The sequence below is a fragment of the Pan paniscus genome, chromosome 12, assembly GCF_029289425.2.
Source record: "Pan paniscus chromosome 12, NHGRI_mPanPan1-v2.0_pri, whole genome shotgun sequence".
Taxonomy (NCBI): Eukaryota; Metazoa; Chordata; class Mammalia; order Primates; family Hominidae; genus Pan; species Pan paniscus.
In genome coordinates this window covers 92,813,722-92,874,669 of record NC_073261.2, presented here as the reverse complement: position 1 = coordinate 92,874,669, position 60,948 = coordinate 92,813,722, and the positions used below count along the sequence as shown (strand labels likewise).

The window sequence follows — 60,948 nt, the reverse complement described above, 5'->3', positions numbered from 1 at the left end:
GCAGTTGTTCCACTTTGAGGCTCATGACATCTTTTTAAACTAGTGCACTACTGTTTAAGCCACCCAGGTCCACCTGGGTCAAATGAGGCTTCAGTATCCACACCTACCCCCACCCCTTTGGGTCTTGGGATCCTTAAGCAAAGTGGTCAATTTCTCCTTTTGAGTAGTGCGTTCAAAGGGGTCTTAGGTTGAGGCTCCTTTATCACACGCACAGGATTCTGTTACATCTTCTCCCGGGACAATGGCTGTATGTCTGCCTTATACCTGCGTCACTAAAGGAGCTGCCATTCAAGAGATAGCTCACATAACAAGACAGTCTATTCCTAGGTAAATTGTGCCTCAACTTTGGAACCAGAGGCAGCTATCATCATTTTGAATTTTTAAAATTTTTTAAATCGGAGACTCTAAACACTTATTGAAGGCCATATGTTACCAATAATAAGGCCAATAGAAGGAAGGATTTGAGGCCTGGACATACGAAAGATGTTATGGGTTTTTAGATCTGTTTGTGTTCATATTGTTGAGTAGAAAGCTCTGTGTGTACCAAAACAAATTAGGCCTCTGTCTGAGAACTATAGAAGAGGAAAAAACTTTTCCTTTACTCACTCAGGGTTAGTAACTGGGGGCTTGTGAATGAAATTGACAAAAGACAGATTACCAAGAGAAAAAAACCGAGTTTATTTATTCTTGCAAAGTACATACACATGAGACTGTTCAGTGCTGAGTAACTCAAAGGGGTGGTTAGAATTTGGGGCTTATATACCATTTTAATAGATAAAGGGGAGGAACAGAAAGGCACTATGGGAAAACAAATAACTTTTTAGCAGCATAAATGAGCTCTATGGAGAATAGATAAGAGATCTGAATCTTGTGTCAATGTCTGTTTAGATGTGGTGTCAAACTCACTCCTAGTCTCTGAGATTAGAGTTGCTTCTGGAGAGAGGATTTATGACAATTAGTTATTTTGGGAGGCTCTACTTTTGGGCAGATAAAGGATTTCCAGAGCTAAAATACCTTCATCTCAAAATAATTTTTATGACACAATGGCATATTTTGAAGTGTCATATTTTGGTCCCCTTCACAAAGGACCAAATTATTTGAACATTATAAAATACAACAAATTCTAAAAATATACAGAAAATAGTTTATCTCCTGTCTCTTTTGACATATAATTCCCTTTAAAATTCAATGTAAAAAATCTAAATACCCCCAATCTCCCTAGATAGCTAACCACAGGTAATTTTAACCCTACATATATGCTCATTCCAATTAGATCATGGATAAAGGAGCTTTGTGATCTTGGAATTCCCTTTACTTTGAAGCCTCAGCCAATAGCAGGAATAAATTCTTATGTCAATTTACCAATGGTAGCCCATGTGGTACATTGGTAAAGATGGGAAAATGCAATTAACTCACATGAAGAAAGCTTGGCTTCATGCTTTTCATTTTTCTGATCTTTAGATTTTAGTGTTTACTTGCTAAAATCTTAACAATTTTCTTTCCTGCTTGATATGTTTGTAGCTGCAGGATGGCTCATCAGATAGGTCTATCCTTTTTTTTTTTTTTCTTTTTTTGAGATGGAGTCTCACTCTGTTGCCCAGGCTGGAGTGCAGTGGTGCGATCTTGGCTCACTGCAACCCCTGCCTTCTGGGTTCAAGTGATTCTCCTGCCTCAGCCTCCTGAGTAACTGGGACTACAGGCCTGTGCCACCATGCCCAGCTAATTTTTGTATTTTTAGCAGAGATGGGGTTTCACCATGTTGGCCAGGTTGGTCTTGTACTCCTGACCTCAGATGATCTGCCCGCCTCAGCCTCCCAAGGTGCTGGGATTATAGGCGGGAGCCACCATGCCCAGCCCAGATTGGTGTATTCTAATATCTACTGAAGACTGGATTACATTATTGTTATTTTTAACTAGAAAGATAAAATTTAGAGAAAGTATCATTTTCAAGTAAATTGTGTGCCTATGAATCTAAAGAAGACAAAAGATTAGTTGACTAAGCCCTAATGAAGTAGAAAATATCTGTATTTTGTTTAAATAACTATGGGTCCATAGCCTATGGGGACACTTAGTTTTTTAATTCTATACTGCAGCAGATACTCAACAATGGCCTTGGAATAGTGTCTTTGTTATGTGGCCAGTGAAGTTTCCCTGCTGATGGCAGATGGCAATTTATTTTTAAATTGGCCTACACAGAAATACTTTTTTTTTCTACCTTGGCTATGGTGCTGATTTCAGGAAGACAAGCCTCCATAGAATGTTAATACTGGCAGGTTAGATTTTTCATGTAACCTTAATTGGAAAAACTGGGAATAATGACTGAAAATTCACCTGTAAATACCTCCCACAGAGGAAAAATCTACACAGAGTTGTTGCTAATGATGTCAAGGTCTCCGGCTTCTTCTACGGCTGATGACTGTTATAAATCCAGACTTCTCCCTCGTGTCTTATCTTGGTAGATATGCTTTGAAGACCCATTCTCCCTCTGCTACAACAAGGCCTTTAAACATTCCTGCAAAACTGCTCTTTTATATTAATGTTTCCTCGATGACTCCCCTGAGCCAATGACAGCATCTGCTCCCACAGTTTGCCAGGACATTAAAGCAAGAGCTCCTCTCAGCTCTGTATGATGTATGATGGACAGTTCTTATCAACTGCATTTTAATCAGGTTCTTTCTTCTCTGCTCCTAAGGAGAAGTGTTTTCCGTGTTGTGGCATTGACGTACAGAGGCTCTCACCAGCTCTTTTCATAAATTCATAAAAAAATTAGTTTATAGTTATGAAATAATACATTACATTTTCCTTGTCCAGATTTGCTTCTGTCAAAAGAGGAAGATTTGCTATTTGCTTAGTAAGTGTGGGTTGAGTCAGTGTCTCTCTCTGTGTGTGTTTATTCATTTTATAAGAAGATAAGACATTTATCTGTTATGTAGTTTATGTCATAGAAAAAGTTGTAGATATAATAATTCTATTTTAGAATTATTTCTAAGTGGAAATAATTCCAGATCCAAGCTGTGCTTTGAAACTATCATTTCATTTTATGAGAATTTTATTTCTGAAATGACATTCATAATCTAATATTAAATGACTTCTTGTGAAGTTATTTCGTAGCACTGAAAAAAGGAATCATGGAAATAAATGATGTAAATATATGCATTTCCCAAATCTATCACTGTTTGATCCCAGGGCCATTGTATGGGTATTGCTGTGGAGTCTTGTATAATGAAAGAATCTTAGAATGTTTATCTTAGAAATTATTTTAGGTTAGTGTTTCCCTATTGATATGCTTTGGCTCTCTGTCCCCACCCAAATCTCATGTTGAATTGTAGATTGAGGTGCCTGGGAAGTGATTGAATTGGTGGGTGGTGTCTAATGCTTAAGCACCATCCCCCTAGTGCTGTCCTGTGTTAGAGTACTTATGAGATCTGGTTGTTTGAAAGTGTGTAGCACCTTCCCCTTCACTCTGTTTTCCTCTCGCTCCTGCCGTATTAGACATGCCAGCTTCCCCTTTGCCTTTTGCCATGATCGTAAGTTTCCTAAGGCCTCCCCAGAAGCAGAAGCCTGTACAGCCCACAGAATGGTGAGCCAATTAAACCTTTTTTTTTTAAATAAATTACCAGTTTCAGGAACTTCTTTATAGCAGTGCTAGAACAGACTAATAACCTATGTTTTCCACAAAACAATGATTCAGAGAACTGCCAATCAGTTCAAAGGAAAAAAATGATGAGGAGAAAACCTGGCCTGATAGATTTATGGGGCAGGTTAAACACATAAAGTTTTATTTATTATAATATTTCACATATCCATATAGCATTTAAAATGCTAATATAGATTGTGGTGTCCAAGAGGCAATGTTTTGCTTCCCAAGATGATTGGACCACAAATTCATTTTTCCCCCCAATGTATAATTTTGTGGGGCTCACGTTTCATCATTCTTGGGCAAGTGCTGATCAAGCACAACTCCTTAGTGATTCAGTGGAAGAAAATGGAACCCGTAAGAGGTCATTGACATGTCCAAGATCACTCAGATGCAGACTCAAAGCTGGAACCAGAACTCCCCATGTCTGTGTTTTTTCCGTGATTCCATACTAGCTCTACTTGCTTATGCTTCACTACACGTAGACTACTGTTAGAGTAGTTTCTATGTAATTTCCTTTTATGATATGCTTTTAAAAATTAGATTATTATATTCGTATGTTATAATAGTAATCTGAATTTGTTCACATTTTCTTTTTGCATTTTTTTTTATGGTAAAAATGATACAGGAGGGGGAGGGAAGTGCTGGAAGGAGAAGGGCGGGTCCCTGGCTAGAGTTAAGGATTGTTTTTTCTATTTCTGTGGAGAATGTCATTGGTATTTTGATAGGGATTGTATTGAATCTGTAGATTTCTTTGGGTGGTATAGACATTTTAACAATATTGATTCTTCCAATCCATGAACATAGAATATCTTTCATTTTTTTGTGTCCTCTTCAATTTCTTTCATCAATGTTTTATGAATTTCATTGTAGAAATCTTTCATTTCTTTGCTTGCTTCCTGGGTATTAATTTTATTTGTGGTTATTATAAATAAGATTGCTTTTTTGATTCTTTTTCAGATCGTTCACTGTTGGCATATAGAAATGATATGGATTTTAGTACGCTGATTTTGTATCTTGTAACTTTACTGAATTTATTATCAGTTCTAAGTTTTTTTGTGGAGTCGTTAGGTTTTTCCAAATATAAGATTATGTTCTTTGTAAACAAGGATCATTAGACTTCTTCCTTTCCAGTTTGGATGCCCTTTCTTTCTTTCTCTTGTCTGCTTGCTCTAGCTAGGACTTCCAGTACTTTGTTGAATAACAGTGGTGAAAGTGGGCATTCTCAGCCTGTTGTACAGCCATCCTCTGGGAATATTTTTTGTCACACCTTTGGATCCATGTTGTTTCATGGATACTAAGTCTCTCTGTTTCTCTGTTTTTTTTCTGTGTTTTTTTCAAACCTTTATAAATGACGTTTTACATGTTTACGTTTTTTTCTTTCTGAAAGCTTTCATACCCTCCTCTGTAACCTTGGTGTTCTGGAATTTCATAATTATATGACTGGGTTGTGGGTCTTTTCTCATTTGCTGTTCTGCTTTCGGTAGTCTTTTCCAGTCTCTGGCTTCATGTACTTAAGTATAACAATGTCCTCTCATCTGTTTTTTTTTTTGTGTGTGTGTATGTGTGTCTTTTGTTTGTTTGTTTTTTAAATTGTTGTAAAATGCATGTAATATAAAATTTACTGCCTTAACCATTTTTAAGTGTACAGTTCAGTGGCATTAAGTACATTAATAATGTTGTGCTGCCATCACTACTATGCATCCCCAGAACTCTTTTCATTTTGCAAAACTGAAACTCTGACCATTAAACAATAACTCTGTATTCCCCCTTCCCCTAGCCATTGGCAATCACTATTTAACATTCTGTCTCCTTGATTTTGACCACTCTAGGTACCTCATTATAGTAGTTAGGGTTTTCTAGAGAAACAGAACCAATAGGATGCGTGTGTGTGTGTGTGTGTGCGTGTGTGTGTGCATGTGTGTGTACACATACATTATACACACACACACATACACATATAGAGACAGAGATTGATTGAGAGAGAGAGAGATTGATTTATTTTCAGGAATGGCAAGGCCAGCAGGCTGGAGACCCAGGGAAGAACTGATGTCAACATATACAATTAATCATCCTCATCCTGTAATCCTTGTGACTCAGGAGGCTGAGGCAGAAGGATTACTTGAGGCCAGGAGTTTGAGACCAGCCTGGGCAATAATAGTGAGACCCGTCTCTACAAAAACAAAAGGTCAACAAAATATTTAACCATCATACTCACATAAGTGGAATTATACATGATTTCTCCTTTTGCGTCTGGCTTATTTCACTTAGCATAGTGTCATTATGTTATGTCTTCTCCTTCTCCTCCTCCTTCTCCTCCACCACCTCCTCCTCCTCCTCCACCACCTCCTCCTCCTCCTCCTTTTTCTTCCATCTTCCCCTCCTTCACCTTCTCCTTCTCCTTGACTTAGCCTGCATTTCTTATGTTGAACAAGCACTGCTTTGGAGTTTATGAGGCAATTTAATCATGTTTACTATTCCCCTTTTATTATTCTGTGGCACTAGTTCTTTTAATTTTTATTTTTAAGTAAAGACAGGGTCTCATTATGTTGACCAGGCCTATCTGGAACTCCTGGCCTCAAACAATCCTCCCCCTTTGGCCTCACAAAGTGATGGAATTACAGACATGAGCCACTGTACCCAGTCAGCAGCTAGTCCTTTCTTTGTCCTTGTATAAAATTTAATGCCATTCCCCTAGCTTTTCTCATCATTTTCAGATAACCAAAGATGCTTTCCAGTTCCATGTCATAGTCAAATGTTTCATCTTGGTTTTAAGTGAAATCATCTTCGTTTCTCCAGCTTATGCTGCTGCAGATGGAAAGTCTGAAGTCACAGAAAAGTATATTCTCCTTCTTTTCTTCTTGCTACCTGGATCTTTATTTTATTTTATCTCCCACATTATTCTAATTGCATTTTCTGATCTCTCTCCCCTCCAGGGCAGGAATCCTTTGAAGGGATAAAAGAAGTAATCAGAGACCTGTCCACGGTGACAATAGGGTCAAGGTGTGTGGTTTCTTGTAGGTAGTATTTTCTTATATGATTTTATGATAAAACAGGCATTATGTTTTTTAAATTAAGTAGTCTATATATATTTTAATCTCATTAATAGATATGAAATGTTAGTATTTAACAAATCATAATACATCAATTCAATTATGTTGAAGCATCAGCTTTTCTGAGATAATATCTCCACAACCCCTTCACTCTCTAACAGGGTTAACCTCATTCCCATCCTCCACCACAGCTGGTGCCTGCTTCTATTTGACTCATAACAGACTGCATTGGAATCATCTGTTTGCTTGTCTGTTTCTCTACCACTCAATAAGCTCCTGAGGGGCCTCATTATCTCTCCAATGCCTGGATTATAGTGTTGTTAAATAAATTTCCATAGAATTGAACAGACACAGTTCAGAGGCCAAAAGATCAAAGATTCAGCAAAAGAAGGCCCCGAAGTGCGTGCTGATTCCAGAAGAGAGGCTGCTTGTCTGTTTGGGAAGAAAAACCTCCCAACTCTTGCTTATAATCCCTGGTCCTATCTCTTTTTCTCCTGCTTCAGGGAGTAGGGGGTTTGACAATTTAAAACATTTTTATTTTTATTGTTTTGAATCGGGCAGCCTCCAGAATCACAGCAGATTCAAAGAGATTCCCTCGGGGTGGCAATTTTACCTACTCTCAGCTCAGGGCTGCCTCTGCTCAGCAGACATTAGACAACAGTGCTGAGAATATTTTCCTCCTAATAAGAAAATTCCAATCACAATGATCATGCTCAGATACCTAAAGAGCTGCTGGAATCTGACCTCCAAATACCTGGGGAATTACTATACTGTGAAAAAAGGCAGTCTGAAGAAAGAAAGGACAATAAGGTAGGCTTGTTTGTAAATATGTGGTTCACCTTTCTGAGAGGCATCTTTAAGCTATAAAAGTGTATGGAATGTTTTATGGATTTTGTCTTCCTTCATAGCTCTATAAAATTTCAGTTTTATTGGTGCGAGCCCTCTGTGTGAAGTAAATGATAGATAAGCAGATGATCATTTTATTTCATGGTTGAGACAAGATGTGCTGGGCTTTATTACACCTAATCTCCCAGTGAAAGAAGAGGTTTAAAGTGCATAGTAGTTAATTCTCTTTGGCAGACATGAGCTATAAACGTGTTTTCATCTGCTTTCTGTTCTTATTAAATTAGAAATTTTCAGTGATTTTAGGTTTTTACTTCTCTTGTGGGGAATTTGGAAATAATTTTAAAAATCGATCTTTCCTATTATTTAGATGCCTGGAGTGACTTGGAATAAAGTATTAATTAGTTTCAGCATATTATTATTATTGGTGTAAATGGCGTTTTGGCTCAGAATCCCAAGATTAGTCATCCTTACCATAGCCAAAACAGTGATTCCTGATCACCCCAACCAGAAAGAGTTCTTCTGTCTTTGTGCTACTCAGTCACTTCTTGTCAGCACTTCATAAACCAAGTTCCTTTTATTTGGGCACCTTGTGTAATAACATGGCCTATTCCCAGGCCCTTCATTCCTTTTATCCCTACAGATGGGACTGCCTAACTAGTATAGGACAGAAAATTGATCTTTTTCATACCATGTCTGATAAATAGTTTTTGGCTTTGTGGAGCATTGAACCTATATAAGATGATAAGGTGACATGTAGACTCAATATTAAACAGATCTTTCACCATCTACAGTTGGTTAGAGACTCCTCCCCAGGTTCAGGAGCAGGAACACAGAGGATGTGCATTTGTGGACCCTGGCTGCACTCTGTCTTCATAGGTCCTGGTGTGAGAATCATGCAGTTTTCTCTTAGGCAGTTTATGGAATGGTGTTCATAGCTATGGTCCTGTCTTAGTCCATTTGTGCTTCTAGAACAAAATGCCTGAGACTGGGTAATTTACAAAGAACAGAAATTTATTTTCTCACAGTCCTGGAGGCTGGGAAGTCTAAGATCAAGGCACTAGCAGGTTTGGTGTCTGGTGAGGGCTCATTCCTCATAGATGACCCTGCCTAGGTGTCCTTACGTGGTGAAAGAATGGACGACAGCAAATCCACTTCCTCAAGTTTTTTAAAATAAGGGCCCTAATACGATCCATGAGGGCTCTGCTGTCATGCCTTAATCACCCCCTAGAGGCCTCACCTCTTTTCTTTTTTCTTTTTTCTTTTCTTTTTTTTTTTTTAGTTGGAGTCTTGCTCTGTTACCCAGGCTGGAGTGCAGTGGCACCCTATCGGCTCACTGCAACTTCTGCCTCCTGAGTTCAAGTGATTCTTCTGCCTCAGCGCCCCGAGTAGCTGAAATTACAGGCACCCACACCACCCCTGGCTAATTTTTGTATTTTTAGTGGAGACGGGGTTTTGCCATGTTGGCCAGGCTGGTCTTGAATTCCTGACCTCAAATGATCCGCCCACCTCATCCTCCCAAAGTGTTGGGATTACAGGCATGAGCCATCATGCCCAGCCAGCCCCATCTCTTTTGGCAATGAAGTTTCAACATGAATTTTTGGGGACACATTCAGACCATAGTGGGTCCCAATAGAGGGAGAGAATTTGTGATTACAGTCAAAGCCCAAATTATTAGATTACATAGGTGTTGTGGGGAGGGCAGTTGGAGATCACTCTTGAAGTCATGAATTTTAGGTCAGGTATGATTCCATAAGAGCACCATGAGTCCAAAGGTTGCCCAGTAGCAGGAGAAAGTCAATTAGGAAAGGGCCTCAATTCTACTAGTAGGCAGCCTCATGTCTCCCTTTTCAATTTCTCTAAGCTATTTCCAATTTCCCAGTCAAATATATTCAGTGAAAGTAAGAGAACATACAGGTATGCCAGGAAAGCTTACATGAAAAATGCTTTCAAGGAAAAGAGCCTCACACATAATGGGATGTCTTATGGCAAGACCTTTCACTTTATCCCAAGCCACTCCAAGAAGTGGTCAGTCCAGTGTCCACAGGTTATTGAAAGATCTGGGCCCTGTCTTGCATACCTGTGCTGCCTAAAGGAGAGAAAGAGAGGGAGAATGTGGAAATTTGGTTACTAGAGGGGTAAAAGGAGGTGCTTTGGAAGAACAGGAGGGTTGTTTTAAAGCTATTATCTGAACTTGTGAGTTTTTAAATTTTTCATTTTGATATCTTAGGGAAACTGGCCGTTTGTTGAAAATCTGTCTGACGGAAATCCAAAGAAGGTTTGACCTATCTCTTCTAGTTTCATACAATTCTGCTTGCAGACAGACAAACCTAGTTGACTTGACTTGCTAGCTCAATAATCTCATCTTTTTTCATTTTATAACTCAGCAAATAGCTTATAGTTTTTCACTCTCTCCTTAGCCTTTATGCTTCTGTTCATGTTGTCTCCTTGTCTAGAATGCCCCTCTCTAGCCCTGCCTGCTCCTCAAGCCACTCCTTCCTATGTTCACTTAATCTGGCATATCTCTACTAGCATGTTAAAATTTAGCTCAAGGATTGCCTTATCTAGGGCATCTTCCTTGTTTCACACCATGGCAGACCTCAGCTGCCTCCCCATATCCTCTCTTCTTTCCACTTAACAACACTCTGATATTTTTAGTGGTGCCATGCATCGGAGGTGGCAGGGGCCTCTTCCTGGACCTAGGGGTTGAATCTTGACTGATTTAAGCCAATTGTAATAATTCTGTTTCCCTTGCCAGCGACTGTGTTTGAAATAATCATGTGATGTAATTCTAATTACTAACACAAGGGAAATCTGCTGGGAGGTTCTGGGAAAGTGTTTCTTACCTTAAAAAGGAACCTTAGCTTTCTGCCTGTGGACACCACCGAGGAAGCATCATTAAAGTCTCTCTTCCCACTGCCCTCATGTCAAACTCAGAGTCTCCAAAAGAGCCCAAACAGCTGCAGAAGCTCTTCATTGGAGAGCTGAGCTTTGAAACAACTGATGAGAGCCTGAGGAGCCATTCTGAGCAATGGGGAATGCTCATGGACTATGTGGTCATGAGAGATCCGAACACCAAGTGCTCCAGGGGCTTTGGGTTTGTCACATATGCCACTGTGGAGGAGGTGGATGCAGCCATGAATGCAAGGCCACACAAGGTGGATGGAAGAGTTGTGGAACCAAAGAGCTGTCTCAAGAGAAGATTCTCAAAGACCAGGTGCCCACTTAACTGTGAAAAAGATATATGCTGGCAGCATTAAAGAAGACACTGAAGAAATCACCTAAGAAATTATTTTGAGTAGTATGGAAAAATTGAAGTGATTGAAATCATGACTCACCGAGGCAGTGGCAAGAAAAGGGGCTTTGCCTTTGCAACCTTTGACAACCATGAATCCGTAGATAAGATTGGCATTCAAAAATACCATACTATGAATGGCCACAGCTGTAAAGTTAGGAAAGCCCTGTGAAAGCAAGAGATGGCTAGTGCTTCATCCAGCCAAAGAGGTCAAAGTCGTTTTGGAAACTTTTGTGGTGGTTATGGAGGTGGTTTTGGTGGGAATGACAAGTTTGATCATGTAGGAAACTTCAGTGGTTGTGGTGGCTTTAGTGGCAGCCGTGGTGGTGTTGGATATGGCAGCAGTGAGGATGGCTATAATGGATTTGGTAATGATGGAAGCAATTTTGGAGGTGGTAAAAGCTACAGTGATTTGGCAATTATAACAATCAGTCTTCAAATTTTGGACCCTTGAAGGGAGGAAACTTTGCAAGCAGAAGCTCTGGCCCCTATGGTGGTGGAGGCCAATAATGTGCCAAACCACAAAACCAAGGTGGATATGGCCATTCTAGTAGCAGTAGTAGCTATGGCAGTGTCAGAAAATTTTAATTACTGCCAGGAAACAAAGCTTAGCAGGAGAGGAAAGCTAGAGAAGTGACAGGGAAGCTACGGGTTACAACAGATTGTGAACTCAGCCAAATGCAGTGGTGGCAGGACCTAGCTGCTACAAAGAAGACATGTTTTAGACAAATACTCATGTGTATGGGCAAAAAACTTGAGGACTGTATTTGTGACTAATTGTATAACAGATTATTTTAGTTTCTGTTCTGTGGAAAGTGTAAAGCATTCCAACAAAGGGTTTTAATGTAGATTTTTAAAAATTTGCATCCATGCTGTTGATTGCTAAATGTAACAGTCTGATCATGGCACTGAATAAATGTGTCTTTTTTTCTTTTTGAGAGAGCCTAAGAAAAATGTCTCTTTTCTAGTTTGTGGATGTTATTGGTGAGGAGGTGACATGTAGAGCTATGGCAGTCCTCTTGTGATCATGAGGGGACATGCCTAAGAGAAAGGCCAAAGGGCTGAAATGGAAGAACAGAAAGATGGAAATAATTGGAACTTTGAAACTAACATTGAGTTACTGACTTAATCGCCCTGGAAATGTCATTCCTCAAGACTACTTGATATGTAAGACAATAAATCAATTGAATAATTGAATCAGTAATTCAATTATTGTTGAAGCCAGCTAAAATTAGGTTTTCTATTATTTGCAGCTGAAATCATCCTTACTGGTACCAACCCAATCCATATCTTTCATCTATGCTTCTTTTAGAACTCTGTGAATTTTTCGTCTTTTTTTGTTGTTGTTGTTACAGGATCTTGCTCTGTCACTCAGTGAAATGGGTCAGGTGTAACATATGTTTTATCATGCCATTTTAATGATCTGTGTGTCATTAATGTCTTGTACATACCAGTTACATAATTACAGGTACATTAATGGATCTGATAAAACCTTATTTGTAGATTGGGGATATAAAACTTATAGACTCATTATAATGACCAAATGGTGGTTCATAGCTTGGACATTAGAGTAAATCACCTTAGATTCTCATCCAGGCTCTGCCTCTTATTATCTGTAATTTCTTTTTTTTTCTGAGACGGAGTCTCACTTTGTCTCCCAGGCCTGGAGTGCAGAGGCATGATCTCAGTTCACTGCAACCTCTGTCTCCCAGGTTCAAGTGATTCTCCTGCCTCAGCCTCCCAAGTAGCTGGGATTACAGGTGCCTGCCACTGCACTCAGCTAATTTTTGTATTTTTAGTACAGACGCAGTTTCACCATGTTGGCCAGGTTGGTCTTGAACTCCTGACCTCAGGTGATCCTCCCACCTTGGCCTCCCAAAGTGCTGGGATTACAGGCGTGAACCATCTCACCTGGCCTATTATCTGTAATATCAAACATTATTTAAGGTTACTTAGCTTTAGTTTCTTCATCTGCAAAAGGAGGAAAAGAGTTGTTTATCTCTCCATGGTGGTGTGGGGATTAAATGAGAAAATCTAAGCCCATTTTTGAGTACAGTGCTTGGTACGTAATCACTGAAAGAGTGGCAGCCATTTCTTAAGAGATATTAATTCCTGAACAAATAGTGCAGTACCTTTAACCATGCCCGCCCAGGCCCCTGCTACAGTGAGTGCTGGCTGCTTAGTGCTCACTGCTACCCCCTTTCTCCAGAACATGGGCTTGGCAGAGCATTGCCTTGGCCCACTTAGCCCCTACTTCCTCCTACAGACAGCACACAGACGATGACTGACCAACCCTTCATGCAAAAGACTGGGCCCTGGCCTCAAGGCAGAATGGGATTTGTGCTTCAGAGCACAATCTCAGCTCACTGCAACCTCCACCTCCTGGGTTCCAGTGATTCTTATCCCTCAGCATCCAGAGTAGCTGGGATTACAGGTGCCTATCACAACACACGGCTAATTTTTGTATTTTTAGTACAGATGAGGTTTCACCATGTTTGTCAGGCTGGTCTAGAACTCCTGACCTCAAGTGATCCGCCCACCTTGGCCTCCCAAAGTGCTGGGATTACAGGCGTGAGCCACTGAGCCCGGCCACAACAACTTGTGTCTTTTAAAGAATTTTTTCATAATCCCAGTGCTTGGGAAGCTGAGGCAGGAGGATTGCTTGAGGCCAGGAGTTTGAGACCAGCCTGGGTGGCATAGTGAGACCCTGTCTCTACAAAAAATATATATATATATAAAAGAAAATTTTATTTCTTCTATGTTATCTAATTTGTTGGCATACTGTTTTTTATGGTAGTCACCTATAACTCTTACGATTTCTATAAGGTGATCGTTATGTTCCCTCTTATTATTGATTTTAAAATTTTGAGTGTTTCCTCTCTCTTAATTTTTTGTCAGTGCAGCTAAAATTCCATTTTCTTTATCTTTTCAAATACCTAATTTTTGGCTTCTTTGATTTTCCCTGTTGTTTTCTATTTTTTTTTTTTTTTTTTACCTTCACCTTTAGTATTTTCTTTCTTCTGTTTGCTCCCAATTTAATTTGTTTTTCTTCTTCCAAGTGTTTTTTTAAATTTTATTTATTTATTTTTTTTGAGATAGAGTCTCACTCTGTTGCCCAGTCTGGAGTGCAGTGGTGCAATCTCGGCTCACTGCAACCTCTGCCTCCCAGGTTCAAGCTATTCTCCTGCCTCAGCCTCCCAAGTAGCTGGGACTACAGGCATGTGCCACTATGCCTGGCTAATTTTTGTGTTTTTAGTAGAGACGGGGTTTCATCATATTGACCAGGCTGGTTTCGAACTCTTGACCTCAAGTGATCCTCTTGTCTTGGCCTCCCAAAGTGCTGGGATTACAGGCGAGAGCCACCATGCCTGACCTTCTTCCAGTGTCTTAAGCTGCAAGTTTAGATTATTCTTCTTCTCTGTTAATATAGATGTCTACAGCTTAAAATTTCCCTTTGAGTATCGTGTTGGGGCTCAAAAACTGATGCCCCAAAATGTGGTGCTTTGACATGCTGAAATGAAGAAGAAGGCTTATGGTCTCTCTGACCTCCCCCTACCACCTACTCTCACAAAGCCTTGAGGAAGTTGTTCTCCAAAGCTCCTTTATCTGCCGCAAATCCTGACCAACAACAACAAAAACAATGGTTTTGGCTGGGTGTGGTGGCTCACACCTGTAATCCCAACACTTTGGGAGACTAAGGTGAGAGGATTGTTAGAGCCCAGGAGTTCAAGACCAGCCCAAGCAACATAGTGAGACCCTGTCTCTATAAAAAAAGTTTAAAAATTAGTCAAGAGTGGTGGTGCACACCTGTGGTCTCAGCTACTTGGGAGGCTGAGGAGGGAGGATCACTTGAGTTCAGGGGGCTAAGGCTGCAGTTAGCCGTGTTCATGCGACTGCAATGTAGCCTGGGTGACAGAGTGAGACCCCATATCAAACAAACAAACAAACAAACAAATGAAAAACCAGTTTTTTCTTCTCCCTGTAAGACCAAGCATGAAGCAAGATCTGAACAGACCCTTTCACAAGATAATGTCTTTCTCCCAGGGTCATTCAAATCCAAAGAGAATTATGTACCAGTTAATCTCTGTTCCTCTTTATTGCCCCTCAACAGAATTCTTTTTCTCCTCTCTCCCATAATCTGTTTTGCCAGGATCCAAGCCCCATTCTTTCTGTAACCTCAAAATGGTATATAAGCTTCTGAACTCTGTTGGTGGATGGGTGATCACTCTGTGGTTCATTCTGTAAACACGTTAATACATTTGTATGCCTTTTCTCTAATTAATCTGCCTTTTGCGAGTAGTTGACTTTTCAGCAAAACTTCAGAGGGTGAAAGGGAAGTTTTTCCCTTGGCTCCTACAGTTGATTTAGCTACATTGCATTAGTTTTGGTGCATTATGTCTTTTTATTCATTCATTTTATTATCTAATTTTGCTTGTGGTTTCTTCTCTGTCTCATTGATTATTTAGTAGTATGTTATGTAATTTTCACATATTTATAAATTTGCCAATTTTTTTTTCTGTTACTAACTTCTAATTTCATTCCATTGTGATCTGATAACATATATGATTCCAGTCCTATTCAATTTATTGGAATGTGTTTTATAGCCTAACATATGGTCTCCTCTGGAGAATGTTCTGTGTTTCAGGAGAATGTGTATTCTGCTGTTTTGGGGTGAAGTGTGGAATAGATGTCTCTCAGGTCTAGTTGGTTTACAGTGTTGTTCAAGTCTTCTGTTTTCTTGTTCATCTTCTGCATAACTGTTCTATGTAGTGCTGAAGGTGCAGTATTTGTCTCCAATTGTCCGTGGTTGAGCAAAACACACTCTGTTTCTCTACACTTTCAGCCAACACTTTGGATACCAGATGCGTGAATTTTTTTTTCTGCACCAAGCACTTCTCCAACTCTCTGAACATCAATTGGGTGTCTTACAATTTAATTTAATTCTGACCCTATATACTTGGAGTTAGCATCAGATTCCACAACTTGAGGGCTTACTAGCTATGAATTAAGGGCTCCCATGACCCACTTCTGTGTTTGACGGAATGGCTTAGGGAAATGCTTTACATTTACTGAACTCAGAGAAATGCTTTGCTTTCATTGACTGGTTTATTATAAAGGATACAACTCAGGACCAATCAGATGGAAGAGATGCAAGGTGTAGGGGAGAGGAACACTGAGTTTCCATGTTCTCTGGACAGGCCACCCCCAGCACCTTCCTGTGAAACTCATCAAATCTCCTTGTTCAAGAGTTGTTTGTTGTTGTTGTTGTTGTTTTGAGACAGAGTCTCGCTCTGTTGCCCAGGCTGGAGTGCAGTGGAGAAATCTTGGCTCACTGCACCCTGTCTCCGGGGCTCAAGCAATCCTCTCACCTCAGCCTCCTGAGTAGCTGGGACTACAGGCGTGCACTGCCATGCCTGGCTAATTTTTTTGTATTTTTAGTAAAGACAGGGTTTCACCATGTTGGCTAGGCTGGTCTGGAACTCCTGGCCTCAAGTGATCTGCCCACCTCAGCCTTCCAAAATGTGGGGATTACAGGTGTGAGCCACCACACCCGGCCATGTTCAAGAGTTTTTACATGCCCTTTTCATGATATATCCTTTTTATCTTTTTATTTTCAACCCATTTGTATCTTTCATTCAAAAGTTTGCATCTGTAGACAGCATATGATAGGATCTTATTTTTTTAATCCAGTGTGATAATTTCTGTCTTTTAGTTTGATTGTTTCATCATTTATATTTAATATTATTATTGATACAATTAAATTAATGTCTGTCATTTAACTTTTTGTTTTCTATATGTCTCATGGCTGTTTTGTTCTTCTACCCTTTGTTGCTTTCATTTGTACTAAGTGTGAATATTTTCTAGTGGAAAAACTTAATTCCTTTAATGATTTTTTTCACTACATTTATTTTCTCAGTGGTTGCTCTAGGGCTTACCATGCACATCATAACTTAATGGTATCTACAGTTGACCTTGAATGATGTGGGGTTTGGGGAGCCACCCCCACAATGCAGTTGAAAATCCATGTATAACTTTTGACTCCCCCCAGATTCAACTAAGAGCTTACTGTTGAACTGAAGCTTTATGGATAACATAAACAGTCAATTAACATATATTTTGTACGTTACATTTATTATATACTGTATTCTTAAAGTAAGCTAGGTGAAAGAAAATTTTATTAAGAAAATCATACGGAAGAGAAAATATATTTGCTATTCGTTGAGTGGATCATCATAAAGGTCTTCATTCTTGTTGTCTTCAGGTTGGAAGTGGAGGAAGCAGAGGTGTAGGAAAATCCACATATAAGTTGACCTGTGCAGTTCAAACCTGTGTTGTTCAAGGGTCAATTGTACTTTAGATTTACACTAACTTAAGTCCAGTGAGATATTGAAACATTACTCCTATATATTTCTAGTCCTGCTTCTCTTATTTGTGGTATTATTGTTATACATATTCTAGTTATATGTTACAAGACCAAGAATACATTGTTATAATTATTACTTTGTATAATTTTATGTATTTTAAAGAAGCTGCTAGAATAAAGGACAGCAACAATATATTTATAGATGGTGTTATATTACCTTTCTTACTTACAACATTTCTGGTCTCTTTCTTTGTTCCTGTTGATTCAAGTTACCATCTGGTATTATTTCCTTTTTTCCAATACAGCTTCTCTTCCATCCCCTCCTTTGTTCTGTTATTTTAAGACACTTTACATTGGCATATGTTGTAGGCCTGATTATGCAAAAAGATACGTACTGTTTTGTACATTTGTTTTTCCAATAAGTTAAGAGATGAAAGGAGAAAAAATGCATTTTTGCTATCTTCTATAATTACATAATTACCTTTACTGGTGCTTTTTGTTTATTTCTGTGCATTCTAATTATTGTCTGAGATCACTTGCTTTCAGCCTGAAGAGCTTCCTTTAGTGTTTCTTGTAAAGAGAGTCTACTAGCAACAAGTTATTTCAGTTTTTGTTTTCTTCGGAATGTCTTTCTTTTGCCTTTATTTATTTTATTTTATTTTATTTATTTATTTATTTTTTGAGATGGAGTTTCACTCTTGTTACCCAGGCTGGAGTGCAATGGCATGCAATCTTGGCTCACTGCAAGCTCCACCTCCCAGGTTCAAGCGATTCTCCTGCCTCAGCCTCCCAGGTAGCTGGGAATACAGGCATGTGCCACCACACCCGGCTAATTTTTTTGTATTTTTAGTAGAGACAGGGTTTCTCCATGTTGGTCAGGCTGGTCTCGAACTCCTGACCTCAGATGATCCGCCCACCTCAGCCTCCCAAAGTGCTGGGATTACAGGCGTGAGCCACCATGCCCGGCCTCTTTTGCCTTATTTTTAAAAGATGGTTTTGTGGGATATATGATCCTTATTAAAAGTTTTACTCTTTCAGCAATTTAAATGAATCACATGATTGTTTCTGGCCTCCATTGTTTCTGATGAGGAGTCAGCTGTTAATCTTATTAGGGTTCCCTTGTACTTTATAACAGGGCTCCTCAACCCCTGGGTAGCCAACAAATACCTGTCCATGGCCTGTTAAGAATCAGGCTGCACAGCAGGAAGTGAGTGACAGGTGAGTAAGCATGACCGCCTGAGCTCCACCTCCTGTCAGATCAGTGGTGGCATTAGATTCTTATTGGAGCACCTGCCCTATTGTGCACCACACATGTGAGGGATCTAGGTTGCACACTCCTCATGAGAATCTAATGCCTGATGATTGGAGGTGGAACAGTTTTATCCCAAAACCACCCCTGCCACTCCCATCCCCAACCCCCACTCCCAGTCTGTGGAAAAATTGTCTTCCATGAAACTGGTCTCTGGTGCTGAAAAGGTTGGAGAACACGGCTTTATAAGTAGTTTTTTCTTTCTGCTTTCAAGATGTACCCTTTATCTCTGGCTGTCAACATTTTACTATGAAGTATATCTCTTTGCATTTATTCTTTGCATTTATTGTTGGAGGTTTTGAACTTTTTGGATATGTAGATTTATGTTTTTTATCAATTTTGAGAAGTTTTCAGCCATTATTTCTTCACATATTTTTTCTGCTCCTTTTTCTTTCTCTTCTCCTCTGGCACTCTCATTATGTGTATTTGTTGCTCTTAATAATGTCGTATATTTCTCTGAGGCTCTGTTCATTTTTCACCATTATTTAATCTCTTTCTCTCTTTTTTTGACTGCAACATCTCTATTAATCTATCTACACAGTCACTGTTTCTTCTGCTAGTTTGGATCTATTGTGGAGCTTTGTTGGTGAATTTTTTATTTCAGTTATTGCATTCTTCAACTCCAGATGTTCCATTTGGTCCTTTAAAAATAATTTATATCTCTTTATTGATATTTTTTATTTCATGAGACAGTGCCATCATACCTTCCATTACTGGTTGAAGCATAGTTTTCTTTAGTTCTTTGAACATATTTATAATGGCTCATATGAAGTCCTTATCTATATATCTGAATTTTGTCACAGGCATTTTTTTTGCTGCCTGCCTTTTTTTTCCTGTGTGTGAGTTACATGTGAAGGTTATTAGAATAAAAATGGAATGAATTCCTTGTGTTAAAAACAAAACAAAACAAACAATCTGACAAATAGAGCTGAGGAGCGCCATGAAGGTACGGTTCTCATGCATAAATCCTTGATAAAAACTATTACAAAAGACTCTGCAAAAACTGCAACCTTATACAAAGGTCATGATAATCTTAAACACAAAGTAATAATTCTTCAAGGACACCTACCCAGCAACTACCCGTCCAACCCCAGACTGGTGTCACCCTTATGCAGAGGAACTCCCATTTGTAAAACCATCAGATATTCTGAGACTTATTCAATACCATGAGAACAGTATGGGGGAAACTGCCCCCATGATTCAGTTATCTCACCTGGCCCTCTCCTTGACACTTGGGTATTATTACAATTTAAGGTGAAATTTGGGTGGTGATACAGCCAAACCATATCAGTGAGGGTTATTAGGCCTTCAGTGTTTTTGGCCTGCTATACCAGACTGGGGTAGACCCTCCACCTTTTGTGTGGAAGCTGGGTGGAGGCAGGGAGCTCTCACTGTCTTGGCTATATTCACCTAGAATTTAGCCTCTGCCACAGGAAGCTCGAAGTTGGGGGATGAGCAATGCTAGCAACCTGACTCTCCTGGCAAGATTTCATAGCTTCTGACTGCGAACTGGAGAGACAGGGAGCCCTGTGTTCTTAGCCTCACCTACCCAGATTGAAACTTTCCTTAAGCTGAGCTCAGGGGGTGAGGGAGGGAGTGGGTCATGGGTTAAATGCCATAGATTCTTGCTGTTCTTACCAATATTTAGTATATTTCTTCATTTGCTGTATGCCCTTCCTTAGGGAAATTTGAAGAGACATTAAATTGTTGCATGCTTATAATGTTTGGTTTTTAGGGGGAGTAGTCCTGACAAAATCCTCACTCCACTGGCATTCCAGAAGTCATCCTCTATTTTGACTTTTGCTGGAAACATTGAAGGGACTTCCTTAGAGTATTCTTGGTGCTATGTATGCTGTGGAAGAGATACGTTAGAGGCAGTTTACTTTTATGGAGGAGACAGAGAACTCTGAATCTGAGTTGCTTTGCCTCCCTCCAGACTTAGAAGTCAGTGGGCATATGGTGTGGATGAGTTCCCATTCAGCTACATACTATATAAATGAATGTGGTGGAAACAAGATTTATTCATAAAGAATGAGTTCTCCCACCCTTTTACTAACTAAAGGTAATTTATATTCATTTACACAGATTCTCTCCTCTTTTTAGTGTCTAAGGAGAGTTCTGTCTCTACCAGCGTGATTCCAGGATTTTAAAATTATCTGGGGCTGGGTGTGATGGCACACACCTATAATCCCAGCACTTTGGGAAGCCAAGGTGGGAGGATCGCTTGAGCCCAGGAGTTTGAGACCAGCCTGAGCAACATAGTGAGACCCTGTGTCTAAAAAAAAGTATCTGGAATTTGAAAAACTAGTGGATAGGTATAAGACAAGAAAGATTAGAGAAAAGGGAAAATAGTTAAGTTGGGAAACTAAGAGATGAGTGGGAGGAAGGGATGAAGATGTGTAGGGGGGGTGTACCTATCTAGCTGCTGGAGAGAGACAGTTTTCTTGGTGGGGAGGTGTGAAAAAATTGGGAAGAATAAAAAAAAAGGATTTAAGAAATTTTGTTTTGAGTTATGAGTGGATTTTCTATCATGTACCTTGAGAAATGCAAGGAAAGTTTGTTACACTGTCTGAGTTTCTTTCAGCTGATGAGCCATACTCTCTATGCAAATACACATAGAGACTGCTCTATGTATTGCTCTTGTTCTTATTATATCTTAAGAAATAAATTCTAAATATCCTCTCTTCCTGCTTCTTTTTTGGGTTTCTCCCAGAAGTACTGACTATAAAGGATGTTGATTGTTATATCAGACTCAGGAAAAACGGAAGAGATTCAAACTCTGTCTTAAGCATCTCATTGACCTGTAATTCTCTTTCTCATTAAAAAGATATAAAACCTGGCCAGGCACAGTGGCTCATCATGCCTGTAATCTCAGCAATTTGGGAGGCCGAGGTGGGAGGATTGCTTGAGCCCAGGAGTTTGAGACCAGCCTGGGCAACATAGTGAGATCCCATCTCTACAAAAAATAACACAAATAAGCTGGATATGGTGGTGCATGCCTGTAGTTCCAATTACTTGGGAGGCTGAGGTAGGAGGATTGCTTGAGTCCAGGAGTTCAAGGCTGCAGTGAGCTATGATCACACCACTGCACTCCAGCCTGGGTAACAGAGTGAGACCCTGTCTCAAAAAAAAAAAAAAAAAAAGATATAAAATATTTTACTCTATTTTTTTCTAGAAAACCATTTCTTCAACAGTTATATGTATTTTAATTTTAATTTGATTGACACATTCAATGTAGGTGTAGTTTCTATAATCCCTAAATGCTCAGGAGTTGTGGCAGGAGGTCACAAGATTTGTGACTTCCCCAATTGTTCTTATAGGTAACATCACTTTTGTAGAACCTAAGATTGGTTTTTTTCTTTGTTTGTTTGTGTTTTTTTTGAGATGGAGTTTCACTGTTGTTGCCCAGGGTGGAGTGCAATGGTGTGATCTTGGCTCACTGCAACCTCCGCCTCCCGGGTTCAAGTGATTCTCCTGCCTCAGCCTCCCGAGTAGCTGTAATTAGAGGCATGCACCACAACATCTGGCTAATTTTCTATTTTTAGTAGAGATGGGGTTTCTCCTTGTTGGTTAGGCTGGTTTCTCCATGTTGGTTAGGCTCCCGACCTCAGGTGATCCACCTGCCTCAGCCTCCCAAAGTGCTGGAATTACAAGTATGAGCCACCGTGCCAGGCCTGATTGGTTTTTTTAAAGATGTTTTTCTGACTGACTCCACCCAGACTCAACTGTACTGTGGTCCCACCCAGAGGTGGACCCAGTGCATGAGGACCATTTTCCACACTCTTATTATTTCATCCCCAACCCATCAGAAGCATCCATTCCCTAGCCCCCTGCTCATAAAATTGCCATAAAAATCCTAACCTTCAAGCCTTTGGGGAGACTAGTTTGAGTAATAACTCCATCTGCCACATGGGTGCACTTGAATTAATTAAACTCTTTACTGCAATGCCTTGGTCTCAGTGAGCTGATTTTGTCTGTGCAGTGGACAGGAAGAACCCATTGGGTGATTAAAACTTTACAAGTTATAGGGCAATAGAAAGGATGGAAGATTGATCTGAATTGGAGGTGGGAAAGCTGACAGATGGAATGTAATATGCTGCTTAAAAAACTTGAATGAGAAGGAAGGAAAAGCTAGACTATCAGCTCTCGTACTGGCAATCAAGCCGTAAGTTAATGTCTTCACTTTTTAATTTTCTGTACTCAATACATCTGGCCTGATACATACAAACTCAACAAATACAGTTTAAAAAAAGGAAAGATAAGGGTCCACGGAGTTGAGAGTACAAACAAGAGAGAAGTTTGGGCTCTGTGTGGTGACACACAGCTGTAATCCCAGCATCTTGGGAAGCTGAGGTGGGAAAATTGCTTGAGCCCAGGAGCTCAAGAACAGCCTGAGCAACATAGGGAGACCCTGTCTCTACAAAAATAAGAAATTAGCTGGATGCAGTGCTTCATGCCTGTAGTCCTAGCTATTTGGGAGGCTGAGGTGGTAGGATTGCTTGAGCCCGGAAGTTCGAGGCTATAGTGAACTATGATTGCACCACTGCACTCCAGCTGGGTAGCAGAGCGAGACCTTGTCTCTATTAAAAAAAAAAAAAAAAAAAAGAGAGAGAGAGAGTGAGAGAAGTCTGATGGAGTCTGTTCTGCTTTCCCATGTCTCAGTTCCCTGGACTCAAATCCTTCCTTGATTCTACTATAGTTAAGACAACAATTGGCTAGCAAGCCTCTGGTTGTGGCTGGCCTTTTGTCTATGCCTGTAAGAGATGGTTTAAAAATCTTTCTGAGGTGCATATTGAGAGTACCATAAACGTATCCTTCCAATATGCAAATATATCATTCTGAAGCCCAAGAGAAATACTAAATGAAACAATTACTTCCTGGTACTTGCTTCCCTTCCTGCTCACCGCAGAATAATCTCTTCAGACTCATTAAATCCCTCAGTCACTTCAACCGTTAGTTCCACTGCCTTTCCATACCTGAAAAAATGGTTTCCTGTTTAAATCATGTTCAATTAGTTTTATCTTAAATGAGAGGTTCTCAGCTCTGACTACGTGTCAAAATCACCTGGGGAGATTAAAAAATACTGATGCCAGGGTCCTACCCAAAACTAATTAAATTAGAGCCTCTCAGCATAATGCCTGGGCACTGGTATTATTTAAATTCCCCTGGAGATTCTAATGTGTGGTTAAAATTGAGGACCAATTTCCTAAACCCTTGCATGGACATGGTTCTTAATTATGCCTCCAAATAATGACTCTATCCTTACCTAGGAGAAACTGGCCATTGACCTTCATCCCATCCTTTGGGAATGGAAATACAGCATCACATATTCTGAATTTGAGGACATTCCATTCCCATATACCATGGAATTGCCCCATTTTGTGCTCCCAATGCCAATTAAGTAGACTGAGCTGGCTACACACAGTCATGCCAGGCAGGAACTCATTTTAGTGGGGAAGATGAACGTGTCTGTGCTATTAAGAACAGAAGCAACACCATCTGAATGCAATTGAAAATTTGATCTCAAGTTGGTAGACTGCTTAGAAGAAGCTGAGTTCCTAGGACAAAGTATTCCTGCCCGAATAAATCTATGGTAACCTCTTTGGCTTCAAGGAATCCTGCTGTCTTCTGCACATTCTTGTACTATTCCACCTCTATTCTAAGGTGATGCTGTGAAAACTTTATTTTTTTTTTTTCAGAACAATCTTTCAAATGCAATTCCATGCAGAAGCTGGATGTAGAGGTGGATAAAAGTATAGTTGCTCTAGCTGAAGCAGAGATGTGGGAGGTTTCCACTCCCAGCTCTTAGCTCCTCCTCAACTACCTGGAGGTGCTTCTGCTGAGTTCTCCAATTTTCAGGAACACAGATTGAAAATCACCACTTTAGGATGACAGCAGCAATATCAAAAGCCAACAGGCAAACGATAACACTAGAACAGAATTTTGAGTTGTTTTGCTCCATAGAATGAAAAAGACACTCTTACTGAGTAGTCAAGGATACAGAAGTCAACACTCTCAGGAAGAATTCGAAGAAATGTGGAGGAAGCATTAAAGGAAAGGAAACAAGAGCAAGAAAAATGGAGAGTAACCAGGATAATGAGATTTAAAAAATTACACTGTGGGAGATATGGTTGAAAGAAATGACAATGTTTAGCCTAGAGAGAAGGAATGTGATAACTTTCTTCAAATATTTTTAGTACTGTCACATGTAAGTAGGAGTGAAGTAGTTCTGTGTGGTTGCAGGAAATAGAACATGCACCATTGAGTGGGTGGCAGTTTTAGGGAAAAAGCTTTCGGCTCAAAATCTAAGTAAGTTTCTAATATTATAATGGGCCACCTAAAGAGGTAGTAAAGTCCCTGTCCTTGGAGATATTGAGTCATTGACTAGATGACAAAGTCACTTATTTACTCCCTCTTTTGATTTCTCCCTTTCTCATGTTAAAGAAGAAAAATAAATAACTGATAGATACTAGGATTAATACCTGGGTGATGAAATAATCTGTATAACAAACCCCCATGACACGCGTTTACCTATGTAACAAACCTGTGCATCCTGTACCTGTACCCCGAACTGAAAACTTTAAAAAATTATTCATGACACTTGTTAAAACATGATGAAGTAGACTTTGTACAGGACCATCAAGATAGGTACAGGGACCATTTCAATCACGTTTTGCAGAATGGTAGAGAGACCGGGCTCACCTTTGAATATAGAAAGGAAAAGTGGGAATTTGGAGTGAAGGAGCAGGGTGGAGTCCATTGGATGGAAAATTACTAAGAGGAAACATCAAGAGGAAGAAGGTTTATGGCTAAATCAACCTAACAGGATTCTTGCTGAAGACAGGCCAGGATGATCAGACATCACATGGTGGTTGGTAGAGTTTGAGAAAGTTGATAGATATTGAGGATGATCAGATATCATGAATGGGGGATTCTGGCTAAAATGACTTAGCAGGAATTTTACTAGAACTGGACTCCACAAAGAAGTCCAAAGGAACCCAAAATTGGGCCTAGTGAAAAAGATTGCTCAGAAGAGCTTGACTATGGTTTGGTCAAGGAGACAATCTTTGCTATTCACATGCTTGATCTCAATACTTACATTAATTTAAGGAAAATTATAGCTTTCATCCAAAAAATTAAAATTTGAGTACCTACTGTATGCCACATGAGTGGTTCCTAACTGCAGTGTTGACAGAGAGATATATCACAATTAGCTGTGAAGTATGTCACAAGAAATTGATTTCTAGAAATAAACTATTAAAGCTTACAAATGATTTGCTTTAACATTAATGATAATGTAGAGTGTATTCAATGTTGTACCTGTACCACAGTTACTTTCATTCTTCTGTATTCTGTGATTCATATTTGAGTGCGAGAAAGGTGCAGGTTATTAGCTAAAGCATTTTAAGTTAATTATAATCTATGTTATATCAAATTTCAGTTATGGCCTGGAATAATTTGACTGATGATGATCTATCATGGAGAAGTGTGGCAAGAAACATGATCACCTCTATGTGTGTTGCCTCTGGTACTATTTGTTTCACTTTCCTGCAAATATTTTGCTGTTTCTTCAAATTCTTAAAAGCCCCATGGGGATGTGTTCATCTGTCATAGGAGACACTTGGACAAGAACTGTAGGGTCCCTGCCTTTACCAGACTGGAAGGTGTAGCAAAATTGACAGAGCTTTGGTACTGGACACAAATCAATGTGATGGTAGTGCTGCCATTTTCTAACTCTGTCTCCTCTGGCAGGTCACTTAACCTTCCTAGGCATCAGCTTCCTCAGCTGTGAAAAGGGAATATTAACTTCATTACAAGGTTATCAGGAGGGCAAGAGACAATAAACATACATTGTTAAGTGCATTTGTTTAAAAAATGTATATACTGAATATGATGGCTGTTATCCTTATTAATAACATCTGAACAGAAGGAGAGGTAACATCCTATTCAACTGAGTTCAGATTCCTTCTGATAATATCAGAGCATACTCACAGTTCTGGGGGAAAAGTAATTCCGTAGAAAATGACTATTTTTGAGCTATTTTGTGAGGAAATATCTTCTGAGGTACTTAGTTTATTTTGTTTATGTTCTTCTTGTGAGACTTTACTATTTCAAAGCAAAACCTAAATTTGAATACTAGATGCAGCTACCAAGAAGTTATCAGCAAAACACAGAGCTACAGATAATATTCTTTTGAGTTTTTTCTTACACATCATTTTCAATGCTGAACAGTGGCTGGCAATCCGGGGCCTAGTTGGTGAGACTTGCAGATTATTGAAGGGCTTTGAAAGGATTTGACTATTTTTACATGCATGAATTTTATGTATTTCTATAAAATGTAACTGACATGAGCAGGCTTCACTGGACTGTGAATACCAGGTGGGAAATTTGTTAATGTCCATGTTATTACAGCTCTGAACTTCACCCAATCCCTTTGTAGCCCAGCAACAGGGCTGGCACAGAAGTGAGGCAAAGGAGGTGCTTAGGGTGCCAAGAATGCCCTTTTACAAACGCAAAATTTCAATAGTTGGAAATTATAACCATATGTGTAGCTGCTACTTAGAGTAAGCTAATATTTCAATAGAGGAAGAAGTATTTTTGGAACTCTGATGAGAATTGAGAGCCACAGGCTGATCTGAGGATTTCAAAGCTGTTCCATGCTAAACAGTTTCAGAGCCCAGTGAGAAGATACCCTGCTGGGATCTGGTAATTACCTGTCTGTCTGTCTGTCTGTCTATCTATCTATCTATCTATCTATCTATCTATCTATCTATCTATCATCTATCTATCTATCTATCTATCTATCTATCTATCATCTGTCTATCTATCTATCTACCTATCATCTATCTATCTATCTATCTACCTATCATCTATCTATCATCTATCTATCTATCTATCTAATCTATCATCTATCTATCTAATCTAATTTCTCTCTCTTTCTGTCTCCCCAATCAATCAATCAATATTTATTTATTCATTTTTGAGACAGGGTCTCACTCTATTTCCCAGGCTGGAGTGCAGTGTTGTGATCATAGCTCACTGCAACTTTGAACCTCTGGGCTCAAGCAATCCTCTTGCCTCAGCTTCCCTAGTAGCTGGGACTACAGGTGCATGCCACCATGCCAGGCTAATTTTTTGATTTTTTTTTTCTGTAGAAATGGGGGTCTTGCTATGTTGCTCAGGCTTATCTTGAACTCCTAGGCTCAAGTGATCCTCTTGCCTTGGCATCCTAAAGTGCTGGGCTTACAGGTGTGAACTATCATGCCTGGCCCAATCATTATTTATCTGTTTATCTGGCACTATCTTGTCTGTCAGTGTTACCTCATCAATTTAACCCATAAGTCAAGGTATTGATAGAGGCAGGAGGCAGAAAAATGCCTAGGCAGATAAGGGCAGGTCCCCGGTGAAACCCCACCTTCAAGTCAAATACAGTTTAGAGCCTGAAAGCCAAGCTACGAGTTAAATCCATGAACTGGACTGAGAACCTGTTTTCCTGTTTGGTGCACTTTCCTCTGATTAATCTCCACCCTTCACCTATTTTACTTATACCTACCCTTCCCTAACTGCTTTTTGACACTGTTATGCCCATCTTTGAACGAGGCCTTTGTTTTAACCTTTTCTCCGTACTCACAAACCAATCAGCACACACTCCCCATTCTGTGCCTATAAAAACCCCGAACTCAGTCACACTGTGAAACTGCCCACTTCTGGGTAGTGGGGAGACTGCTGCCCACCTTCAGGCGAGAGGTCAGAGATGACCTGACCTTCCCATCCCCTCTCTGCTGAGAGCTGTTTCATTCCTCAATAAAATTATCCACCCTCATCACCCTTCAATTGTCAGTGTTGACCTCATTCTTCTTGGATGCAGGACAAAAATTTGGGATCCACTGAACATGGGTGCTAAGTGCTTAGTTGTGATGGCCATGGGAGCTGTGGGCTGGAGTGCAAGCCAGACGTGACCCAGTAGGCTGAGTAGATGGGGCACCTCCTGCTGTGAGCCTGGCAAAAAGGCTGAGAAAAATCCTGCATTGTATCTGAGGGCTTGTCCGGGATTTGTTGGAAGGGTGACTGAATGTGGACCCTGCTACCTCCACCAACCTGTCATCCCAGGTGTTGGGAATGGTGGCTTTGTTTCCTTTCATGGAGGTCTAACCATTGCGTAGGAATGGAAGGAAGTCCTGGGGCAACTGAGGGCATCTGGTTGAGGCTACACCTCAATGTTATCCAAAGGCCCCTGGATTGACCCCAGTCTCTGACCACCCGATAGGTTGTTGACCAAGACCTCCAGTCTTTTCTATGGTATATTCTTTTTTTTCTTTCATGGTGATGATGGCTCCTACCTCTCTTTTATAATGTTAAGTGTGTTGTTGCAAACTACAGAAATATTACTGGGTAGACTGGGCACTTGGCTGAGTCATCAAAAATGTAATTCAGTACAATGGAGTTTCTGTCCATTCTTAGAAATGGGGAAGAGGCAGCAATTAAGAGCATTTTCCCTGTTGAAGGATCCCATTTGCAGAAGAGCAAGAGGCTTACTCCCCCAGGCACCTTCTCCTCCCTGCGCTTAGGCTGTTTTGTTTCTTTTCTCTACCATGTTAGGAGTTAACATAGCCCTGTAAATACAGGGAGCTTTTCTATGCAGGAGATTTTTTTTCCTTTTAGAAGGCATCTTATTAGGCTAGGTCCCTTTTGTCTCCATTGTTTGAGGACAACCTGGTTCCACAGCTTCCCCTTAGCGCTCTGCTTATAATAAGGAAGCAACAGAGGAGTGCTCCCACTGGCTGCTGGCTGCAAATTTGGAGAGGGCTACCTGGGACCTAATTTTATGAGTCCATGCATCCTCCTGAGGCATCTTTTTGTCCCAAACTCAATTCCAAGCTTTAGGTTGAAGCCTTAGAAAGGAAAATTGGATCTGAGGGATCCAGAGGCAGGCAACAATGGAAGCTAAGGGGCACAGCGTAGGTGAGCCTGACTAATTCCTGCCAATTAGGCACCCCTCATTTCATGGATGGAGGTCATGCCTGTATGCATGGCATAGATGAAGTTACTGACAGCAGGGATGATAGGCTAGCACATAGGTGGGTGCAGATAATTCCTACCCTCTAGGCCTCCCTGTTACATGGATGAAAGCCACATTGGCACCCATGGGCAGCACCTGCCAAGGTCGCTGGGACTTGGGGATATAAGGACAGAAGAAAAAAGGGGATACCTTTTTTTCTCTCCCTCACATACCCTGGGTATTTGCTAGGAAGAGAGAAGAACTAAGGGGCGCCTTTTTCCCCTCTTTCCAGATGGGTAACCAAACGTCTTTAGTCTGTATGTCTCTCCAATGCATCCTGAATCACTGGGATTCCTTTGAAAAGAGAAAATCAACCTTCTTCTTCCTGTTTCCTCCTCTGTCCTCTCTTCATGGATGAATAATCATGTCTCCATACCACAGGACATTTCCCTCTGTGAAAAGTTTAATTTCTGCATTAAACCACTTGGCTTAAAAAAAATGAACTGGGAAGACATTATAACTCACATTCCCCTCTGTGAAAAGTTTAATTTCCACAAACCTTAAATCACTTGACTTAAAAAAAAAATGAACTGGGAAAACTCTGAGCAATCTCTTGAGGAAGGACAATGTTTACAGTATGCAAATAACCTATTTGTCTGCTCCCCCTTTACAGAACTCCAGGGTCAAAGGGCTTCATAGCTCGGGGGAAGGGAACCCAGAGGCCTGACATGCTGGCAAACGAGTAAAAGTTTTTTACCAGTCAGACTTCTGGCTTTTCTCTCTCTCTGTGCAAACTGTTTGAATGAATGATAAAAATCACTGTTTATATAATCTGAAACGTTTTGATTAATGGAAAAAGGATTTGTGAGGTGAGTCTTAATCTATAGAGAATCTGTGATACTTTGTGCTAAGAATTTCTCTTTCTGTATCTTTCTGTCAGAAACAGGGCTACCTTAGGATAAAATGTGGGTCTAGGCCCAAATGTCCAACAATGATAGACTGGATTAAGAAAATGTGGCACATATACACCATGGAATAGTATGCAGCCATAAAAAATGATGAGTTCATGTCCTTTGTAGGGACATGGATGAAGTTGGAAATCATCATTCTCAGTAAACTATTGCAAGAACAAAAAACCAAACACCGCATATTCTCACTCATAGGTGGGAATTGAACAATGAGAACACATGGACACAGGAAGGGGAACATCACACTCTGGGGACTGTTGTGGGTTGTGGGGAGGGGGGAGGGATAGCACTGGGAGATATACCTAATGCTAGATGAGGAGTTAGTGGGTGCAGCGCACCAGCATGTCACATGTATACATATGTAACTAACCTGCACATTGTGCACATGTACCCTAAAACTTAAAGTATAATTAAAAAAAAATGTGGGTCTAGGACCCCATAAGCCCATTGTTCAAGTCAGCCTGACAAACTGGTCAGTAACTAATTTTGCTATAGGTCTCTGAAGAAAAAAAATGGGATGAGGTCTCCGTTTTCTTTTACGTACTTGGGAGCTTGACCTTGTAACCACATGGCAATACTTTTTTGGTCTCCGCCATTTTACAGTGGTGGCCCTGGTTAAATCCTGGCTTAGGGAATGAGTACTTTCTGGTTAATATCTGTGTGACTTTTACCATTTGCTGATTCTCTTCCCCTCCATGAACAACTTCCATAATAGCTTCCTTTCTTAAATCTTCCTTTCTCTGAGTTACCTTTAAAGATTCTAGATTTTGTAAAAACTGCTTACCACCTGTTTGAAAATACCTTGTACACTCACGTTTAAGTCATAGCCTTAGTTGAGGCTTGTTGGTTTCACCTATGAGGTTACTTTGGGCAAAGTTTAAAAGCCAGAAATATTGGCCACTTGGTGTGGCTAAAGTTGGGTAATAAGGGATTTAAAAGGATATTTTTTTGAAAGAGTGTTATGGTTGAAAGTCAGCTTAATTAGGGCAACCCCCTTTGGGTTCCCTCCCATTTTATGGGAGCTCTGTTTTCACTCTATTAAATCTTGCAACTTCACACTCTTCTGGTCCGTGTTTGTTACAGCTTGAGCTGAGCTTTCACTCGCCATTTACCACTGCTGTTTGCCGCCATCACAGACCCGCTGCTGACTTTCACCCCTCCGGATCTGGCAGGGTGTCTGCTGTGCTCCTGATCCAGTGAGGCGCCCATTGCCACCCCAGATTGGGCTAAAGACTTGCCATTGTTCCTGCACGGCTAAGTGCCCGGGTTCATCCTAATCGAGCTGAACACTAGTTGCTGGGTTCCACGGTTATCTTCCGTGACCCACAGCGTCTAAGAGAGCTATAACACTGCATGGCCCAGATTCCATTCCTTGGAATCCGTGAGGCCAAACCCCAGGTCAGAGAACAAGAGGCTTGCTGCCATCTTGAGAGCGGCTGCCACCATCTTGGGAGCTCTAAGAACAAGCCCCCACCCCAACCAGTAACATTTTGGCGACCATGAAGGGACCTCCAAAGCGGTGAGTAATATTGGACCCTTTCACTTGCTATCCTGTCCTATCCTTCCTTAGAATTGGAGGAAAATACCAGGCACCTGTTGGCCAGTTAAAAACGATTAGCATGGCCACCAGACTTAAGACTCAGGTGTGAGGCTGTCTGGGAAAGGGCTTTCTAACAACCCCCAACCCTTCTGGGTTGGAAGCATGGTCTGCCTGGAACCAGCTTGCACTTTCAATTTTCCTGGGGAAACTGAGGGCCAACTAGAGGCAGAAAGCTGTCGTCTGGAACTCCCAGCATTAGCCGGTTGAGATTATGGCACAGCCAGAAGTCTACTCAACAGTCGCCCATGTGTGCGCCCCTGCCTTTCCTTCTGACCCATACCTTCTGGGTCCTGACCACAAATTTCTTGAAAGTGTAGCCCCAAAATTCTCCTTACCTCTAAATCTACTTCCTCTGATCCCTGCCTCCTAGATACTGATGCTTCAGACTTTCACTTCCTCTCCCAAGTATTACAGCAGGTTGTATTTCCAAAGGGTTCTAAGGAAGATCTATGCTGCACCCTTAGGCCCCTAGGCTATGAACCCAGGGAGTCTTATCCCTGGTGTCCCTCCCAATTTAGGCATACAGCTCTCAACATGGGCAGTTATGTGGGACCCGTTCCCCACCACCCTTGCCAGGGCCTTAGAATTGATAACCCAGTACTTTAACAACTGGAACTGGTTCTACAACAACATAATAGATCAGGATGAAAGCAAATTGAGTAAATAAAAGGGAGGCGCATATTCCTATAGTGGCAAATGGGGCAATGAGCGAACATCCTTCCACTGTGTTTCCAAAAATCCATCTACAAAGACAGAAAGGAAAAAGTAAGAGAGAAAGAGAAAGATAGAAGTAGTAAAGAAAAAAACAATGTACCTTATTTCTTTAAAAGCCAGGGTAAATTTAAAACCTATAATTGATAACTGAAGGTTTTCTCCATGACCCTATAACACTCCAATACCACTTTGTTGTCAGTGTAAATAAGGGCATAGCCTGAAAGCACTGAGGCCACTGACAACTAGTAGCCTTCCTTTAAAAAATCCTTAACCCAGGAACCCACGGGTGCCCAAATGCATTCAACCTGTAGCGGCAACTGCTTTGCTAACAGAAGAAAGTAGAAAATTAGCCTTTAGAGGAAACCTCATTGTGAGCACACCTCACCAGTTCAGAACTATCCTAAGTCAAAAAAGCAAAAAGATAGCTTACTAACTCAAAAATCTTAAAGTATGGGGCTATTCTGTTAGAGAAAGATAATTTAACATTAACCACTGAAAATTCCCTTAACCCAGCAGATTTCCTAACAGCGGATTTAAATCTTAATTACCATACAAAGGTCCGACCAGACCTAGGAGGAACTCCCTTCAGGACAGGACAATAGATGGTTCCTCCCAGGTGATTGAGAAAAAAACCACAATGGGCATTCAATCATTGAGGGAAACTCTTGTAGAAGCAGAGTTAAGAAAATTGCCTAATAATTGGTCTGCTCAAACGTGTGAGCTGTTTGCACTCAGCCAAGCCTTAAAGTACTTAAAGAATCAAAAAACTCTATCTCAGTCCTGATTCAAAAGGTTACCCATACCCTCTCTGAAATGAATTTGCATAAGAACTGTTGTTTGTAGGAATGCATCTTGATGGGGCAACTGGGTTATTATGAAATACCCAGGAACCCAGCCCGTCTCCAGAACTCACCCTTGAGCTCAAAGGCAATGTTGGGCATGCTGGTAAAGGACCACTAGAATCCAGCAGCCCAGACCCCTTTCTTTGTGGTCAAGAAAGGTGGGAATACAGGTGCAGGACTGCTACATCGGTGAGTGTAACTAATCTAATAAGCAGAAGTCCATGGGTGGTTACACACCCTGGAAAGGAATAAGCATTAGGACCACAGAGGATGCTCTAGGACTAATGCTTATCAGAAAATGACTAGGGGTGCTGGCGTCTCTATGTTCTTTTTTCAGGTGGGAAATGTTCCCCTCAAGGCAAAAACACCCCTAAGATGTATTCTGGAGAATTCAGCCCAGCCAGAGTGTATATAACTTTTTCCCTCTCAGACTTGAAGCAAATTAAAATAGACCTAGGTAAATTCTCAGGTAACCCTGATGGCTATATTGACATTTTACAAGGGTTAGCACAATCCTTTGATCTGACATAGAGAGGTATAATGTTACTGCTAAATCAGACACTAACCCCAAATGAGAGTTGGCGATCTCTGGTATCTCAGTCAGGTCAATGATAGGATGACAACAGAGGAAATAGAACAATTCCCCACAGGCCAGCAGGCAGTTCCCAGTGTAGACCCTCACTGGGATGCAGAATCAGAACATGGAGATTGGTGCCACAGACATTTGCTAACTTGCATGCTAGAAGGACTAAGGAAAACTAGGAAGAAGCCTATGAATTATTCAATGATGTCCACTATAACACAGGGAAAGGAAGAAATTCCTATTGCCTTTCTGGAGAGATAAGGAAGTAGCATACCTCTCTGTCACCTGACTCTATTGAAGGCCAACTAATCTTAAAGGATAAGTTTATCTCTCAGTCAGCTGAAGACATTAGAAAAAAACTTCAAAAGTCTGCCTTAGGCCGAGAGCAAAACTTAGAAACCCTGTTGAACTTGACAACCTCAGTTTTTTATAATAGAGATGAGGAAGAGCAGGCAGAACGGGACAAACAGGATCAAAAAAGGCCACCACTTTAGTCATGGCCCTCAGGCAAGCAGACTTTGGAGGCTCTGGAACATGGAAAGGCTGGGCAAATTGAATGCCTAATGGGGCTTGCTTCCAGTGTGGTCTACAAGGACACTTTAAAAAAGATTGTCCAAATAGAAATAAGCCACCCCCTCATCCATGCCCCTTATGTCAAGGGAATCACTGGAAGGCCCACTGCCCCAGCAGATGAAAGTCCTATGAGTCAGAAGCCACTAACCAGATGATCCAGCAGCAGGACTGAGGGTGCCCGGGGCAAGTGCCAGCCCATGCCATCCCCCTCACAGAGCCCCAGGTATGCGTGACCATTGAGGGCCAGGAGGTTAACTGTCTCCTGGACACTGGCACGGCCTTCTCAGTGTTACTCTCCTGTCCTGGACAACTGTCCTCCAGATCTTTCACTATCTGAGGGGTCCTAGGACAGCCAGTCACTAGATATCCAGCCACTAAGTTGTGACTGGGGAACTTTACTCTTTTCACATGCTCTTCTAATTATGCCTGAAAGCCCCACTCCCTTGTGAGGGAGAGACATTCTAGCAAAAGCAGGGGCCATTATACACCTGAATATAGGAGAAGGAACACCCATTTGTTGTCCCCTGCTTGAGGAAGGAATTAATCCTGAAGTCTGGGCAACAGAAGAACAACATGGACGAGCAAAGAATGCCCATCCTGTTCAAGTTAATCTAAAGGATTCCACCTCCTTTCCCTACCAAAGGCAGTACCCCCTTAGACCCGAGGCCCAACAAGGACTCCAAAAGATTGTTAAGGACCTAAAAGCCCAAGGCCTAGTAAACCATGAAATAGCCCCTGCAATATTCCAATTTTAAAAGTACAGAAACCCAACAGACAGTGGAGGTTAGTGCAAGATCTCAGGATTATCAATGAGGCCGTTGTCTCTCTATACCCAGGTGTACCTAACCCTTATACTCTGCTTTCCGAAATACCAGAGGAAGCAGAGTGGTTTACAGTCCTGGACCTTAAGGATGCCTTTTTCTGCATCTCTGTACATCCTGACTCTCCATTCTTGTTTGCCTTTGAAGATCCTTTGAACCCAACGTCTCAAATCACCTGGACTGTTTTACCCCATGGGTTCAGGGGTAGCCCCCATCTATTTGGCCATGCATTAGCCCAAGACTTGAACTGGTTCTCATACCTGGACACTCTTGTCCTTTGGCACGTGGATGATATACTTTTAGCCGCCCATTCAGAAACCTTGTGCCATCAAGCCACCCAAGCGCTCTTTTTTTTTTTTTTTTTTGGGATGGAGTCTTGCTCTGTCACCCAGGCTGGAGTACAGTGGTGCAATCTTGGCTCACTGCAAGCTCCGCCTCATGGGTTCATGCTATTCTCCTGCTTCAGCCTCCCAAGTAGCTGGGACTACAGGCGCCTGCCACCACGCCCAGCTAATTTTTTGTATTTTTAGTAGAGACGGGTTTCACTGTGTTAGCCAGGATGGTCTCAATCTCCTGACCTTGTGATCTGCCCACCTCAGCCTCCCAAAGTGCTGGGATTACAGGCATGAGCCACTGCACCCAGCCCCACCCAAGCACTCTTAAATTTCCTCACCACCTGTGGCTACAAGGTTTCCAAACCAAAGGCTCAGCTCAGCTCTGCTCACAGCAGGTTAAATACTTAGGGCTAAAATTATCCAAAGGCACCAGGGCCTTAAGTGAGAAACGTATCTAGCCTATACTGGCTTATCCTCATCCCAAAACACTAAAGCAACTAAGAGGGTTCCTTGGCATAAAAGGCTTCTGCCAAATATGGATTCCCAGGTACAGCGAAATAGCCGGGCCATTATATACACTAATTAAGAAAACTCAGAAAGCCAATACCCATTTAGTAAGATGGATACCTGAAGCAGAAGTGGCTTTCCAGGCCCTAAAGAAGGCCCTAACCCAAACCCCAGTGTTAAGCTTGCCAACAGTGCTAGACTTTTCTTTATATGTCACAGAAAAACAGGAATAGCTCTAGGAGTCCTTACACAGGTCTGAGGGACCAGCTTGCAACCTGTGGCATACTTGAGTAAGGAAACTGATGTAGTGACAAAGGGTTGGCCTCATTGTTTACTGGTAGTGGCACCAGTAGCAGTCTTAGTATCTGAAGCAGTTAAAATGATACAGGGAAGAGACCTTACTGTGTGGACATCTCATGATGTGAATGGCATACTCACTGCTAAAGGAGACTTATGGCTGTCAAACAACTATTTGCTTAAATATCAGGCTCTATTACTTGAAGGACCAGTGCTGCTACTGCACACTTGTGCAACTCTTAATCCAGCCACATTTTTTCCAGGCAATGAAGAAAAAACAGAACATAACTGTCAACAAGTAATTGCTCAAACCTGCACTGCTCAAGGGGATCTTCTAGAGGTTCCCTTGACTGATCCCGACCTCAACTTGTATACTGATGGAAGTTCCTTTGTAGAAAAAGGACTTCAAAAAGTGGGGTATGCAGTGGTCAGTGATAATGGAATACTTGAAAGTAATCCCCTCACTCCAGAAACTAGCACTTAGCTGGCAGAACTAATAGCCCTCACTCAGGCACTAGAATTAGGAGAAGGAAAAAGGGTAAATATATATACAGACTCTAAGTATGCTTACCTAGTCCTCCATGCCCATGCAGCAATATGGAGAGAAAGGGAATTCCTAACTTCCGAGGGAACACCTATCAAACATCAAGAAGCCATTAGCAGATTATTATTGGCTGTACAGAAACCTAAAGAGGTGGCAGTCTTACACTGCTGGGGCCATCAGAAGGGAAAGGAAAGGGAAATAGAAGGGAACCACCAAGTGGATATTGAAGCCAAAAGAGCCACAAGGCGGGACCCTCCATTAGAAATGCTTATAGAAGGACCCCTAGTATGGGGTAATCCCCTCTGGGAAACCAAGCCCCAGTACTCAGCAGGAGAACTAGGTTGGGGAACTTCACAAGGACATAGTTTCCTCCCCTCAGGATGGCTAGCCACAGAAGAAGGGAAAATACTTTTGCCTGCAGCTAACCAATGGAAATTACTTAAAACCCTTCACCAAACCTTTCACTTAGGCACATAGCACCCATCAGATAGCCAAATCATTATTTACAGGACCAGGCCTTTTCAAAACTATCAAGCAGATAGTCAGAGCCTGTGAAGTGTGCCAAAGAAATAATCCCCTGCACTGCAGCCACACATTTCAATCGCTGTATCTTTAACCTCTTTGTTAAGTTTGTCTCTTCCAGAATCGAAGCTGTAAAACTACAAATGGTCCTTCAAATGGAGCCACAATGCAGTCCACGACTAAGATCTACTGCAGACCCCTGGACTGGCCTGCTAGCCCATGCTCCAATGTTGATGACATCAAAGGCACCCCTCCTGAGGAAATCTCAACTGCACAACCCCTACTATGCCCCAATTCAGCAAGAAGCAGTTAAAGCAGTTGTCGGCCAACCTCCCCAACAGCACTTGGGTTTTCCTGTTGAGAGGGGAGACTGAGAGACAGGACTACCTAGATTTCCTAGGCGGACTAAGAATCCCTAAGCCTAGCTGGGAAGGTGACCACATCCACCTTTAAACACAGGGCTTGCAACTTAGCTCACACTTGACTAGTCAGGTAGTAAAGACAGCTCACTAAATGCTAATTAGGCTAAAACAGAAGGTAAAGAAATAGCCAATTATCTATCACCTGAGAGCACGGAGGAGGGACAATGATCGGGATATAAAACCAGGCATTCGAGCCTTTGGGTCCCCTCCCATTTTATGGGAGCTCTGTTTTCACTCTATTAAATCTTGCAACTGCAAAAAAAAAAAATTTGAGTCATCTTTTTTGCTAAATAAATGACCTATGGTAACCTGGAATTCTATTTCATTATATCAAGTGTTTTCACCTTTAACATATTTCATAGGCTTCCCCAAATCAAATTTCACCTTTGAAACTGTCTTTTCTGACTCCTGAATTTTGAATGCTACAGAGGGTTCCTGAAGCATCTAACAGAGAGGTAAACAGGATTATTTTACATATTTAGTTACATGGGATTGTCAGAATAAAGATAATGTTTAATCTTCTTCAGGTTATATTTTAGTGAATAATACTAATATATGTTCCAAAATTTTATGGGATTTCTAAAATTCTAATATCTAAGTATATGCTATCTAATCATAATTAAGGTTACTATGTTAAGTTATTGTAAACCACAGAAATAACCGAATTTGTCAATCATGTTTTTTTTGGTCTTGTTTTGATCCTTTTCAAAAGATGGCTTATAATCAGCTATAGAACTTTGACAGGTGCTCTTAAATTCAGGTTCCTGATGTCTTTGGAGATTGTGACATTGGAATAAAGGAAAAATGTCCAAGACTCATGAAGAGATGAAATGTTCATGAGTATCAAGCAGAAAAGAATTAACTGAATGAACTGAACTAACAGAGAACTGAAGTAATCTTTTTTTAACTTTTTGCCTAAAATATTGCTGAACTTTGTTTTGTTTTTGAGAGTCAAGGAAACTTCTTCTGAGCTAGCTACAGTATTTAACAATTGGGTAAAGTATACTCCTGTGAACAAAATTTGGAGCATATTTGTTTCTCTCTGCCTGGTTTCTCTAGAATTTGGAAACTATTTGTGAGTATTCTTAACTTATGGTGATATAATTGCTTGCATAAGTGCAATAAGAATCCATTTTCTCTTGCAACAGGATGCAATTGGAAAGACTGGTTGTTTTACTAAGGCTTCAACTAGAAGGATGTGCTTCCCTTTAAGGAACCAAGCTTTACTAGCAGAGCCAATAAAAGCCCCTTGGGAAAACTGGCCTCATATCTTGTCTACACAGTTCCTGTACAGGGTTGCTAACCTGTGGTGAGTAAAGAATGTAACTTTCTAATAGGCTTAGGAGCCCCAGGTTATCTTGGGACCCCAACAATAGAGGAATTTGGAAACTCAAAGGTATTTGAGGATACAAACCCATGTCTGGGCTTGGCTTTAAAAAGTCTTGTCTGAGATTCCTTATGGAACAGAGTTCCATCAGAGCCCATTTAAAAAGCCTATATGAAAATAATTATTTTTGCTGCACTTTATGCAAATAATCAGGCCAAGTATAAGACTAAAGTTTATTTTGTAAGCAAATCAGTCCTATCATGATTTGTTTTTAACAAAAATGAGGACTGTAGAGAGAAAATTATGTTTCAAAACTTATACTTTTGTCATTAAATTCTAGTCACATCAGTTGTTTTTAAGTTTTCACGTACATTTTAGACTAACCCTGCTTATTCATGTGAACCAACCAGTGATCTCCAGCTGCAGCTGAGAAGGAACAGAAGGAATGGGTAATGTAAAAATCTGGATCAAATATTCTAGTTCTGGGCAATTATCTTGCAAATCTTGCCAGGTGATAGGAGTAAATAGGGTGCCCATAACAGGAGGTTTCTTTTTTGGGAAAATAAGACCAAATCAGCTAACTAACCAAAGCCAATTCCCATGCACCCAAATCTTAGCAGGCATAACTATTAATATAGCATGTCAACAGCCTGGGGATTTTTGAGCTGTCCTTATCCGCTTGTTCCATTTTAATCCATGTCTTCTGATAACCCTGTTTGTCTCATCTTGCTTTCAGGCCATCAAACTCCAATGTTCATGCAACCAGAGCCTTGGATGATGGCTCCTTTTTACCAGGGACTTTTAGATGGGCCTCTGAGGGATATCTGACTGCTGTTTTCCCAAAATAACAGCCCCTGTCAGCATGAAGTAGTTAAAATTGGTCATCGTTCTTATCCTAATGGAAGTTAGATGTACCTCTTCAGAGGAGGGAATGATAGAGGTAGGAAGCAGAAAAATGCTTAGGCAGATAGGGATGAGTCCCTAGTGAAACCCCACCTCCAAGTCAAAGACAGTTTAAAGCCTGAAAGTCATGCCACAAGTGAAACCCAGAGACTGGATTGAGAACCTATCTTCCTATTTGGTGCACTTTCCTCTGATTGAGCCCTGCCTTTCATCTATTTTACATATACCTACCCTTCCATAATTTTTTTTTACACTATTGTGACCACCTTTGAGTGGTTCCTTAGTTTTAACATTTTTTACATACTCACAAATCAGTCAGCACGCCCTCCCCATTCTGTGCCTATGAAAATCCTGAACTCAGCCACACTTTGAAACTGTCCATCTTTGGGCAGGGGTGGGGACTGCCTGCCTTCAGGCAGGAGAGAGAGACAACCTGAACTTCCCCTCTCCTCTCCACTGAGAGCTGTTTCATTGCTCAATAAAATTCTCTGCCCTCTTCACCCTTTAATTGTCAGTGTGACCTCATTTTTCTTGGATGTTGGACGAGAATTGGAGACCACTGAATGCAGGGGCTGACTGCACTGTCACAGCAGCCATGGGAGCCGTGGGCCATAGTGCAGGCCAAACATGGCCCGGTGGGCCAAGTAGACAGGGTGTCCCCTGCTGCAAGCCTGGCAAGAGGGCTGAGAAAAATCCTGCATCACTATTATTTGGACTCTGACATGCTATTTAAAAAGAAGTTAATTCAGAAATACAGCCCAGCATGGCAATGTAATATTAGAAATAAAATGTAAACTATTTTCTTGCCTATGGAATTATGTTAAAATTCATTTATTAAGTGAAATCTGGAGGCTATTTTGTTTAAGTGTCATCTCTGTGACAAGTCATCCTCTGTTGATAAAAGAATAAAAAGCTTTTGGAGTAAGTGTTCATGCAGAACACCCCTGCATGGATTCCTGGAATGGTTAGGGCTACTTCTTCTTTGCATTCCATCAATAAGCTAAATGCAGTGAAGATAAAAAGTGAGAGGCTGTGACAAAGAATCCTCTGTGGTCCATTGTGTGAATGATTTATAAATAATAGATGATGTTTATAATGATGCTGTCAGGTCAAAAACTGTGAAAACCAGAGTAGTAAAGAAGATTGCCTGAGGGGTAGGATCATTACTCATGATATAATTGTTTTGTTCTTTTATTTAGTAATTCTTTTATTTAGTAATAAAAGTAATTTTATTTAGTAATTTATTTAGTAATTTTATTTAGTAATTTTGCAGAAATCAGCTATGTTACACCACCCTAGAGATTCAGGATTCAGCCCCCTATATGTCAAAACTGACTTTTTTCTTTGAGACATGGTCTGTCTCCGTTACTTAGGCCAGAGTGCAGTGGTGTGAACATGGCTCACTGCAGCCTCAATCTCCTAGGTTCAAGTGATCCTCTCACCTCAGCCTCCAGAGTATCTGGGACTACAGGTGAACATCATCATGCCTGGCTAATTTTTTTACCTTTTTAATTTTGTAGAGATGAGGGGCTCTCCATGTTGTCCTGGCTGGTCGTGAACTCCTGAACTCAAGTGACTTCCTGCCTCAGCCTCCCAAAATTTGGGATTACAGGTGTGAGCTACCACACCCAGCCCAAAGTGACTTTATTAGATAGATGCAGATGTTGACAAATCAGCAGTGATCAGAAACTTTTTCAATAAGGTAAGATTTGATGATACATACATATGTCCCTTGTTCTTGAGACCTGCATTACAGGTATAAATCTAATATTATAATTAATTCAAAGGAAATATTAAATTATGTGTATTTTATGTCATAAAGTAAGTTTTTGAGCTTGGGTCAAAGAAATATTCAAACTTCTATTATAGTCTACATATTTAAACTATGAGAAAACTAACATCGAAAGTCAGGGAATTGGCTGGCTGCGGTGTTTCTCTCATGTAATCCCAGCACTTTGGGTGGCTGAGGTGGGGTGATCACTTGAGCCCAGGAGTTTGACACTAGCCTGGGCAACATAGTGAGACCCTATCTCTATAAAAAAATAATGTTAGGGAGTATGTCTGAAGCTGCACACAGCAGAAAATTCATAGTATCAAATGCTTGGAAAAATCAAAATAAGTAAGTTAGATATTCAATAAACTAGGAAAAAACAATAAAGCAACTGTGAAAACTAGGATAATGTATTAGTTTTTAAAAAGCAAAAATGTATTCCTTGAAACACTTTAGGACTTGATTTGTTTAACATATATTTTTTGTTTGCCTTCCCTGACTATTCATACACAAAAATACGGTATCTGCGGGAGTGCCAAATGACTGTCTTTAAAGGGAGGATATGATTTTGGAGTTATGTGTAATTTGAGACTTTTGAATGAAATAGGTGATCTGTCTTTAATGATCTAGATGATCATCTATCTCTAATGAAACAGATGATCTGTCTTTAATGATCCAGATTTGTTTTTGTTGCTGTTAAAAAAGAGATGAGGGCCGGGGGCGGTGGCTCACACTTGTAATCCCAGAACTTTGGGAGGCCAAGGCGGGCGGATCACAAGGTCAGGAGATCGAGACCATCCTGGCTAACATGGTGAAACCCTGTCTCTACTAAAAATGCAGAAAATTAGCTGGGCGCCCGTAGTCTCAGCTACTTGGGAGGCTGAGGCAGGAGAATGGCATGAACCCAGGGGGTGGAGCTTGCAGTGAGCCGAGATAGCGCCACTGCCCTCCAGCCTGGGTAACAGAGTGAGACTCCATCTCAAAATAAATAAATAAATAAATAAAAATAAAAATAAATAAATAAATAAAGGGGTGAGACCAAGTTACTCAGCCATTGTTGGACTTTACTCAAACATTGTTGGACTATGCTTTGAAACTAAGAAGACAGACAACACTCCATTAAACAAACAGAATATTCTCAATGTTCATAGTCATACTTCAGTTTTACTCCTCAGATACCGAGTTTCCCTACTAAAAGCTAACCATTTTTTGATATGTTTTATTACAATAGTTTCTATATATTCCCCTGGCAGCACAATATGATACCACTTTGACCCCTGTTTTTCCTTCTTAACGATATATCTTGGAAGATAATTCCATATGAGTACATAAATAGCCTCTTGCATTCTTTTTATGGTTGCATAGTATTCCAGCTTGATAGGTCAAGTTTTTGCTCATTTCTCTTCATTTTCATACTTACTTTTCAATGTGGTTTAGAATCTGCTTGTTTAATTAAAAATCCTTTTGGAATTTAAAGTTGAGAGTATGCTAAATTTAGGTTAATTTATAAATACTTGACATCTTTGTCTTCCAAGCCAAGCACGTGATATTTTTCCATATGTTTAAGTCTTTTTAACCTCAATGAACATTTTATAGTTTTTGTATATTTTTAATACAGTTCTTTTTTTTTTTGAGATGAGAGTCTTACTCTGTTGCCCAGGCTGGAGTGCAGTGATGCTATCTTGGCTCACTGCAACCTCCACCTCCTGGGTTCAAACAATTCTCCTGCCTCAGTCTCCCTAGTAGCTGGGATTACAGACACTAGCCATCGTGCCCTGCTAATTTTTGTATTTTAGTAGAGATGGGGTTTCACTACGTTGGCCAGTCTGGTCTCGAACTCCTGACCTCAAGCAATCTACCCGCCTCGGCCTCACAAAGTGCTGGGATTACAGGCATGAGCCACTGCTCCCGGCCCAATACAGTTCTTAGATTTGTTTCTACATAAATAATCTCTTCTGTTATTGTTTTAAATGATCTCTTTCTTTCCAATATATCTGCTAATTGGCTGTTTGACTGTTGAAGGCTATTAATAACTATACATTAGTTTTGAGCCTAACCACTTTAGAGAATTATTTTATTGTTTGTGATGTTTCTTTTAACTTTTTTGGTTCTCCAAGTATTACAATTATATCATTTATAATTAAATGACTCTTTTACTTTCTCTCCTGTCTAATTGAATTGGCTAATACCTACTAAAACAATATAAAAAACTAATGAGCTTAGTGAAAATCTTTGTCTTATTCATTTTTTTCTTTTTCCTAAGTAGATTGTGGTTGGAATCATTTATGTAAATCTTCTCTTGATTGTAAGGGATGCTCCTAATAAGGAAATGCTATGATTAGAACAGTGGTAGTAGGACAAATGGGCAACCGGAGACTCACCAGGCTTTCCCAGCTCAGTCATGAGGTATCAGTAAAGCAGTGTAGGATACCAGGTTGGGCCAAAGGATGAAAAGGGGTCCATACACTGAACAAGAAACTAGTAGAGACAGGCATGCTTAAAGAGACTCTTCCACCCTACAGCACCACTAGGTGGCTGGTGAAAAAGCCAATGGTATTTGATGCCTCATTGTGGGTTGCCTCAAGCTCTTTGCTGCAGCAGTCCTCCTTGTCCCTGCACTGCCAGATATAATAATCACAGAGTCCATTGGGTGGACTGGGGAGCCTGGCTCATGCTGGTGGACATACTAATGTTTTCTTCAGATTCTACTGCATCCTTATGATCAGACACTGTTTGACTTCACGGGACTTGGATTACAACTCATATTCAATATGCGCCTTAAAACAACTTTAAATCTCTCTTGATTTTTCACCATTGAATAGGCTGAGACACAGGAAACAATCAAACCTTACCAGAGCTGTCTTGCTACCATTACAAGAACGGCATAATTCTTATTATTAGAGATAGGGACAGCATACTATCTGTCCTAGATAAATAGTCAACTGTCTGAGTTTTGGCTTAAAAGCCTCCCGAAAACCCAAATTTTGCAGTGCCTATGGTAAACTTTTTCAGTATTTTGGATGTGCTTCTTACCTCATGTAGGGATTCTCCTCAGCCCAGCCATTAGATTACTGGAAAGGCATCCACTGTGACCAGCAACATGCCTTAGAAACTCTCTAATGATCGGTACAGACTCCTTCAGACTGTGGCCAGTCACCTGGACAGCATGTTTTAGTGATGGCATTTTATAGAACAGAACCCATGGGAAAAACATGTGGCCATGAGGCAATGATGCCCTTTGGAATTTGTTAGTAGCACTTTCCTGGCACCACCATCTCATTTCAGAGAGTATTCCTTGCTTTTTAATGGGGGCTGGTAGACACAGAGTAACATAGGCAGGTCATGCGTGCTTAAGCTCTGTTTTCCTTATCATTCGATGAATCCCTAATGAGAACCCCAACAAAGTGGCTGGCTCAAGAAACATCAATTTTTAAGTGAAAGTGGTGTATGCATGGAAGAAGTAAACCAGGTATTAAAGGCATCTCAGAGGTAAAGGGAAAAGCATCTAATCACCCTCTCTTTGCATGTTTTGGAGCCAAGGACTCGGCTTTCCTGATGGCTTCAATACCCCCAGGTTCCTGAGGATACCTGGTTCTGGTTGTAGATGCATCAGCTAAGTTAAAGGCAGTTCATATACAAGGGGTTGCCAAACCTGTACAGCACCAAAAATAAATCCTTGCATCTCTAGTTGGAATCTACAATCTGTTCAATGGGTAGAGAATGAGCACTGTGGTGCTTGCCCTGGAGAAACAGTCCCCCAAATGAACCTTGTTACATTTTGATAGATTCCTGGACAGGTACCCTCCTTGTCTTATTTTTATTTTCTTTTTGTTTTTTGTTTCACACTATTAGGCCTTTCTGGCGTTATTCCTGACTCTAATAGGATTGCCTTTAGTCCTGACATGTTGGCTTTGGGATTGAAATAGAACTATACATATATGGCTAATATAAATAAGTATAATATTTAAATAGTATAACATATAATAAATATAAATACATCACTATATAATGTATTCTGGAAAGATCTACCTATTTCTATTTCAGTATTTAGGATAGTTGTCATATTAGTTTCCTGCTGAGATATTTTAATATGGTGAGTTGTAACACACTATGCATTTCCAGAATAAACCCTACTTGGTTTCCATGAATCTACGCATAAAAAATACAAGCTTACCCTTAAAATATCCTCCACAGAATGACTGTAGCAGACACTATTTATCTACTTGCCTACTGTAACCCATTCCTTATTCCTTTCCCCCTTCTATTAAATTCCAATTTGTGAGGTGTTATACACATTGCTGTAAATGGCCATCTGTTTCATTAAGCCAAACATTATCAATTATGTTTCTTGACCAGTAATTGAATCAGGATGCATTAGTCTGCTAAAGATGTGTAGTGCTCAAGAAGGCATTCATCTCACCCCATTACATGTAGTTAGGAAGACAGTGGATAAAGATATCATCTTGGAGAGTAAAACCAGAAGTCCAGGTGGACAGGGGACAAGAGAGATCCTCCCAGGAAACAGACTCACAGAGTGACAGTTGGGTCACCAAAGGGGGACTCTCTCTGTTGCTATGATAAGGTTTCCTTGCATTTCTGTCCAGCAGGATATGTAAAATAGGCACCATCAATTAGTGATTACTGTACTCTGTTCCCTCTCTCTCTTCCTTCAGTTAAAAGAAAGATTACTTTCATGGATTTTTCTTCCTTACTATGGGATACTACACAATAAAGGCAAAAAAAAAAAAAAAGGCTGGATTGTCTGTAGAGAATTTAAAAACAATAATAAAATTGACTAAAGTCTATCTGGTTTTGATGATCACCATATGCCAGGCATTCTGAACAATGTCAGTGATAAAAATATCATTTTCCACCAGGGTGGACAGCACCTACTGGCATCTTCCTTCATATTTCACTTTTGATAACATCATGAAATTAATGCTGAATTTATTGCCAGATTAACCTAGCCTGGGGCTTTTGTATGTTGGGACTTCTTGTTATGTGAAGTATTATTGCTAAAGCCACTTTGAGTCAAGTTTTCTGTTACTCCTCTAGGAGGCCTTACTTGATCCTCTGCTAGGGAGCTAATCTGTATTATCATCCTCTATGCTAACACTATAGCTTTTCTATGCCTCTTTGGTCACACTTGTTTGTAATTTTTTATTTGGTGTTCCAATGATATTTTGAACTCCTTGAGGTCATACAATTTATCTTATTCATATTTATCTTCCTAGGACAATACATGTCATACTGGTTGCTCAATAACTTACTGTCTCCTGAATATATCTGTAGCCTTATCTGGCTAGTGTTATGCAGTCATCAGTGTTAGCATGTTGCTCTTTTGGAATACTCATGCTGCAGTGTGGACAACAGAAATTTAATAAGACTTAATAACTATATATTTGCTTTGTATTCCTCAGACTAGCCATCTCTGTCTTATAAAATAAAACTTCACGGTGTGTTAAGCAATGTGTTTTCTAGTTACCTTCAGGTCTTTTGTTGGTTATGTCTACCCACGTACTTTTTTTTTTTTTTTTTTGAGACAGGGTCTTGCTGTGTCACCCAGGCTGGAGTGCAGTGGTGCAATCTTGGCTCACTGCAACCTCTGTCTCCCAGGCTCAAGAGATCCTTCCACCTCAGCCTCCCGAGTAGCTGGGACTACAGGAGTGTGCCACCACGTCCAGCTATATTTTATATTTTTTGTAGAGAGAGGGTTTCACCATCTTGCCCAACCTGGTCTTGAACCCTTGAGCTCAAGCGATCCACCCACCTTGGCCTCCCAAAGTCTTATGATTACAGGCATGTGCCACTGCCCCGGCCTAGATACTTTTGGTGAGGGTGTAAGAAGTCTACTAAATATACATACAACAAAACCTTTTAAAAAGAAACGTACACTTTCCCTAAATCAGAGCTTAGAATTTGTTAGTTTCCTGTGTTATGGCTGAGAATCCACTAGATGGTACTATTACATAAGTGATCATAATGAAAACAATACACTGAAATTTTCTTCTCTGTTAACTGCTTAGTGAAATATTTTGTTTTTCATTTCAAACTGTAGCAGCTTGATTAATGATGTAACTTGGTCTAGCGTGAGGAAGTAAATTGTCATTATTAAGATTTATGATAAACTCCTTGCAAAATAAATGAGTAAGGCAATCAATTAGCAGTCATCTAGTAAACTATGTGCATAAACTATTGTGAACTACAACATGTTATATTTGAAAACTGAGCTCCTTTCAGAAAAAACTCTGGTGTTTATGAGAATGAAATTGTATTTGGTGTGGATTTGAAATTTCCTGCTTTGTAGATGGCAATTTATTGACTATTTGGTGTTTACAAAGTTTTTCCAGGAAATCAACCACTAATCTGGGAAAGTCTAAGCATTACACATTATGCAATTAGGAGAAGATTTGGCTTAGTGGAGCAGCAACATGGAAGCCTCCTTGTCATATTTTCATCAGTATCATGTTCTAGATCTGCCTTGGAATATCCTTGGAAGAATCCTTGGAACTAATTCAAGATGAACATGCTACATACAGAATTCTCTTCGGGCTAGGTGCAGTGGCTCACACCTGTAATCCCAGCACTTTGGGAGGCTGAGGTGGGAGGATCACTTGAGCCCAGGAGGTGGAGGCTGCAGTGAGCCAAGATTGCACCACTGCACTCCAGCCTGGGTGAAAAAAAGAATAGAATTAACTTTATAGTTTCATTATAACAGAATCTACAAATCACTAAAGTAATGAACATATGGAGAATTCAGAGGCTTGAATGTAAAGGATAATTCTATACTTGTATTAAAAGCAGCAATTATACATATCAGCACCAAAGTCACTACAGTTATTTAAGTACTAGGAAATGTACCCTAATGATGAGCTAATATTGCATTTTTTTCTTTAAGCTCTTTTTATTTTTCTATTTTTAGGTACAGGGTCTTGCTCTGTTGCCCAGGCTGCCGTGCAGTGATATGATGATAACTCACTGCAGCCTCAAACTCCTCGGGTCAGGCAATCTTCCTGACTTGGCTTCCCAAAGCACCACACACAGCCCCCTTTCTTTAAGCTGTTGAATTCCTCTAACTAGGAGTTCTTAACCTCGTCCATGAATCCCTTGAGTGTTCATGGATAGAAACAGGGGTCCAGCAGCTTTGAGTGGAAGAATTACATCTAATTGATATCCAGCATTTCCTTTGGTTGTGAATGTAGACAATACACCGTGGAAGTATTATTAGTACCAGTGCTTTTAACATCAACAGAAATCATAGACATTTACATGACATATTACATTTCTTGCAGCATCTCGAAATATCTTTCCTGTTAATCATACTTTAAAGTTATGATGGTCTGGTTCTTTGCTGAATTTTCTTATTAATATGTTAATAAATAAAAAATGCATTATTCTATAATAGTTTAGAAATTATTTGACTACCGTATTTCAGTGTAATTGTTTCCTTTCTAATCTTGTACATTACTTTATGCAATTGAAAATATCATTCTGACAAGGGTTCATAAGTTTCATACCAAACCACCATAGAGATACATAATAGAAAAATGTTCAGAAAATTTGCTCTAAGTCATATTTTGAGATAGAACATTCTGGCTAAGCTAAGCATTGCTTCTCTTCCTTAAAAAAAAATGTAGCATCCTTTGGAAGGTGCCATCCAAGGGCATGACTGACCTAGAGGGTAGATGACCTTGAATAGAATCTGTGATGATTCTCCCATTTAGCTACAGGAGTGAATTTAGAAGGTGATTATTTCAAATAAGACAATATTCAGGATTTCTAAATTTATCCGCAAAATAAAGTTTTTTAAATGCAGAGCAGTTGACTTTCAACTTCCTCTAGCAAATGAGATTGAGAATTGAACTAAAAAGGCAGGAATCTTATTTCTTAGTATTCACTTCCCCTAAAGCAATTCAAAGTTTGAGGGACTAGACTGAAGTTAACCTCTCCATTAACTTACAGGTCCAGGTAACTTCAAGAAGCTAAGAAACATTTAAGAAACATCAAAAAAAATTTGTGCCAGGAATAGAGTCAAAAGTTTGTCCAGTAAAATACAGTCACGCCCTGCATAAAGATGTTTCAGTCATCAATAGACCACATATATGATGGTGGTCTCATAAGATTATGATGGAGCTGAAGCATTCCTATTGCCTAGTGATGACAGGCCTAGACTAATGTGTGAGCTTGTATTTTATTTTTTAAGAAAAAAATATTTATTTTTATGTTTTTATTTTTCTTGAGACAGAGTCTCACTCTGTCACCCAAGCTGGAGTGCAGCGGTGTGATCTTGGCTCACTGCAACCTCTGCCAAGCGATTCTTATGCCTCAGCCTCCCGAGTAGCTGGGATTACACGTGCCCACCACCACACCCAGCTAATTTTTGTATTTTTGGTAGAAATGGGGTTTCACCATGTTCGCCAGGCTGGTCTCAAACTCCAGACATCGGGTGATCCTCCTGCTTCAGCCTCCCAAAGTGCTGGGATTACAGGTGTGAGCCACCATGCTCGGCTAATTTTTTAAGAAAAAATTTTAAAAGTAAATTTTTTTTCTTGAATACAAAAATACTTATAGAACACTGCTGTACAATATGTTTGTATATTAAGCTGTTATTACAAAGGAGTCAAAAAGTTATAAAAATTAAAAGTTTTATAAAGTTAAAAAGTTACAGTAAGCTAAGGTTAATTTATTATTGAAAAACGGTTTTTTTTGTTTTTTTGTTTTTTTGAGACAGAGTCTCGCTCTGTCACCCAGGCTCGAGTGCAGTGGCACCATCTAGTCTCACTGCAAGCTCCGCCTCCTGGGTTCACATCATTCTCCTGCCTCAGCCTCCCGAGAGCTGGGACTACAGGCACCACCACCACGCTCAGCTAATTTTTTGTGTTTTTAGTAGAGACGGGGTTTCACTGTGTTAGCCAGGAAGGTCTTGATCTCCTGACCTCGTGATTCACCCACCTCAGCCTCCCAAAGTACTGGGATTACAGGCATGAGCCACCGCGTCCGGCCTGAAAAAATGTTTTTATAAATTCAGTGTAGCGGCCAGGAGAGGTGACTCACGCCTGTAATCCCAGCACTTTGGGAGGCCGAGGTGGCCGGATCACTTGAGGTTGGGAGTTCGAGACCAGCCTGACCAACATAGAGAAAGCCTGTTTCTACTAAAAATACAAAATTAGCCCTGCATGGTGGCACATGCCTGTAATCCCAGCTACTCGGGAGGCTGAGGCAGGAGAATCGCTTGAACCCGGGAGGCGGAGGTTGAGGTGAGCCAACATTGCGCCATTGCACTCCAGCCTGGGCAACAAGAGCGAATCTCCATCTCAAAAATAAATAAATAAATAAATAGATAAGTAAATAAATTCAGTGTAGCCTAAGTATACAGTGTTTATAAAGTCTACGGTAGTGTACAGTAATGTCCTAGCGCTTCACATTCAATCTCCAGTCACTGACTCACCCAGAACAACTTCCAGTCCTACAAGCTCCATGCATGGTAAGTGCCCTACACAGGGGTAGTATTTTTAAATCTTTTATAATTTATACTGCACATTTTCTATGTTTAGATATATTTAGATACACAAATACTTGCCAGTGTGTTACAAATGCCTACAGCATTCAGTAGAGTAACATGCTGTACAGGTATGTAGCCCAGGAGCAATAGTTTATACCACATAGCCCAAGCATGTAGTAGGCTATACCATCTAGGTTTGTTACATTCTATGATGTTCACACAATGATGAAATAGCCTAACAACACAGTTCTCAAAACATATCGCTGTTGATAAGCAATGCATGATTGTATAAGACAATATCCTAAAAATATAAAAAAGACACTGAAAAAACCAGGCCATAATCAATTACACTATTAACTTCAAATTACTGGAATGTTGTGGAATCATCAGTAAATATTGTCTTGGTAGACATACTTCTGATAGACATTGCAACAATTATCTGTGACTAAAACTTTAAATATGTGTTTCATTATACATTGCCCACATCTCATTCCAATTTAACTATGAACCTCGGCAAAGATTTCTATGATCAATGTGTTCTCTTGGTTCTCTCTCTTTCTTGCTAAAAATGCCAGTTTAGATAGAACAATGTATTTAAAGGGAAATTTAAAAACTTAGGGGAGTTGACGGAGGAAAGAAGGGAGCTTTACGATTTGTCTACTTGGTAGAAAACACTGCGTTACTTTTTCTTGATCTTGTAAAGACATTAATAATTTATTTATTTGTTAAATGTGATTGTCTCTCTGTTTTCAAAAAAAGGCTTATGGTGCCAAGTTCTCATTTTGTACAGTTCACCAGTGGGAAAGTTAGAGCTTCTGGGTATGGGGTCAGTGCCCTTCATCCAGAAGGATTCATTGCTGGAGAAATCCAGGCATGAACGCTTAGGGCAAGCTTGAGCGTATTGTAATGTAGGGGCCTCCTGTGAACCGTGGTTCATTTGCATGTGGAAAATCACCGGGTTTCCTGCTAGGGCCCTGAACTCTCTCCTTCTGCTCCACTAATGGCTCATGCTCTAGGCATGTTTCTGCCCCTTCAAGCATTACCTTTATTTTTCTTTGCAGCTTCTCTCCTCAGTCTCTGAGACGCTTACTCTTCTAATAATGCACCTCAGAGTTACTGGTAACATATTTACTCCACTCTTCTTGCTCAGTCCTTGAAATTCTGCATTACATTGATCAGAATTGATCAGAAACTCAGAAAAGAGTTTTCTGTCTCTTATTCTATATTGCCAAGTTAGTACCTTTCCAAGTCAGTTATCTAGTCCCTGGTTCGTTCTATCTGTCTGTCTATCTATCTATCTATCTATCTATCTATCTATCTATCTATCATCTCTATCTATCTATATCTATCTCCATCTATCCTATTTATCATCTATCTATCTATTCATCCTATCTATCATCTATCTATCTATCATCTATCTATCATCTATCTATCATCTATTCATCCTATCTACCATCTATCTATCTATCTATGGCTATAGACCATGAAACTAATTTTCTATTATGTGTTAAAGTTTCTATCTTTTCACATTAGGTTAGAGTTGTGCCAATCACCATTTTCTCATTAATCTTTTTTTCTTTTAATTCAATACTAAATGCAACATCAGCCAACTTGTCACTGAGATTATGCCATTTTAATCCCTGAATCTCAGTGCCTCCCTGTTTTCCTCCTCATCAATGCTTCAGATGCAGTCAGCATTTTGTCAATATAATTTTGTTCTCATATCCCAAGATATGTTTTCTTATTCTCTCTGCACCTCCTGGAAGTCTGTTCCTTATTTCATCTGAAAGCCATGCTTCAATCTTTCTCCACTATTTCCCTTCTTTAATGCTTTAAAAACATCACCTCATATCCTGGATTTTATTCCATACCTTTTATAGCTCATTCTTTTTTTTTTTTTTTTTTTTTTTGAGACAGAGTTTTGTTCTTGTTGCCCAGGCTAGAGTGCAATGGAGCGATCTCAGCTCACCGCAACCTCCCCCTCCCAGGGTCAAGTGATTCTCCTGCCTCAGCCTCTTGGGTAGCTGGGATTACAGGCATGTGCCACTACGCCCGCTAATTTTGTATTTTTAGTATAGATGGGGTTTCTCCATGTTGGTCAGGCTGGTCTCGAACTCCCGACCTCAGGTGATCCACCCGCCTTGGCCTCCCAAAGTGCTGGGATTACAGGCGTGAGCCACTGCACCCTGCCTCATTCTTAATTATTTAGAAAATGTGGGCTATTAAGCCTCAACCAACTGGCATATCCCCAGTCAGTGCTAACACTTCTGTTACATACAGATGAGGATTCACAATTGCAAACATCTCAAAAAAGAATTAAGGTACCTACACGTGCTTGCATGGTGGGTTCTTTATGTGCAACTGGTTCTAGCCCATGAAATATTTTATCAAAGCTACAAAGGTGATCTCAGAAGCTAGAGTTTTATCTTGTGGGGTTGAGTTATAGACCACATCTTCTGGACTGGCCAGTAATGAATCATTCTTTTCATACATTCTTAATCTATAACAGCTTCTCTACATCCAATTAGAAAAATAATTTGACAGGAAAAAGATACAAAATTTTGGGAACAGTTTGGCGAAAGCATATAATCAAGGCTGGTTACACAACTTGCTGAACCCAGTGTAAGATGAAAATGCAGGGCCCTTGTTTAAAAATAAAAAACTTTCCCTTTTCTTCCACAATCTCTCTTGGTCTGTCACAGTGTCTTTTATTTGCTACTTCATGTTGTACTGCCTCAGGCACGGGGACACTTGAGGGACGCCATCCTGTGACTTATGCTTGTGCCCACCAGCTGCCGGGGTCCCCCTCCCACTAGCGCCAAACCACTGAGAGAAATCTGTTTCCCTTTCCTCTGGAACATTTGCTTTAACCAACAGTGGACAGGTGATCCCCAAGGGATTGCAACCTCCTCACCGTGATACATAAGGTACCTGGATTGGGTTAGGCAAAAGCCTAGCCCCCCACCACATCTCCTACTAAGTGTGCTGTGGAGCTGCCAGCCCAGAAAGAGGACCTGGCCACTGCCATGTCCCTCCCTGACATATGGGCAAGTGCGTTCTCATATGCATGACTCTGAAGGCTCCTCATGCCCATACCCAGGCCTCCACTGCAGGTGGAGGGTGGCAGCACTAGCTGAGTGGTGATGGGAATGGAAATGGAGGGTTGGGTGGGGCTCAGAGCACCCTGGAGATAGGAGCCTGGCAGGCCAGAGTCTGTCCCAGGAAGGCAGTGGGAGGCAGGACTGCTCTGGAGCCAAGGCTTCAAGTCCTCTGGCACATGCTCGATTGTGCCATCAGACTTTACTTACAAAAAAACGAATTGGAAGATAACATTGGTAAGAATTTTAAGACAAAGACTGCAGCGCATTAAACCCCAAACGAGAGGCTGTTATGAATGGGAATCCCTGGGCGGCTGCACTGGCAACTGGCCCAGGAAGCAGCCCCTGCATGCATCCCTAAGTCCTGGTTGTTATGTACAGCATTTCACACCACGATAGAAAATCCTTTAAAATAAAAAGTAGGGACGATACCATAACACATTATGTTACTCTTCACGAGTGGCGGTGCTGCATATTCATTGAGTCTCAGAACCCCACAGTATTCAAAGCGGTAGCATATGCGAAAGTATTCACTGAATATTGAAACAGCAAGAAAACAACCCAACAACAGGATCGAATCTGAAATTAAATACATGAATGAGCGTTCATTTAGCCAGTAAAGTTTATACACTAGGCAGAGATGCCAATTTTACACAATTATGTTTCCTAAATCTGAGAATATTTTTACAAAGAATGGTACCACTTAGGTTATTTTTTCCTTAGTGAATTGATCATTGTTTAGGAAGTAGTAGCATTTACATATGGAATCCACAAGAAGGAGCTCTGAATTCATTTTAAATATCAGGATTGGAAGTTTCTGTCTCAAGTATATCCGTGGAGAGTAGGACTGTCTTGAAGTATAATTAGTTCCAAGACAGAATTTTATCAGCTGAGTCTTTGGGGAGTGATAGTATGTAAACACTTATTAAAATGGTGGGAGGGAACACAAATTCTGCATAAGTCAATTTAGATAGATGCAAATAAAACCAAAGACTTTCTGCCCTCTGGGATTATTTGTTCCTTGGTGGAAGATAAACGTCATATGCTAGATTTTCATCCATGTTAAGAGATAGCAAGAAAAGAGTAAGGATTATTTTGCAGCTTACAAGTGGCTCTGACAAACAAAGATATAAACAGTGTAGCTCGCAGAATCTGGTATTTCTCCCAGGGCACGTTTTGGGGGGTGAAAACATTTCTATATAATTGAATATATGAAAATATTGAGTTTTATTTCTATATATTAAGTTCTCACACCACGAAAGCCTGGACTAAAGTGTATTACGGGATGTCTTGTACAAATATAAATAAATAGTGTATTGTAAACAGGTAAGACAAAACAACAGAATAGTTTATAAGACATATATTGAATCGCAGGCTGTTTTTCTACCTCTATTCTGTATCTATATAAAGCCACCTAGTCTTTTAAGCAAGCTGGAGAAATAAAAAGTGTCATATAGGAGTGAGGAGTATGCTGGACAGCACCTGATGATACTCAAAGGGTGTGACCATGTCTTTAATCTTTCTTCTTGGTTCCCCAACCTGGCTTTGGGATAAAGATTGCATATTTTGCAAAAATTGGCTGGCTTTAACTGGCAAGGCTAAGTATTCAAGATTTTGTAGGTTATACTCAGCTGGGGAGTTTGGGAGATTTTTTTTTGTACCCTTGTTGCAAGGCTAATAGAAATGAACTGAGAAGGAGTTATATTGTTTGACCTTGGCACTTTCCAAATAAAGGGCTGGGTTAGACTCAGATGGCAAAAAACTAGAGGTCTTTCCTGGCAAATAGCACCACTTGCTCTTCTACTACCATTCCTTTGCATTGCTTTTTTTTTTTTCACCATCTGGCCTTATGGTGTGTATTTATTTGCTTTTAATCTGTTCCCTCCACTGAAATGTAAGCATCATCCTGCACACAGTGATTTTGCTCTGTGAGCCTATCTCTAGAATGCAGAACTGTACGTGGCACAGAGGAGGTACTCAATAATTATTTGAGAAATGAATAAATGTATAATGTACATGATTTTTAAAAAATTGGACTTTTTATTGAGGTCAAAATATATATAAAATTCGCCATCTTTATTGTTTTAAGTATACAGTTCAGTGGTAATAAATGTATTTATATTCTTTTAAAAAAATTCCTTTAATTCCTCCCTCCTCCATACCCTTCCTAGACTTTGGTTACCACCATTCTACTCTCTGTCTTCATGAGATCCCCTTTTTTAGCTCCCACATATGACTAAGAACATGCAATATTTGTCTCTCTGTGCTTGGCTGATTTCATTTAACATAATATCCTCCAGGTTCATCCATGTTGTCATATGGATGTACATACACCACATTTTCTTTATTCATTCACCTGTTGCCGGGCACTTAGGTTGATTCCATATCTTGGCTATTGTGAATCATGCTGCAATAAACATGGGAATGTAGATGTTCCTTCAATATACTGATTTCCTTTCTTTTGAGTATATACCGAGCAGTGGAATTGCTGGTTCATGTGGTAGTTCTGTTTTTAGTTTTTTGAGGAATTTCCATACTGTTCTCCATAGTGGCTGTATTAATTTACATTTCCACCAACAACGTATGAGGATGCTCCTTCTCCACATCCTTGCCAGCATCTGTTATTGCCTGTTTTTTTTTTTTGTTTGTTTTTTATACAAGCCATTTTAACTGGGGTAAGATATCTCATCGCGGCTTAGATTTGCATTTGATGGTTAGTGATGCTGAGCATTTTTCATATACCTGTTGGCCATTTGTATATCTTCTTTTAAGAAATGTCTGTTCAGATCTCTTGCCCATTTTAAAATTAGATTATTTGTTTTTTGTGATTGAGTTGTTTGAGCTCCTTATATATTCTGGTTATTAGTTTCTTGTCAGATGGATCATTTGTAAATATTTTCTTCCGTTTTGTGGGTTGTCGCTTCACTTTGTTGACTGTCTCCTTAGCAATGCAGAAGCTTTTTAATTTAATATAATCCTATTTGTTTATTTTTGCTTTTGTTGTCTATGATTTTGAAGTCTTATACAAAAAATCTTTGCCCAGGCCAATGTCCTGGAGTGTTTCCCCAATGTTTTCGTCTAGTAGTTTCAGAGTTTCAGGTCTCAGGTTTAAGTCTTTAGTCCATTTTGATTTGATTTTTATGAATGATGAGAAATGGGGTCTAGTTCCTTTCTTCTGCATATAATTCTCCAGTTTTTCCATCACTATTGAGAAGATTATCTTTGCCCCATTGTATGCTGTTGGTGCTTTTGTTGAAGATGAGTTGGCTGTAAATGCATGGATTTATATCCGGGTTCTCTATTTTGTTCCATTGGTCTATGTGCCTGTTTTATACCAGTAACATGCTGTTTTGGTTACTTTAGCTTTATAATAAATTTTGAAGTCAGGTAGTGTGATGCCTCAAGCTTTGTTCTTTTTGCTCAGTATTGCTTTGGCAATTCGAGGTATTTTGTGGTTTCACATCAATTGTACAGCTTTTATTTCTATTTCTGTGAAGAATGTCATTGGTATTTTGACAGGGATAGCATTGAATCTGTAAATGGCTTTGGGTAGTATTGTCACTTATCAATATTAATTCTTCTCCTCCCATGAGAATGGATTATCTTTCCATTTTTTTCTTCTTCATTTAAAAAATCTGTTTTATAGTTCTTACTGTATAGATCTTTTACTTTTTTATTAGATTGATTCATGGGTAATTTATTTTTTGGTAGCTATTGGAAATCTAATTGCTTTCCTAATTTCTTTTGCAGATGGTTCACTGTTGGTGTATTTAATGCTACTGATTCTTGCATGTTGATTTTGTATCCTGCTACTTTTCTGAATTTGTTTATCAGCTCTAAGAGTTTTTTGGTGGAGTTTCTAGTTTTTCTGGGTATAAGATCATATTATCTTCAAACAAGGCTAATTTCTCTTCTTTCTTTACAATTTGGATGCCCTTTATGTTTTTCTTTTATCTAATTGCTCTGGTCAGGACTTCCACTATTATGTTGAGTAATAGTGGTGAGAGTGAGCATCCTTGTTTTGTTCTAGCCCTTAGAGGAAGGACCTTCATTTTCCCCCATTTATATGATGTTAGATGTGGGTTTGTCTATGTGTTCTTTGTTATTTTGAGGTATGTTTATTCTATACTCATTTTGATGAGGGTTTTTATCATAGAGGTATGTTAAATTTTATCAAATGCTTTTTCAGCATCTATTAAAATAATCATATGGTTTTTCTTATTGATTCTGTTAATCTGATGTATCATGTTTATTGATTTTATTGATTTACATACATTGAACTAGACTTGCATCCATGGAATGAATCCCACTTGACCCTGGTGATTGATCTTTTTAATGTGTTGTTGAATTTCATTTGCTAGTATTTTGTTGAGGAGTTTTGCATCTATGTTCATCAGTGATATTGGCCTTTAGTTTTCTTTTTTTGTTTGTTCTGCCCTTATCTGGTTTTGGTATCAGAGTAATGTTGACCTTGTAGCAAGAGTTTGGCAATATTCTCTCCTCTTCAGATTTTTTGAAGAGTTTCAGTAGGATTGGTATTAGTTCTTCTTTAAATGTTTGGTAGCATTCAGCAGTGAAGCCATCAGGCTCTGGGATTTTCTTTGATGGGAGATTTTAATTGTGACTTCAATCTCATTATTCGTTATTGGTTTGTTGAAGATTGCTTGACTGCATATGAGTGGGTATATTTTTGGTCCCTTTCTGTTTCATTAACCTATCTGTCTTTATGCCAGTAACATACTGTTTTGATTACTGTAGCTTTGTAATATATTTTGAAATTAGTACATTTGATGCCTCCAACTTTGTTCTTCCTTCTCTGGATTCATTTGGCTATTCATTGTCTTTTGTGGTTCCATATGAATTTTAGAATATCTTTTTCTGCTGGGTGTGGTGGCTCACGCCTGTAATTTCAGCACTTTGGGAGGCCGAGGCGGGCAGATCACAAGGTCAGGAGATTGAGACCATCCTGACTAACACGGTGAAACCCTGTCTCTAGTAAAAATACAAAAAATTAGCTGGGCATGATGGCAGGCGCCTGTAGTCCTAGCTACTCAGGAGGCTGAGGCAGGAGAATGGCATGAACCCGGGAGGTGGAGCTTGCAGTGAGCCAAGATTGTGCCACTGCACTCCAGCCTGGGCGACAGAGCGAAACTCTGTCTAAAAAAAAAAAAAAAAAAAGAATATATTTTTCTGTTTCTGTAAAAATGCTATAGGAATTTTGGTAGAAATTGCATTGAGTCTTTAGAACGCTTTGGGAAATAGAGACATTTAAAAAATACTAAAGGTTCCAATTAATGAACACAGGATATCCTTCCATTTATTTGTGTCTTCTTTAATTTCTTCCATCAGTGTTTTTTAGTTTTTGATTTACAAGTCTTCAACCTGTTTCACTAAACTTATTTCTAAGTATTTTATTCTTTTTGATGCTATCGTAAATGAGATTGTTTTCCTAATTTCTTTTTCAGATAGTTCATTGTTAGTGAATAGACACACAACTGATTTTTGTATGTTGGTTTTGTATCCTGAAACTTTACTGAATTCATTTATGAGTTCTAACAATTTTTATGGAGTGTTTAGGATTTTCTAGATAAAAGAATATCCCATCTGCGATTGCGACAATTTTCTTCCTCCATTCTGATTTGTATACCTTTTATTATTTGTTTGCAGTTGCTTTGTCTAGACCTTCCAGTACTAAGTGGCAAGAATGAGCATTCTTGCATTGTTCCTTATCATAAAGGAAGAGCTTTCAGGCTTTCACTGTTGAATGTAATGTTAGCTGTGGTTTTGTCATATATGGCCTTTATTATGTTGAGGCCCTTTTTTCTGTTCCTAGTTTGTTGAGACTTTTCTTTTTGTAATCAATAAATGATATCAGATTTTGTCAAATGCTTATTCTGCATCTATTGAGATTATTGTGTAACTTTTATTCCTTATTCTGTGATTATGGTGTATCACATTAACTAATTTTTGTATGTTGAGTCATCCTTATATTTCATGGATAAATCTCATTTGGTCATAGTGTATGATCCTTTTGATGTTCTGATGGATTTGGCTTGTTAGTATTTTGTTGAGGATTTTTGAAACTATAATCATCAGGGATATTGATCTGCAGTTTTCTT

General features: G+C 39.9%; 1 long non-coding RNA gene across 1 annotated transcript; it reads left to right on the top strand.

Annotated features, from left to right (window-relative positions):
• The first annotated feature begins 6,766 nt into the window (after window positions 1–6,766).
• On the top strand, window positions 6,767–42,202 carry LOC129397179 (uncharacterized). Its single transcript, XR_008624391.1, has 4 exons — window positions 6,767–7,500; window positions 31,552–31,987; window positions 37,914–39,537; window positions 41,979–42,202. It is a non-coding gene; the product is annotated as an uncharacterized LOC129397179 (long non-coding RNA).
• The last annotated feature ends 18,746 nt before the right edge of the window (window positions 42,203–60,948 follow it).